A 72,089-nucleotide genomic window follows, 5' to 3' on the forward strand; every position below is an offset into this window, starting at 1 on the left:
ATTAGATCACATTATATTAGATTACATTAGATTACATTACATTACATTACGTTACATTAGATTACAGTAGTTTTCATTACATTAGATTACATTAGATTACATTTCATTACATTACATTAGATTAAATTAGATTTGATTACATTAGATTACATTACATTACATTAGATTACATTAGTTTACATTAGATTAGATTAGATTAACTTCGATTACATTATATTACATTACATTAGATCACATTACATTACATTTGATTCCATTATCTTACAATACATTAGATTGCATTAAATTAGATTAGATTAGATTACTTTACATTACATTAGATTACATTAGATGAGATCACATTAGATTACATTAAATTTCATTCGATTAGATTAGATTACATTACATTAGATTGGATTACATTAGATTAAATTACATTAGATTACATTTCGTTAGATTCATTACATTACATTGGATTACATTACATTACATTAGATCGGATTACATTAGATTAAATTACATTAGATTAGATAACATTACATACGATTACATTACATTAGATTACATTAGATTACATTTAATTAGTTTAGATTACATTAGATTAGATCACATTAGATTACATTAAATTAGATTAGATTAGATTACATTAGATGACCTCAGTTTACATTTCATTAGTTTACATTACATTACATTAGATTACATTAGATTACATTACATTAGATTACATAAGATTACGTTAGATTAGACTACATTACATTGGATTACATTGCATTACATGAGATTACATTAGATTACATTACATTAGATTACATTATCTTAGATTAGATTACATTAACATTACATTAGATTACATTCGATTACATTACATTAGATTACATTACATTAGATTAGATCACATTATATTAGATTACATTAGATTACATTACATTACATTACGTTACATTAGATTACAGTAGTTTTCATTACATTAGATTACATTAGATTACATTTCATTACATTACATTAGATTAAATTAGATTTGATTACATTAGATTACATTACATTACATTAGATTACATTAGTTTACATTAGATTAGATTAGATTAACTTCGATTACATTATATTACATTACATTAGATCACATTACATTACATTTGATTCCATTATCTTACAATACATTAGATTGCATTAAATTAGATTAGATTAGATTACTTTACATTACATTAGATTACATTAGATGAGATCACATTAGATTACATTAAATTTCATTCGATTAGATTAGATTACATTACATTAGATTGGATTACATTAGATTAAATTACATTAGATTACATTTCGTTAGATTCATTACATTACATTGGATTACATTACATTACATTAGATCAGATTACATTAGATTACATTAGATTAAATTACATTAGATTAGATAACATTACATACGATTACATTACATTAGATTACATTAGATTACATTAGATTACATTACATTAGTTTAGATTACATTAGATTAGATTACATTAGATGGCATTAGTTTACATTACATTAGATTAGTTTACATTCGATTACATTAGATTACATAACATTAGATTACATTACATTACATTAGATTGCATTAGTTTACATTACATTAGATTGGTTTACATTCGATTACATTCCATTAGATTAGATTACATTTCATTAGATTAGATTAGATTAGATTAGTTTGGATTACATTAGATTACATTAGATTGCATTACATTACATTACATTAGTTTAGATTACATTAGATTAGATAACATTTCATTAGATTACATTAGATTACATTACATTAGATTTGATTACATTACATTAGATTGGATTACATTAGATTACATTTCATTAGATTCATTACATTACATTAGATTATATTACATTACGTTAGATCACATTACATTAGATTACATTAGATTAATTTACATTAGATTAGATAACATTACATTCGATTATATTACATTAGATTACATTACATTACATTACATTAGATTACATTCGATTACATTACATAAGATTACATTAGATTACATTACATTGATTAGATTACATTACATTAGATTAGATTACATTAGATTACATTACTTTAGATTACATTACATTAGATTTCATTAGTTTACATTACGTTAGATTAGATTGCATTAGACTACATTACATTAGATTTCATTACATTAGATTTGATTAAATGAGCTTACATTACATAACATTGCTTTCGATTACATTAGATTACATCGCATTATATTACATTACATTACATTAGATTGCATTACTTTACATTACATTAGATTGGTTTACATTCGATTACATTACATTACATTAGATTAGATTACATTTCATTAGATTAGATTAGATTAGTTTGGATTACATTAGATTACATTAGATTGTATTACAATACATTACATTAGTTTAGATTACATTAGATTAGATAACATTTATATTAGATTACATTACATTAGATTGGATTACATTACATTTCATTTCATTAGATGACCTTAGATTACATTACATTAGATTACATTACTTTTGATTCCATTAGAATACATTACATTAGATTGCATTACATTAGATTAGATTAGATTACTTTTCATTACATTAGATTACATTAGATTAGATCACATTAGATTACATTAAATTAGATTAGATTAGATTACATTAGATGACCTCAGTTTACATTTCATTAGTTTACATTACATTACATTAGATTACATTAGATTACATTACATTAGATTGGATTACATTACATTAGATTAGATTTCATTAGATTAGATTACATTCCATTAGATTACATTACATTAGATTAGATAACATTAGATTAGATAACATTACATTAGATTACATTAGATTACATTACATAAGTTTAGATTAGATTACATTCGATTACATTACATTAGATTACATTAGTTTACATTTCATTAGTTTACATTACATTACATTAGAATACATTACATTAGATTACATTACATTTTATTCCATTAGATTACATTGCATTAGATTGCATTAGATTAGATTAGATTAGATTACTTTACATTACATTACATTACATTTGATTAGATCACATTTGATTACATTAAATTACATTAGAATTGATTACATTACTTTACATTAGATTGGATTACATTAGATTACATTACATTAGATTACATTTCATTAAATTAGATTACATTACATTAGAGTAGATTACATTTCATTGGATTAGATTAAATTAGATTAGTTTGGATTACATTAGATTACATTAGATTGCATTACATTACATTACATTAGTTTAGATTGCATTAGATTAGATAACGTTTGATTAGATTACATTACATTAGATTGCATTAGTTTACATTACATTAGATTACATTACATTACATTATATTACATTACGTTAGATTAGATAACATTACATTACATGACATTACATTAGATTAGATTAGATTACATTAACATTACATTACATTAGATTACATTAGTTTACATTACATTAGATTAGATTACATTAGATAACATTACATTACATTAGATTACATTACGTTAGATTACATTACCTTAGATTACATTCGATTACATTACATTAGATTACATTAGATTACATTACATTAGATTACATTACTTTAGATTACTTCAGATTACATTACGTTAGATTTCATTAGTTTACATTACGTTAGATTAGATTACATTAGACTACATTACATTCGATTACATTGCATTAGATTAAATTACATTAGATTAGATTACATTAGATTACATTACATTACATTACATTAGATTAGATTACATTAGTTTACATTACATTAGATTACGTTACGTTAGATTAGATTAAATTAGATTACATTACATTACATTAGATTACATTACGTTAGATTACATTACACCAAATTACATTTGATTACATTAGATTAGATTAGATTAGATTGCCTAACATTACGTTAGATTACATTAGATTAGATTACATTAGATCAGGTTAGATTACATTACATTAGATTGGATTACATTAGATTACATGAGATTACATTACATTAGATTGGATTACATTAGATTACATTAGATTACATTTCCTTTGATTAGTTTACATTACATTAGATTACATTACATAAGATTAGATAACATTACATTAGATTACATAACATTAGATTAGATTAGATTAGATTAGATTGGATTACGTTAGATTACATTAGATTGCATTAGATTGCATTACATTACATTACATTTCATTCCATTAGATTAGATTACATTTCATTAGATTAGATTAGATTAGATTAGTTTGGATTACGTTAGATTACATTAGATTGCATTACATTACATTAGTTTAGATTACATTAGATTAGATAACATTACATTAGATTACTTTAGATTACATCACATTAGATTGGATTACATTAGATTACATTACATTAGATTAGATTAAATTACATTAGATTGGATTACATTAGATTACATTACATTACATTCGATTACATTAGATTAGATGACATTCCATTACATTAGATTACATTACATTGCATTCGATTACATTACCTTAGATTAGATCACATTACAATAGATTACATTAGTTTACTTTACATTAGATTAGATTACATTGCATTAGATTACATTAAATTAGATTACATTACATTACATTACTTTAGATTACATTAGAATACATTACATTATATTACATTACATTACATTACATTCGATTACATTACATTACATTAGATTACATTAGATTACATTGCATTAGATTACATTAGATTAGATTACATTACATTAGTTTACATTACAATAGATTAGATTACATTTGATTCCATTATCTTACAATACATTAGATTGCATTAAATTAGATTAGATTAGATTACTTTACATTACATTAGATTACATTAGATGAGATCACATTAGATTACATTAAATTTCATTCGATTAGATTAGATTACATTACATTAGATTGGATTACATTAGATCAGATTACATTAGATTACATTAGATTAAATTACATTAGATTAGATAACATTACATTCGATTACATTACATTAGATTACATTATATTACATTAGATTACATTAGATTACATTAGATTAGTTTAGATTACATTAGATTAGATTACATTCGATTACATTACATTAAATAACATTAGATTACATTACATTACATTACATTGCATTAGTTTACATTACATTAGATTGGTTTACATTCGATTACATTACATTAGATTACATTACATTAGATTAGATTACATTTCATTAGATTAGATTAGATTAGATTAGTTTGGATTACATTAGATTACATTAGATTGCATTACATTACATTACATTAGTTTAGATTGCATTAGATTAGATAACATTTCATTAGATTACATTAGATTACATTACATTAGATTTGATTACATTACATTAGATTGGATTACATTAGATTACATTTCATTAGATTCATTACATTACATTAGATTATATTACATTACGTTACATTACATTGCATTAGATTACATTAGATTAGATTACATTAGTTTACATTACATTAGATTAGATTACATTAGATTACATTCGATTACATTACGTTAGATTACATTTCATTAGATTACAGTTGATTACTTTACTTTAGAATAGATTAGATTACATTACATTATGTTAGATTACATTAGATTAGATTACATTCGATTTGATTAGATTACATTACATTAGATTGGATTACATTAGAAAACATTAGATTACATTACATTAGATTACATTTCATTAGATTAGATTACATTACATTAGATTACATTACATTAAATTAGAATACATTGCATTAGATTACATTATTTTAGATTACATTACTTTAGATTACATTAGATTACATTACATTAGATTACATTACATTAGATTAGATTACATTACATTAGATTATTTTACATTAACATTACATTACATTACATTCGATTACATTACTTTACGTTACATTAGATTACATTAATCTACATTACATTAGATTTCATTACATTAGATTAGATTACATTAGATTAGATTAGATTACATTAGCTTACATTTTTTACATTACATTAGATTACATTACATTAGATTAGATTACATTACATTAGAATACATTAGATTAAATTACATTTGATAACATTACATTTGATTCCATTAGTTTACATTACAATAGATTGCATTACATTAGATTAGATTAGACTACTTTACATTACATTAGATTACATTCGATTAGATCACATTAGATTACATTAAATTACATTAGATTAGATTAGATTACATTACATCAGATTGGATTACATTCGAAAACATTACATTACATTACATTCGATTACATTAAATTAAATTACATTACATTTTATTCGATTTCATTACATTAGATGAAATTACATTAGATTGCATTAGATTAGATTAGATTAGATTACTTTACATTACATTAGATTACATTTGATTAGATCACATTAGATTACATTAAATTAAATTAGAATAGATTACATTACTTTAAATTAGATTGGAATACATTAGATTACATTACATTAGATTACATTTCATTAAATTTGATTACATTACATTAGATTACATTACATTAGATTAGATAACATTACATTAGAGTACATTAGATTACATTACATTAGATTACATTACATTACCTTAGATTAGATTAGATTACATTGCATTACATTATATTAGATTACATTAACATTACATTACATTACATTAGATTACATTACATTAGATTCGATTACATTAACATTACATTACATTACGTTACAATAGATTACATGTGTTTACATTACATTAGATTGCATTAAATTAGATTAGATTATATTACTTTACATTACATTAGATTACATTAGATGAGATCACATTAGATTGCATTAAATTTCATTAGATTAGATTAGATTACATTACATTAGATTGGATTACATTAGTTTAAATTACATTAGATTACATTTCATTACATTAGATCACATTACATTAGATTACATTAGATTAAATTACATTAGATTAGATAACATTACATTAGATTACATTAGATTACATTAAATTAGATTAGATTACATTCGATTACATTAGATTACATTACATTACATTAGATTACATTGCATTAGATTACATTAGATTGCATTAGTTTACATTACATTAGATTGGTTGACATTCGATTACATTACATTACATTAGATTAAATTACATTACAATAGATCACATTACATTAGATTACATTAGATTAAATTACATTAGATTAGATAACATTACATTAGATTACATAACATTAGATTACATTACATTAGTTTAGATTTCATTAGATTACATTACATTCGATTTCATTACATTAGATTACATTACATTAGATTACATTAGATTAAATTACATTAGATTAGATAACATTACATTAGATTACATAACATTAGATTACATTACATTAGTTTAGATTTCATTAGATTACATTACATTCGATTTCATTACATTAGATTAGATTACATTCGATTACATTAGATTAAATTACATTACATTAGATTACATTAGATTACATTACATTACATTAGATTGCATTAGTTTACATTACATTAGATTGGTTTACATTCGATTACATTACATTACATTAGATTACACTAGATTACATTACATTACATTGGATTACATTAGGTTTCATTAGATTACATTACAATAGATTACATTTCATTACATTAGATTACATTAGATTAGATTAGATTACATTTGATTACATTAGATTAGATTAGATTACATTAGATTAGATTACATTACATTTGATTAGATTATATTACATTACATTAGATTGGATTACATTAGATTACATTACATTTGATTAGATTAAATTACATTAGATTGGATTACATTAGATTACATTACATTACATTCGATTACATTAGATTAGATGACATTCCATTACATTAGATTACATTACATTGCATTCGATTACATTACCTTAGATTAGATCACATTACAATAGATTACATTAGTTTACTTTACATTAGATTAGATTACATTGCATTAGATTACATTAAATTAGATTACATTACATTACATTACTTTAGATTACATTAGAATTCATTACATTATATTACATTACATTACATTACATTAGATTACATTACATTACATTCGATTACATTACATTACATTAGATTACATTAGATTACATTGCATTAGATTACATTAGATTAGATTACATTACATTAGTTTACATTACATTACATTACATTAGTTTACATTACATTACATTAGATTACATTTCATTACATTAGATCACATTACATTAGATTACATTAGATTAAATTACATTAGATTAGATAACATTACATTAGATTACATTAAATTAGATTAGATTACATTCGATTACATTAGATTACATTACATTACATTAGATTACATTGCATTAGATTACATTAGATTGCATTAGTTTACATTACATTAGATTGGTTGACATTCGATTAGATTACATTACATTACAATAGATCACATTACATTAGATTACATTAGGTTAAATTACATTAGATTAGATAACATTACATTAGATTACATAACATTAGATTACATTACATTAGTTTAGATTTCATTAGATTACATTACATTCGATTTCATTACATTAGATTACATTACATTAGATTATACTACATTCGATTACATTAGATTACATTAGATTACATTACATTACAATAGATCACATTGCATTAGATTACATTAGATTACATTGCATTAGATTACATTACATTACATTAGATTGCATTAGTTTACATTACATTAGATTGGTTTACATACGATTACATTACATTACATTAGATTACACTAGATTACATTACATTACATTGGATTACATTAGGTTTCATTAGATTACATTACAATAGATTACATTTCATTACATTAGATTACATTAGATTAGATTAGATTACATTTGATTACATTAGATTGGATTAGATTACATTAGATTAGATTACATTACATTTGATTAGATTATATTACATTAGATTAGATTAGATTAGATTAGTTTGGATTACGTTAGATTACATTAGGTTGCGTTACATTACATTAGTTCAGATTACATTAGATTAGATAACATTACATTAGATTACATTAGATTACATTACATTAGATTGGATTACATTAGATTACATTACATTTGATTAGATTAAATTACATTAGATTGGATTACATTAGATTACATTACATTACATTCGATTACATTAGATTAGATGACATTCCATTACATTAGATTACATTACATTGCATTCGATTACATTACCTTAGATTAGATCACATTACAATAGATTACATTAGTTTACTTTACATTAGATTAGATTACATTGCATTAGATTACATTAAATTAGATTACATTACATTACATTACTTTAGATTACATTAGAATTCATTACATTATATTACATTACATTACATTACATTAGATTACATTACATTACATTCGATTACATTAGATTACATTAGATTACATTAGATTACATTGCATTAGATTACATTAGATTAGATTACATTACATTAGTTTACATTACATTACATTACATTAGTTTACATTACATTACATTAGATTACATTTCATTACATTAGATGACATTACATTAGATTACATTAGATTAAATTACATTAGATTAGATAACATTACATTAGATTACATTAAATTAGATTAGATTACATTCGATTACATTAGATTACATTACATTACATTAGATTACATTGCATTAGATTACATTAGATTGCATTAGTTTACATTACATTAGATTGGTTGACATTCGATTACATTACATTACATTAGATTACATTACATTACAATAGATCACATTACATTAGATTACATTAGATTAAATTACATTAGATTAGATAACATTACATTAGATTACATAACATTAGATTACATTACATTAGTTTAGATTTCATTAGATTACATTACATTCGATTTCATTACATTAGATTACATTACATTAGATTAGATTACATTCGATTACATTAGATTACATTAGATTACATTACATTACAATAGATCACATTGCATTAGATTACATTAGATTGCATTAGTTTACATTACATTAGATTGGTTGACATTCGATTACATTACATTACATTACAATAGATAACATTACATTAGATTACATAACATTAGATTACATTACATTAGTTTAGATTTCATTAGATTACATTACATTCGATTTCATTACATTAGATTACATTACATTAGATTAGATTACATTCGATTACATTAGATTAAATTACATTACATTAGATTACATTAGATTACATTGCATTAGATTACATTACATTACATTAGATTGCATTAGTTTACATTACATTAGATTGGTTTACATTCGAATACATTACATTACATTAGATTACACTAGATTACATTACATTACATTGGATTACATTAGGTTTCATTAGATTACATTACAATAGATTACATTTCATTACATTAGATTACATTAGATTAGATTAGATTACATTTGATTACATTAGATTAGATTAAATTACATTAGATTAGATAACATTACATTAGATTACATAACATTAGATTACATTACATTAGTTTAGATTTCATTAGATTACATTACATTCGATTTCATTACATTAGATTACATTACATTAGATTAGATTACATTCGATTACATTAGATTAAATTACATTACATTAGATTACATTAGATTACATTGCATTAGATTACATTACATTACATTAGATTGCATTAGTTTACATTACATTAGATTGGTTTACATTCGATTACATTACATTACATTACATTACACTAGATTACATTACATTACATTGGATTACATTAGGTTTCATTAGATTACATTACAATAGATTACATTTCATTACATTAGATTACATTAGATTAGATTAGATTACATTAGATTAGATTACATTACATTTGATTAGATTATATTAAATTAGATTAGATTAGATTAGATTAGTTTGGATTACGTTAGATTACATTAGGTTGCATTAAATTACATTAGTTCAGATTACATTAGATTAGATAACATTACATTAGATTACATTAGATTACATTACATTAGATTGGATTACATTAGATTACATTACATTAGATTAGATTAAATTACATTAGATTGGATTACATTAGATTACATTACATTACATTCAATTACATTAGATTAGATGACATTCCATTATATTAGATTACATTACATTGCATTCGATTACATTACCTTAGATTAGATCACATTAGTTTACTTTACATTAGATTAGATTACATTGCATTAGATTACATTAAATTAGATTACATTACATTACATTACTTTAGATTACATTAGAATACATTACGTTATATTACATTACATTACATTACATTACATTACATTACATTACATTCGATTACATTACATTACATTAGATTACATTAGATTACATTAGATTACATTGCATTAGATTACATTAGATTAGATTACATTACATTAGTTTACATTACATTACATTACATTAGTTTACATTACATTAGATTAGATTACATTTGATTCCATTATCTTAGAATACATTAGATTGCATTAAATTAGATTAGATTAGATTAGATTACTTTACATTACATTAGATTACATTAGATGAGATCACATTAGATTACATTAAATTTCATTCGATTAGATTAGATTACATTACATTAGATTGGATTACATTAGATTAAATTACATTAGATTACGTTTCGTTAGATTCATTACATTACATTGGATTACATTACATTACATTAGATCAGATTACATTAGATTACATTAGATTAAATTACATTAGATTAGATAACATTACATTCGATTACATTACATTAGATTACATTATATTACATTAGATTACATTAGATTACATTACATTAGTTTAGATTACATTAGATTAGATTACATTAGATTACATTACATTAGATGGCATTAGTTTACATTACATTAGATTAGTTTACATTTGATTACATTAGATTAAATAACATTAGATTACATTACATTACATTACATTGCATTAGTTTACATTACATTAGATTGGTTTACATTCGATTACATTACATTAGATTACATTACATTAGATTAGATTACATTTCATTAGATTAGATTAGATTAGATTAGTTTGGATTACATTAGATTACATTAGATTGCATTACATTACATTACATTAGTTTAGATTACATTAGATTCGATAACATTTCATTAGATTACATTAGATTACATTACATTAGATTTGATTACATTACATTAGATTACATTACATTAGTTTAGATTTCATTAGATTACATTACATTCGATTTCATTACATTAGATTACATTACATTAGATTAGATTACATTCGATTACATTAGATTAAATTACATTACATTAGATTACATTAGATTACATTGCATTAGATTACATTACATTACATTAGATTGCATTAGTTTACATTACATTAGATTGGTTTACAATCGATTACATTACATTACATTAGATTACACTAGATTACATTACATTACATTGGATTACATTAGGTTTCATTAGATTACATTACAATAGATTACATTTCATTACATTAGATTACATTAGATTAGATTAGATTACATTTGATTACATTAGATTAGATTAGATTACATTAGATTAGATTACATTACATTTGATTAGATTATATTACATTAGATTTAATTACATTAGATTGGTTTACATTACATTAGATTACATTAGATTAGATTAGAATTCATTAGATTAGATTACGCTACATTAGATTAGATTTCATTAGATTAGATTACGTTAGATTAGATTAGATTACATTACATTACATTTCATTAGATTACATTACGTTACATTACGTTAGATTACATTACATGTGATTAAATTACATTAGATTAGCTTACATTTGATTAGATTATATTACATTCGATTAGATTACATCACGTTAGATGACATTCGATTATATTAGTTTACTTTACATTACATTCGATTACATAAAACACTTTACAATAGATCAGAATAGATTGGATTAGATTAGATTACATTGCATTACATTAGATTTCATTAGAATACATTACATAAGATTACATTACATTTGATTAGAATACGTTAGATGAGATTAGATTACATTAGATTACATTATATTAGATTAGATTACACTCGAATGGATTAGATTAGATTAAATTACATTAGATTACATTAAATTACTTTAGATTAGATTACATTATATTACATTAGATTGGATTACATTATATTACATTCCATTAGCATACATTAGATTAGATTAGATTACATTACATAACATTAGATAAGATTACATTACATTAGATCAGATTAGATTACATTAGATTAGTTTAGATTACATTACATTGGAGTAGATTAGATTAGATTAGATTAGATTAGTTTACATTAGATGACATTACATTAGATTAGACAAAATCACATTAGATTACAGTAGATTAGAAAATATTACATTACATTACGTTCGATTAGATTACATTACATTACGTTAGATTACATTACGTTAGATGAGATAAGATTAGAGTAGATTAGATTAGATTACATTACATTAGATTACATTACATTATATTAGATAGCATTACATTAGAGTACATTAGATTACATTATATTAGATTACATTACATTAGATTAGATTACATTCCATTACATTAGATTACATTACATTACATTAGATTTTTTTAGATTACATTACGTTAGATTACATTAGTTTACATTACATTACATTAGATTACATTACATTACATTACTTTAGATTACATTACATTAGATTAAATTACATTACATTAGATTACATTACATTATATTAGATTAGATTAGATTTGATTGCATTACATTACATTAGATTAGATTACATTACATTGGATTACATTAGTTTAGATTACATTTCTTTAGATTACATTAAGATTACATTCCATTAAATTACATTCTTTCCATTACATTACATTAGATTAGATTACATTTCATTAGATTAGATTAGATTAGTTTGGATTACGTTAGATTACATTAGATTGCATTACATTACATTACATTAGTTTAGATTACATTAGATTAGATAACATTACATTAAATTACATTAGATTACATTACATTAGATTTGATTACATTAAATTAGATTACATTACATTAGATTACATAAAATTACGTTAGATTAGATTACATTACATTGGATTAGAAAGCATTACATTAGATTACATTACATTAGATTACATTATCTTAGATTAGATTACATTAACATAACATTAGATTACGTTACATTAGATTACATTACATTAGATTAGATCACATTATATTAGATTACATTAGATTACATTACATTACATTACGGTACATTAGATTACTGTAGTTTACATTACATTAGATTACATTACATTACATTAGATTACATTAGATTACATTTCATTACATTACATTAGATTAAATTAGATTTCATTACATTCGATTAGATTACATTACATTAGATTAGATTAGATTAAATTAGATTACATTATATTACATTACATTAGATCACATTACATTAGATTACATTATATTTGATTCAATTAGCTTACATTACATTAGATTGCATTAAATTAGATTAGATTAGATTACTTTACATTACATTAGATTACATTAGATGAGATCACATTAGATTACATTAGATTACATTCGATTAGATTAGATTACATTACATTAGATTGGATTACATTAGATTAAATTACATTAGATTATATTTCGTTAGATTCATTACATTACATTTGATTACATTACATTACATTAGATCACATTACATTAGATTACATTAGATTAAATTACATTAGATTAGATAACATTACATTCGATTACATTACATTAGATTACATTACATTACATTAGATTACATTAGATTAGATTACATTAGTTTAGATTACATTAGATTAGATTACATTAGATGGCATGAGTTTACATTACATTAGATTAGTTTACATTCGATTACATTAGATTACATTACATTAGATTAGATTACATTTCATTAGATTAGATTAGATTAGATTAGATTGGATTACATTAGATTACATTAGATTGCATTACATTACATTTAATTAGTTTAGATTACATTAGATTAGATAACATTACATTAGATTACATTAGATTACATTACATTAGATTTGATTACATTACATTACATTAGATGACCTTAGATTACATTACATTAGATTACATTACTTTTGATTCCATTAGAATACATTACATTAGATTGCATTACATTAGATTAGATTAGATTAGATTACTTTTCATTACATTAGATTACATTAGATTACATTACATTAGATTACATAAGATTACGTTAGATTAGACTACATTACATTGGATTACATTGCATTACATGAGATTACATTAGATTACATTACATTAGATTACATTATCTTAGATTAGATTACATTAACATTACATTAGATTACATTCGATTACATTACATTAGATTACATTACATTAGATTAGATCACATTATATTAGATTACATTAGATTACATTACATTACATTACGTTACATTAGATTACAGTAGTTTTCATTACATTAGATTACATTAGATTACATTTCATTACATTACATTAGATTAAATTAGATTTGATTACATTAGATTACATTACATTACATTAGATTATATTAGTTTACATTAGATTAGATTAGATTAACTTAGATTACATTATATTATATTACATTAGATCACATTACATTACATTACATTACATTTGATTCCATTATCTTACAATACATTAGATTGCATTAAATTAGATTAGATTAGATTACTTTACATTACATTAGATTACATTAGATGAGATCACATTAGATTACATTAAATTTCATTCGATTAGATTAGATTACATTACATTAGATTGGATTACATTAGATTAAATTACATTAGATTACATTTCGTTAGATTCATTACATTACATTGGATTACATTACATTACATTAGATCAGATTACATTAGATTACATTAGATTAAATTACATTAGATTAGATAACATTACATTCGATTACATTACATTAGATTACATTATATTACATTAGATTACATTAGATTACATTATATTAGTTTAGATTACATTAGATTAGATTACATTAGATTACATTACATTAGATGGCATTAGTTTACATTACATTAGATTAGTTTACATTCGATTACATTAGATTAAATAACATTAGATTACATTACATTACATTACATTGCATTAGTTTACATTACATTAGATTGGTTTACATTCGATTACATTACATTAGATTACATTACATTAGATTAGATTACATTTCATTAGATTAGATTAGATTAGATTAGTTTGGATTACATTAGATTACATTTGGTTGCATTACATTACATTACATTAGTTTAGATTACATTAGATTAGATAACATTTCATTAGATTACATTAGATTACATTACATTAGATTTGATTACATTACATTAGATTGGATTACATTAGATTACATTTCATTAGATTCTTTACATTACATTAGATTATATTACATTACGTTAGATTACATTGCATTAGATTACATTAGATTAGATTACATTAGTTTACATTACATTAGATTAGATTACATTAGATTACATTCGATTACATTACGTTAGATTACATTTCATTAGATTAGAGTTGATTACATTACTTTAGAATAGATTAGATTACATTACATTATGTTAGATTACATTAGATTAGATTACATTCGATTAGATTAGATTACATTACATTAGATTGGATTACATTAGAAAACATTAGATTACATTACATTAGATTACATTTCATTAGATTAGATTACATTACATTAGATTACATTACATTAAATTAGAATACATTGCATTAGATTACATTATTTTAGATTACATTACTTTAGATTACATTAGATTACATTACATTAGATTACATTACATTAGATTAGATTACATTACATTAGATTATTTTACATTAACATTACATTACATTACATTCGATTACATTACTTTACGTTACAATAGATTACATTAATTTACATTACATTAGATTTCATTACATTAGATTAGATTACATTAGATTAGATTAGATTACATTAGCTTACATTTTTTACAACACATTAGATTACATTACATTAGATTAGATTACATTAGATTACATTACATTACATTAGAATACATTAGATTAAATTACATTTGATTACATTACATTTGATTCCATTAGTTTACATTACAATAGATTGCATTACATTAGATTAGATTAGACTACTTTACTTTACATTAGATTACATTCGATTAGATCACATTAGATTACATTAAATTACATTAGATTAGATTAGATCACATTACATCAGATTGGATTATATTAGAAAACATTACATTACATTACATTCGATTACATTAAATTAAATTACATTACATTTTATTCGATTTCATTACATTAGATGAAATTACATTAGATTGCATTAGATTAGATTACTTTACATTACATTAGATTACATTTGATTAGATCACATTAGATTACATTAAATTAAATTAGAATAGATTACATTACTTTAAATTAGATTGGATTACATTAGATTACATTACATTAGATTACATTTCATTAAATTTGATTACATAACATTAGATTACATTACATTAGATTAGATAACATTACATTAGAGAACATTAGATTACATTACACTAGATTACATTACATTAGCTTAGATTAGATTAGGTTACATTGCATTACATTATATTAGATTACATTAACATTACATTACATTAGATTAGATTACATTAACATTACATTACATTACATTACAATAGATTACATGTGTTTACATTACATTAGATTGCATTAAATTAGATTAGATTATATTACTTTACATTACATTAGATTACATTAGATGAGATCACATTAGATTGCATTAAATTTCATTAGATTAGATTAGATTACATTACATTAGATTGGATTACATTAGTTTAAATTACATTAGATTACATTTCGTTAGATTCATTACATTACATTAGATTACATGTCATTACGTTAGATCACATTACATTAGATTACATTAGATTAAATTACATTAGATTAGATAACATTACATTAGATTACATTAGATTACATTAAATTAGATTAGATTACATTCGATTACATTAGATTACATTACATTACATTAGATTACATTGCATTAGATTACATTAGATTGCATTAGTTTACATTACATTAGATTGGTTGACATTCGATTACATTACATTACATTAGATTACATTACATTACAATAGATCACATTACATTAGATTACATTAGATTAAATTACATTAGATTAGATAACATTACATTAGATTACATAACATTAGATTACATTACATTAGTTTAGATTTCATTAGATTACATTACATTCGATTTCATTACATTAGATTACATTACATTAGATTAGATTACATTCGATTACATTAGATTAAATTACATTACATTAGATTACATTAGATTACATTGCATTAGATTACATTACATTACTTTAGATTGCATTAGTTTACATTACATTAGATTGGTTTACATTCGATTACATTACATTACATTACATTACAATAGATTACATTTCATTACATTAGATTACATTAGATTAGATTAGATTACATTTGATTACATTAGATTAGATTAGATTACATTAGATTAGATTACATTACATTTGATTAGATTATATTACATTAGATTAGATTAGATTAGTTTGGATTACGTTAGATTACATTAGATTGCATTACATTACATTTAATTACATTAGTTTAGATTACATTAGATTAGATAACATTACATTAGATTACATTAGATTACATTACATTAGATTGGATTACATTAGATTACATTAGATTAGATTAGATTAAATTACATTAGATTGGATTACATTAGATTACATTACATTGCATTCGATTACATTACCTTAGATTTGATCACATTACAATAGATTACATTAGTTTACTTTACATTAGATTAGATTACATTGCATTAGATTACATTAAATTAGATTACATTACATTACATTACTTTAGATTACATTAGAATACATTACATTATATTACATTACATTAGATTAGATTACATTACATTCGATTACATTACATTACATTAGATTACATTAGATTACATTGCATTGGATTACATTAGATTAGATTACATTACATTAGTTTACATTACATTACATTACATTAGTTTACATTACATTACATTAGATTACATTTCATTACATTAGATCACATTACATTAGATTACATTAGATTAAATTACATTAGATTAGATAACATTACATTAGATTACATTAGATTACATTAAATTAGATTAGATTACATTCGATTACATTAGATTACATTACATTACATTACATTACATTGCATTAGATTACATTAGATTGCATTAGTTTACATTACATTAGATTGGTTTACATTCGATTACATTACATTACATTAGATTACACTAGATTACATTACATTACATTGGATTACATTAGGTTTCATTAGATTACTTTACAATAGATTACATTTCATTACATTAGATTACATTAGATTAGATTACATTACATTTGATTAGATTATATTACATTAGATTAGATTAGATTAGATTAGTTTGGATTACGTTAGATTACATTAGATTGCATTACATTACATTAGTTTAGATTACATTAGATTAGATAACATTACATTAGATTACATTAGATTACATTACATTAGATTGGATTACATTAGATTACATTACATTAGATTAGATTAAATTACATTAGATTGGATTACATTAGATTACATTACATTACATTCGATTACATTAGATTAGATGACATTCCATTACATTAGATTACATTACATTGCATTCGTTTACATTACCTTAGATTAGATCACATGACAATAGATTACATTAGTTTACTTTACATTAGATTAGATTACATTGCATTAGATTACATTAAATTAGATTACATTACATTACATTACTTTAGATTACATTAGAATACATTACATTATATTACATTACATTACATTACATTACATTGCATTAGTTTACATTCGATTACATTACATTAGATTACATTAGATTACATTGCATTAGATTACATTAGATTAGATTACATTACATTAGTTTACATTACATTACATTACATTAGTTTACATTACATTAGATTAGATTACATTTGATTCCATTATCTTACAATAAATTAGATTGCATTAAATTAGATTAGATTAGATTACTTTACATTACATTAGATTACATTAGATGAGATCACATTAGATTACATTAAATTTCATTCGATTAGATTAGATTACATTACATTAGATTGGATTACATTAGATTAAATTACATTAGATTACATTTCGTTAGATTCATTACATTACATTGGATTACATTACATTACATTAGATCAGATTACATTAGATTACATTAGATTAAATTACATTAGATTAGATAACATTACATTCGATTACATTACATTAGATTACATTAGATTACATTACATTAGTTTAGATTACATTAGATTAGATTACATTAGATTACATTACATTAGATGGCATTAGTTTACATTACATTAGATTAGTTTACATTCGATTACATTAGATTAAATAACATTAGATTACATTACATTACATTACATTGCATTAGTTTACATTACATTAGATTGGTTTACATTCGATTACATTACATTAGATTACATTACATTAGATTAGATTACATTTCATTAGATTAGATTAGATTAGATTAGTTTGGATTACATTAGATTACATTAGATTAGATTATGCTACATTAGATTAGATTAGATTAGATTAGATTACATTAGATTACATTACATTACGTTAGATTACATTACATGTGATTAAATTACATTAGATTAGATTAGATTACATTACATTACATTATATTACATTAGATTAGATTAGATTAGATTACATTACATTAGATTCGATTACATTACATTGCATTACATTCGATTACATTTGATTACATTACATTAGATTACATTACATTACATTAGATTACATTAGTTAACATTACATTAGATTCCATTCCATTACATTCCATTAGATTTCATTTCATTAGATTAGATTACATTACATTACATTAGATTACATTAGACTACATGACGTTAGATTACATTACATTAAATTACATTACATTCGATTACATTACATTTGATTAAATTAGATTTGATTACATTACATTACATTGGATTGCATTAGTTTAGATTACATTAGGTTAGATTACATTACATTAGATTAGATTACATTACATTATATTAGATTAGATTACATTAGATTACATTACATTTGATTAGATTACATTAGATTACATTAGATTAGATTAGATTAGATTAGATTAGATTACATTATGTTACATTAAATCAGATTACATTACATTAGATTACATTACATCTGATTAGATTGGATTACATTAGAATTAATTACATTAGATTAGATTAAATTAGATTAGATTAGATCACATTAGATTAGATAAAATTAGATTACATTAGATTAGATTAGATTACATTACATTACGTTAGATTACATTACATTAGATGAGATAAGATTAGATTAGATTAGATTATATTATATTACATTAGATAAGATTAGATTAGTTTACATTAGCTTAGATTAGATTAGATTAGTTTACATTAGATTAGATTAGATTAGGTTACATTCGATTAGATTAGATTAGATCAGATTAGATTAGATTACATTTGATTACATTAGATTAGATTACATTACATTGATTAGATTAGATTAGATTACATTACATTACATTAGATGGCATTACATTAGATTAGATTACATTACATTTGATTAGATTATATTACATTGGATTTAATTACATTAGATTGGTTTACATTACATTAGATTAGATTAGAATACATTAGATGTACATTAGAATACATCAAATGTAATCTAATCTAATCTGATCTAATCTAATCTAATCGAATGTAATCTAATCTAATCTAATCTAATCTAATGTAACCTAATCTAAGCTAATCTAATGTAAACTAATCTAATCTAATCTAATGTAATGTCATCTAATATAATCTAATCTAATCTAATCTAAGCTAATGTACTCTAATGTAATGTAATCTAAACTAATCTAATGTAATCTACTCTGATATAATGTAATGTAATCTTATCTAATGTAATGTAATGTAATCTAATCTAATCTAATCTAATGTAAGGTAATGGAATGTAATCTAATGTAATCCAATCTAATGTAATATAATGTAATCTAATCTAAAGTAATTTAATGTAATCTAATGTAATTTAATCTAATCTAATCCATTCGAATGTAATCTAATCTAATATAATGTAATCTAATGTAATCAAATGTAATGTAATGTAATCTAATCTCATCTAACGTATTCTAATCTAATGTAATGTAATCTTACATAATGTCATGTAATCTAATCTAATGTAATCAAATCTAATGGAATGTATTCTAATGAAATCTAATGTAATGTAATGTAATCTAATCTAATCTAATCTATGTAATCTAATCCAATCTATTCTGATCTATTGTAAAGTAATCTAATGTAATCGAATGTAATGTAATGTAAACTAATCTAATCGAACGTCATCTAACGTGATGTAATATAATCGAATTTAATCTAATCTAATCAAATATAAGCTAATCTAATGTAATGTAATCTAATGTAATGTAATGTAATCTAAACTAATCTAATCTAATGTAATCTAAATTAATCTAATCTAATCTATGTAATCTACTCTAATGTAATGTAATCTAATCTAATGTAATGTTTTCTCATCTACTGTAATCTAATGTAATCTAATGTAATTTTATCTAATGTAATGTAATGTAATGTAATGTAATATAATCTAATCTAATCTAATATAATGTCATCTATTGTAATCTAATCTAATCTAATCTAATCTAATGTAATCTAAACTAATGTAATAAAATGTAATGTAATGTAATCTAATCTAATGTAATGTAATCTAATGTAATCAAATGTAATGTAATCTAATGTAATGTAATCTAACGTAATGTAGTCTAATGTAATCTAATGTAATGTAATGTAATATAATGTAATCTAATGTAATGTAATCTAATCTAACGTAATGTAATCAAATGTAATCGAATGTAATGTAATGTAATTTAATTGAATCTAATGTAATCTAATCTAATCTAATCTAATCTATTGTAATGTAATGTAATCTAATCTAATCTAATCTTATCTAATCTAATCTAATGTTATGTAATCTAATCTAATGTACTCTATTCTAATATAATGTAATCTAATGTAATGTAATCTAATCTAATGTAATCTAATCTAATCTAATGTAATCTAATGAAATCAAATGTAATCTAATGTAATGTAATCTAATCTAATCTAATATAATCTAATGTAATGTAATTTAATCTAATCTAATGTAATCAAATGTAATCAAATGTAATCTAATCGAATCTAATCTAATATAATGTAATCTAATGTAATGTAATCTAATGTCATGAAATGTAATCTAATGTAATGTAATTTAATCTAATCTGTTGTAATCAAATGTAATCTAATCTAACCTAATGTAATCTAATCTAATGTAATCTAATGTAATGTAATCTAATGTAATCTAATCTAATGTAATGTAATCTAATCTAATGAAATCTAATCTAATCTAATCTAATGTAATCAAATCTAATCTAATATAATCTAATCTATTGTAATGTAATGTAATCTAATGTAATCTAATTTGATCTAATCTAATGTAATGTAATCTAACGTAATGTAATCTAATCTAATCTAATGTAATCTAATCGAATGTTATCTAATCTAATCTAATGCAATGTAATGTAATGTAATGTAATGCAATCTAATGTAATATAATCTAATTTAATGTAATCTGATGTAATGGAATGTAATCTAATCTAATCTAATCTAAACTAATTTAAACTAATCTAATCTAATCTAATGTAATCTAATCTAATGTAATCTAATGTAATGTAATCTAATGTAATCAAATGTAACGTAATCTAATGTAATGTAATCTAACGTAATGTAGTCTAATGTAATCTAATGTAATCTAATGTAATTTAATCACATGTAATGTAATCTAATGTAATGTAATGTAATCTAATCTAATCTAATCTAATGTAATCTAATCTAATGTAATGCAATCTAATCTAATCTAATCTAATCTAATCTAATCAATGTAATATAATCTAATCTAATGAAATCTAATCTAATGTAGTGTAATCTAATCTAATGTATTCTAATCTAATCTAATAGACAATAGACAATAGACAATAGACAATAGATGCAGGAGTAGGCCATTCTGCCCTTCGAGCCTGCACCGCCATTCAATATGATCATGGCTGATCATTCCTAATCAGTATCCTGTTCCAGCCTTATCTCCATACCCCTTGACTCCACTATCTTTAAGAGCTCTATCCAATTCTTTCTTAAAAGAATCCAGAGACTGGGCCTCCACTGCCCTCTGGGGCAGAGCATTCCACACAGCCACCACTCTCTGGGTGAAGTAGTTTCTCCTCATCTCTGTCCTAAATGGTCTACCCCGTATTTTTAAGTTGTGTCCTCTGGTTCGGCACTCCCCCATCAACGGAAATATGTTCCCTCCTGCCAGAGTGTCCAGTCCTTTCATAAGCCTATACGTTTCAATCAGATCCCCTCTCAGTCTTCTAAACTCAAGGGTATACAAGCCCAGTCGCTTCAGTCTTTCCGTGTAAGGCAATCCTGCCATTCCAGGAATTGACCTCGTGAACCTACGCTGCACTCCCTCAATAGCCAGAATGTCTTTCCTCAAATTTGGAGACCAGAACTGTACACAGTACTCCAGGTGTGGTCTCACCAGGGCCCTGTACAGCTGCAGAAGCACCTCTTTGCTTCTATACTCAATCCCTCTTGTTATGAAGGCCAGCATGCTATTTGCCTTCTTCACGACCTGCTGTACCTGCATGCTTGCCTTCATTGACTGGTGGACAAGAACACCCAGATCTCTCTGAACAGCCCCTTTACCTAATTTGATACCATTGAGGTAGTAATCTGCCTTCCTGTTCTTGCCACCAAAGTGGATAACCAGACATTTATCCACATTAAACTGCATCTGCCATGCATCTGCCCACTCACCTAACTTGTCCAGGTCACCCTGTAATCCCCTAACATCCTCATCACATTTCACCCTCCCACCTAGCTTTGTGTCATCAGCAAATTTGCTAATGTTATTGCTGATACCATCTTCTATATCATTTACATATATTGTAAAAAGCTGCGGTCCCAGCACGGATCCCTGCGGTACCCCACTGGTCACTGCCTGCCATTTCGAAATGGAGCCGTTAATCACTACCCTTTGTTTCCTATTAGCCAACCAATTCTCTATCCAATCTAGTACTTTGCCCCCAATCCCGTGCGCCCTAATTTTACTCACTAACCTCTTGTGTGGGACTTTATCAAAAGCTTTCTGAAAGTCCAGGTACACTACATCCACTGGATCTCCCTCGTCCATCTTCCGAGTTACATCCTCAAAAAATTCAAGAAGATTAGTCAAGCATGATTTCCCCTTCATAAATCCATGCTGACTCTGTCCTATCCTGTTACTATTATCCAGATGTGCCGTAATTTCATCCTTTATAATAGACTCCAGCATCTTTCCCACCACTGAGGTCAGACTAACTGGTCTATAATTTCCTGCTTTCTCCCGCCCACCCTTCTTAAAAAGTGGCACAACATTAGCCGCCCTCCAATCCTCAGGAACCAACCCCGATTCTATTGAACTCTGGAAAATAATCACCAGCGCATCCACGATTTCCCGAGCCACCTCCTTCAGTACCCTGGGATGCAGGCCATCAGGTCCCGGAGACTTATCAACCTTCAGACCTAACAGTCTCTCCAACACCAAATCCTGGCAAATAGAAATTCCCTTAAGTTCAGGTCCTTCAGCCACTGTTACCTCGGGGAGATTGCTTGTGTCTTCCCCAGTGAACACAGATCTGAAGTACCCATTTAATTCCTCTGCCATTTCTTCGTTCCCAGTAATATATTCCCCTGCTTCTGTCTTCAAGGGCCCAATTTTTGTCCTAACCATTTTTTTGCCTTGGACATACCTACAAAAGCTTTTACTGTCCTCCTTTATATTCTTGGCCAGTTTACCTTCGTACCTCATTTTTTCTCTGCGTATTTCCTTCTTACTAATCCTCTGTTGTTCTTTAAAAGCTTCCCAGTCCTCCGTTTTCCCACTTATCTTTGCTAAGTTATACTTTTTCTCTTTTAACCTTATATGTTTCTTTACTTCCCTTGTCAACCACGGACGCCCATGTCTCCTCCTGGGATCTTTCTTCCTTTTAGGAATGAAATGATCCTGCATCTTCTGCATTATACACAGAAATATCCGCCATTGTTCCTCCACGGTCTTCCCTGTTAAGGTATTAAACCATTGAACTTTGGCCAGTTGCTCCCTCATAGCTCCATATTTCCCTTTATTCAACTGAAATATTGTCACTTCAGATTGTACCCACTCCCTCTCAAATTGCAGATTGAAGCTTATTGTATTATGGTCACTACTTCCCAATGGCTCCTTCACTTCGAGGTCACTGACCAATTCTGGTTCTAATGTAATGTAATCTAATGTAATGTAAACCAATCTAATGTAATTAAATCTAATGTAATATAATCTAATCAAATGTAATGTAATCTAATCTAATGTAATGCCATCTAATGTAATGTAATCTAATCTAATCTAATCTAATCAATGTAATGTAATCTAATCTAATGAAATCTAATCTAATGTAGTGTAATCTAATATAATGTATTCTAATCTAATCTAATGTAATCTAATGTAATGTAAACCAATCTAATGTAATTAAATCTAATGTAATGTAATCTAATCTAATGTAATCAAATGTAATCTAATCTAATCTGATCTAATCTAATCTAATCGAATGTAATCTAATCTAATCTAATCTAATCTAATGTAACCTAATCTAATCTAATCTAATGTAAACTAATCTAATCTAATCTAAGCTAATGTACTCTAATGTAATGTAATCTAAACTAATCTAATGTAATCTAATCTGATATAATGTAATGTAATCTTATCTAATGTAATGTAATCTAATCTAATCTAATCTAATCTAATCTAATGTAAGGTAATGGAATGTAATCTAATGTAATCCAATCTAATGTAATATAATGTAATCTAATCTAAAGTAATTTAATGTAATCTAATGTAATTTAATCTAATCTAATCCATTCGAATGTAATCTAATCTAATATAATGTAATCTAATGTAATCAAATGTAATGTAATGTAATCTAATCTCATCTAACGTATTCTAATCTAATGTCATGTTTCTTATATAATGTCATGTAATCTAATCTAATGTAATCAAATCTAATGGAATGTATTCTAATGAAATCTAATGTAATGTAATGTAATCTAATCTAATCCAATCTATTCTGATCTATTGTAAAGTAATCTAATGTAATCGAATGTAATGTAATGTAAACTAATCTAATCGAACGTCATCTAACGTGATGTAATATAATCGAATTTAATCTAATCTAATCAAATGTAAGCTAATCTAATGAAATGTAATCTAATGTAATGTAATGTAATCTAATGTAATGTAATGTAATCTAAACTAATCTAATCTAATGTAATCTAAATTAATCTAATCTAATCTATGTAATCTACTCTAATGTAATCTAATCTAATCTAATGTAATGTTTTCTCATCTACTGTAATCTAATGTAATCTAATGTAATTTTATCTAGTGTAATGTAATATAATCTAATCTAATCTAATATAATGTCATCTATTGTAATCTAATCTAATCTAATCTAATCTAATCTAATGTAATCTAAACTAATGTAATAAAATGTAATGTAATGTAATCTAATGTAATCAAATGTAATGTAATCTAATGTAATGTAATCTAACGTAATGTAGTCTAATGTAATCTAATGTAATGTAATGTAATATAATGTAATCTAATGTAATGTAATCTAATCTAACGTAATGTAATCAAATGTAATCGAATGTAATGTAATGTAATTTAATGCAATCAAATGTAATGTAATCTAATGTAATCAAATGTAATGTAAACTAATGTAAACTAATGTAATCTAATCTAATCTAATGTTATGTAATCTAATCTAATGTACTCTATTCTAATATAATGTAATCTAATGTAATGTAATCTAATCTAATGTAATCTAATCTAATGTAATCTAATCTAATCTAATGTAATCTAATGAAATCAAATGTAATCTAATGTAATGTAATCTAATCTAATCTAATATAATCTAATGTAATGTAATTTAATATAATCTAATGTAATCAAATGTAATCAAATGTAATCTAATCTAATCTAATCTAATCTAATGTAATCTAATGTCATGAAATGTAATCTAATGTCATGAAATGTAATCTAAAGTGATGCAATTTAATCTAATCTGTTCTAATCAAATGTAATCTAATCTAATCTAATCTAACCTAATGTAATCTAATCTAATGTAATCTAATGTAATGTAATCTAATGTAATCTAATCTAATGTAATGTAATCTAATCTAATCTAATGTAATCTAATGTAATCTAATCGAATGTTATCTAATCTAATCTAATGTAATGTAATGTAATGCAATCTAATGTGATATAATCTAATTTAATGTAATCTGATGTAATGGAATGTAATCTAATCTAATCTAATGTAATCAAATCTAATCTAATATAATCTAATCTATTGTAATGTAATGTAATCTAATTTGATCTAATCTAATCTAATGTAATCTAACGTAATGTAATGTAATCTAATGTAATCTAATCGAATGTTATCTAATCTAATGTAATGTAATGTAATGTAATGCAATCTAATGTAATATAATCTAATTTAATGTAATCTGATGTAATGGAATGTAATCTAATGTAATTTAATCTCATGTAATGTAATCTAATCTAATCTGATGTAATCTAATGTAATCAAATGTAATGTAATCTAATCTAATCTAATCTAAACTAATTTAAACTAATCTAATCTAATCTAATGTAATCTAATCTAATGTAATGTAATCTAATGTAATGTAATCTAATCCTAACTAATCTAATCTAATGTAATCTAATCTAATCTAATGTAATCTCATGTAATGTAATCTAATCTAATGTAATCTATTCTAATGTAATCTAATCTACATTGAATCCATCATTAGAATTTGATTCAATGATTCAACGAAAGCTGTTTGTTTCATTGAATGAAAGCGTTAAGCTCATCATTGACTGATGAGAGAAGCTCTGCTCATTGAATTAACACATGCAGTTTGGTTCATGGAGTGAATGTGTGCAGTTTGATTGAGACAATGTGTGAAGCTTGTGACATTGAATGAATGAGTAGCTGTACTCATTGAATTGACAAATGCAGTTTGCTTCATGAACTAAATGTGTGCAATTTGTTTGGTTGAATCAATGCGTTAAGAGTACCTTCATTGAATTATCATGTACGGTCTGTTTCATTGAATGAATGAGTGTAGTAGGATTCACTAAATAAGTGAGTTAGGTTTGTTCGAATGAAACAAGGAATAAGGTTTGATTCATTGAATCAATGATTTTAGTTTGATTCAATGATTCAATCAATGCAGTTTGTTTCATTAAATGAAAGCGGTGAGCTTGACACATTGAATGAATGAGAGAAGCTCTATTCATTGAATTAAGACGGGCAATTTGGTTCATCTAGTAAACGTGTGCAGTTTGACAGAGACAATGCGTGAAACTTGTGCCATTGAATGAATGAGAGTAGCTCTACTCATTGAATTGACAAATGCAGCCTCTTTCATTGAATATGCAATGAATATGCAGTTTGGTTCACAAAATAAGGGAGATAGGTTTGTTCCATTGAAACAAGGTTTGATTCATTGAATCAATGATTGTTGTTTGATTCAATGATTCAATGAATGCAGTTTGTTTCTTTGAATGAAAGCGTTAAGCTTGACCCATTGAATGAATGAGAGAAGCTCTACTCATTGATTTAAGACGTGCAGTCTGTATCATGAGTGCAGTATGCTCCATTGAATGAATGCGTTTTGCTCGTGGCATTGAATGAATGGCTGGAGCTCGACTCTTTTAATTAAGACATACAAAGCGTTTCATTGAATGAATGGGTGCAGTTTGATTCACGAAGTAAATGAGTTAAGTTTGTTCGATGGAATCCATTAATACTGTTTGATTCATTGAGTCAATGATGGCCGTTTGACTCAATGGTTCAATGAAGCATTTGGTTTCATTGAATGAAAGTGAATAAAAAAGAAAAGCTGTACTCATTGAATTAACACGTGCACTCTGTTTCGTTTAATGAATGCATGCAGTTTTTATCATTGCATGAACGCGTGCAGTTTCTTTCTTTGAATGAATGGCAAAAGCTAGATTCATTGGAATAGGACTTACACTGTTCATCATCGAATGAATGTTTGCAGTTAGATTCATTAATTGCGTTTAGTTTGTGGCTTTGAAGGAATGAAAGAACCTCTACTCTAATCTAATCTAATCTAATGTAATCTCATCTAATGTAATGTAATGAAATGTCATGTAATCTAATGTAATCTAATCTAATCTAATCTAATCTAATGTAATGTAATGGAATCTAATCAAATGTAATCTAATCTAATCTAATCTAATCCAATCTTCTCTAATGTAATGTAATGTAATCTAATCTAATCTAATGTAAGCTACTGGAATGTAATCTAATGTAACCCAATCTAATGTAATATACTGTAATCTAATCTAATGTAATTTAATGCAATCAAATGTAATGTAATCTAATGTAATCAAATGTAATGTAAACTAATGTAAACTAATGTAATCTAATCTAATCTAATGTTATGTAATCTAATCTAATGTACTCTATTCTAATATAATGTAATCTAATGTAATGTAATCTAATCTAATGTAATCTAATCTAATGTAATCTAATCTAATCTAATGTAATCTAATGAAATCAAATGTAATCTAATGTAATGTAATCTAATCTAATCTAATATAATCTAATGTAATGTAATTTAATATAATCTAATGTAATCAAATGTAATCAAATGTAATCTAATCTAATCTAATCTAATCTAATGTAATCTAATGTCATGAAATGTAATCTAATGTCATGAAATGTAATCTAAAGTGATGCAATTTAATCTAATCTGTTCTAATCAAATGTAATCTAATCTAATCTAATCTAACCTAATGTAATCTAATCTAATGTAATCTAATGTAATGTAATCTAATGTAATCTAATCTAATGTAATGTAATCTAATCTAATCTAATCTAATCTAATCTAATGTAATGTAATGCAATCAAATGTAATGTAATCTAATGTAATCAAATGTAATGTAAACTAATGTAAACTAATGTAATCTAATCTAATCTAATGCAATCAAATGTAATGTAATCTAATGTAATCTAATCGAATGTAATCTGATCTAATGTAAGCTAATGTAATGTAGTCTAATGTTATTAAATGTAATGTAATCTAATCTAATGTATTCTAATCTAATGTAATGTAATCTTATGTAATGTAATGTAATATAATCTAATGGAATGTAAACTAATGTAATGTATTCTAATGTAATCTAATGTAATGTAATCTAATCTAATCTATTCCAATCTATTCTAATCTACTGTAATGTAATCTAATGTAATCGAATGTAATATAAAGTAAACTAATCTAATCGAATGTAATCTAACGTAATGTAATCTAATCAACTGTAATCTAATCTAATCAAACCTAATGTAAAATAATCTAATGTAATGTAATCTAATCTAATGTAATCAAATCTAATCTAATGAAATCTAATCTAATCTTGTCGAATCTAGTGTAATGTAATCTAACGTAATGTAATGTAATCTAATGTAATGTAATGTAATGTAAAGTAATCTAATCTAATGTAATCTAATCTAATCTAATGTAATCTAATCTAATGTAATGTTTTCTAATCTAATGTAATGTCATCTAATCTAATGTAATCTAATGAAATGTAATCTAATCTGATCTAATCCAGTATAATGTAATCTATTGTAATCTAATCTAATTTAATGTAATGTAATCTAATCTAATGTAATCTAATCTACTCTAATGTAATCTAATCTAATGTCATGTAATCTAATGTAATCTAATCTAATCTAATATAATGTAATCTAATGTCATGTAATGTAATCTAATCTAATGTAATGTAATCTAATCTAATATAATGTAATCTAATGTAATCTAATCTAAACTAATGTAATGTAATCTAATCTAATGTAATCTAATCTAATCTAATGTAATCTAATGTAATGTAATCTTATCTAATGTAATGTAATATAATCTAATCTAATGTAATGTACTCTAATCTAATCTAATGTAATCTAATCTAATGTCATGTAATCTAATTTAATGTAATCTAATCTAATGTAATGTAATCTAATGTAATCTAATCTAATCTAATCTAATATAATGTACTCTAATGTCATGTAATGTAATCTAATCTAATGTAATGTAATCTAATGTAATGTAATCTAATGTAATCTAATCTAATATAATGTAATCTAATGTCATGTAATGTAATCTAATCTAATGTAATCTAATCAAATCTAATCTAATGTAATCTAATCTAATGTAATCAATGTAATCTAATCAAATCTAATGTAATCTAATATAATCTAATCTAATGTAATCTAATCCAATGTGATCTAATCTAATCTAATTTAATCTAATCTAATGTAATTGAATCTAATGTAATCCAATCTAATCTGATGTAATGTAAACTAATCTAATGTAATGTCATCTAATTTAATGTAATCGGATCTAATGTAATCTAATCTAATGTAATGTAATCTAATGTAATGTAATCTAATCTAATGCAATCTAATGTAATGTAATCTAAACTAATCTAATGTAATCTAATCTGATCTAATGTAATGTAATCTTATCTACTGTAATCTAATGTAATGTAATCTAATGTAATCTAATCTAATCTAATCTAATCTAATGTAATCTAAACTAATCAAATGTAATGTAATAGAATCTAATGGAATGTAATCTAATCTAATGTAATTAAATCTAATGTAATATAACCTAATCTAATGTAATGTAATCTAATCTAATCTAATGTAATCTAATGTAATGTAATCTAATGTAATCTAATCTAATCTAAACTAATGTAATAAAATGTAATGTAATCTAATCTAATCTAATGTAATGTAATCTAATGTAATCAAAAGTAATGTAATCTAATGTAATGTAATCTAACGTAATGTAGTCTAATGTAATCTAATGTAATGTAATGTAATTTAATGTAATGTAATCTAATCTAATGTAATGTAATCAAATGTAATCGAATGTAATGTAATGTAATTTAATTGAATCTAATGTAATGTAATGTAATCTAATCTAATCTATTGTAACGTAATGTAATCTAATCTAATCTAATCTTATCTAATCTAATCTAATGTCATGTAATCTAATCTAATGTTATCTAATCTAATGTAATGTAATCTAATCTAATCTAATGTAATCAAATCTAATGTAATCTAATGAAATCAAATGTAATCTAATGTAATGTAATCTAATCTAATCTAATATAATCTAATGTAATATAATTTAATCTAACCTAATGTAATCAAATGTAATGTAATGTAATCTAATCTAATCTAATGTAATCTAATGTAATGTAATCTAATCTAATGAAATGTAATCTAATCTAATCTAATCTAATCTAATGTAATCAAATCTAATCTAATATAATCTAATCTATTGTAATGTAATCTAATCTAATGTAATTTAATTTAATCTAATCTAATGTAATGTAATCTAACGTAATGTAATGTAATCTAATCTAATCTAATCGAATGTAATCTAATCTAATCTAATCTAATGCAATCTAATGTAATATAATCTAATTTAATTTAATCTGATGTAATGGAATGTAATCTAATGTAAATTAATCTCATGTAATGTAATCTAATCTAATCTTATCTAATCTGATGTAATCTAATTTAATGCAATCTAATGTAATCAAATGTAATGTAATCTAATGTAATCTAATCTAATCTAATCTAAACTAATTTAAACTAATCTAATCTAATCTAATCTAATCTAATCTAATCTAATGTAATCTAATTAATGTAATCTAATGTAATGTAATCTAATCCTAACTAATCTAATCTAATCTAATCTAATGTAATCCAATCTAATCTAATTTAATCTCATGTAATGTCATCTAATATAATCTACTCTAATCTAATGTAATCTAATGTAATGTAATCTAATCTAATGTAATCTATTCTAATGTAATCTAATCTACATTGAATCCATCATTAGAATTTAATTCAATGATTCAACGAAAGCTGTTTGTTTCATTGAATGAAAGCGTTAAGCTCATCATTGACTGATGAATGAAGCTCTGCTCATTGAATTAACACGTGCAGTTTGGTTCATGGAGTGAATGTGTGCAGTTTGATTGAGACAATGTGTGAAGCTTGTGACATTGAATGAATGAGTAGCTGTATTCATTGAATTGACAAATGCAGTTTGCTTCATGAACTAAATTTGTGCAATTTGTTTGGTTGAATCAATGCGTTAAGAGTACCTTCATTGAATTATCATGTACGGTCTGTTTCATTGAATGAATGAGTGTAGTAGGATTCACTAAATAAGTGAGTTAGGTTTGTTCGAATGAAGCAAGGAATAAGGTTTGATTCATTGAATCAATGATTCTAGTTTGATTCAATGATTCAATCAATGCAGCTTGTTTCATTAAATGAAAGCGGTGAGCTTGACACATTGAATGAATGAGAGAAGCTCTATTCATTGAATTAAGACGGGCAATTTGGTTCATCTAGTAAACGTGTGCAGTTTGACAGAGACAATGCGTGAAACTTGTGCCATTGAATGAATGAGAGTAGCTCTACTCATTGAATTGACAAATGCAGCCTCTTTCATTGAATATGCAATGAATATGCAGTTTGGTTCACTAAATGAGGGAGATAGGTTTGTTCCATTGAATCAAGGTTTGATTCATTGAATCAATGATTGTTGTTTGATTCAATGATTCAATGAATGCAGTTTGTTTCTTTGAATGAAAGCGTTAAGCTTGACCCATTGAATGAATGAGAGAAGCTCTACTCATTGATTTAAGACGTGCAGTCTGTATCATGAATGCAGTATGCTCCATTGAATGAATGTGTTTTGCTCGTGGCATTGAATGAATGGCTGGAGCTCGACTCTTTTAATTAAGACATACAAAGCATTTCATTCAATGAATGGGTGCAGTTTGATTCACGAAGTAAATGAGTTAAGTTTGTTCGATGGAATCCATTAATACTGTTTGATTCATTGAGTCAATGATGGCCGTTTGACTCAATGGTTCAATGAAGCATTTGGTTTCATTGAATGAAAGTGAATAAAAAAGAAAAGCTGTACTCATTGAATTAACACGTGCACTCTGTTTCGTTTAATGAATGCATGCAGTTTTTATCATTGCATGAACGCGTGCAGTTTCTTTCTTTGAATGAATGGCAAAAGCTAGATTCATTGCAATAGGACTTACACTGTTCATCATCGAATGAATGTTTGCAGTTAGATTCATTAATTGCGTTTAGTTTGTGGCTTTGAAGGAATGAAAGAACCTCTACTCTAATCTAATCTAATCTAATGTAATCTCATCTAATGTAATGTAATGAAATGTCATGTAATCTAATGTAATCTAATCTAATCTAATCTAATGTAATGGAATCTAATCAAATGTAATCTAATCTAATCTAATCTAATCCAATCTTCTCTAATGTAATGTAATGTAATCTAATCTAATCTAATGTAAGCTACTGGAATGTAATCTAATGTAACCCAATCTAATGTAATATACTGTAATCTAATCTAATGTAATTTAATGCAATCAAATGTAATGTAATCAAATGTAATCAAATGTAATGTAAACTAATGTAAACTAATGTAATCTAATCTAATCTAATGCAATCAAATGTAATGTAATCTAATGTAATCTAATCGAATGTAATCTGATCTAATGTAAGCTAATGTAATGTAGTCTAATGTTATTAAATGTAATGTAATCTAATCTAATGTATTCTAATCTAATGTAATGTAATCTTATGTAATGTAATGTAATATAATCTAATGGAATGTAAACTAATGTAATGTATTCTAATGTAATCTAATGTAATGTAATCTAATCTAATCTATTCCAATCTATTCTAATCTACTGTAATGTAATCTAATGTAATCGAATGTAATATAAAGTAAACTAATCTAATCGAATGTAATCTAACGTAATGTAATCTAATCAACTGTAATCTAATCTAATCAAACCTAATGTAAAATAATCTAATGTAATGTAATCTAATCTAATGTAATCAAATCTAATCTAATGAAATCTAATCTAATCTTGTCGAATCTAATGTAATGTAATCTAACGTAATGTAATGTAATCTAATGTAATGTAATGTAATGTAAAGTAATCTAATCTAATGTAATCTAATCTAATCTAATGTAATCTAATCTAATGTAATGTTTTCTAATCTAATGTAATGTCATCTAATCTAATGTAATCTAATGAAATGTAATCTAATCTGATCTAATCCAGTATAATGTCATCTATTGTAATCTAATCTAATTTAATGTAATGTAATCTAATCTAATGTAATCTAATCTACTCTAAAGTAATCTAATCTAATGTCATGTAATCTAATGTAATCTAATCTAATATAATATAATGTAATCTAATGTCATGTAATGTAATCTAATCTAATGTAATGTAATCTAATCTAATATAATGTAATCTAATGTAATCTAATCTAATCTAATCTAATGTAATGTAATCTAATCTAATGTAATCTAATCTAATCTAATGTAATCTAATGTAATGTACTCTAATCTAATCTAATGTAATCTAATCTAATGTCATGTAATCTAATTTAATGTAATCTAATCTAATGTAATGTAATCTAATGTAATCTAATCTAATCTAATCTAATATAATGTAGTCTAATGTCATGTAATGTAATCTAATCTAATGTAATGTAATCTAATGTAATGTAATCTAATGTAATCTAATCTAATATAATGTAATCTAATGTCATGTAATTTAATCTAATCTAATGTAATCTAATAAAATCTAATCTAAAGTAATCTAATCTAATGTAATCAATGTAATCTAATCAAATCTAATGTAATCTAATATATCTAATCTAATGTAATCTAATCCAAGGTGATCTAATCTAATGTAATTTAATCTAATCTAATGTAATTGAATCTAATGTAATCCAATCTAATCTGATGTAATGTAAACTAATCTAATGTAATGTCATCTAATTTAATGTAATCGGATCTAATGTAATCTAATCTAATGTAATGTAATCTAATGTAATGTAATCTAATCTAATGTAATCTAATGTAATGTAATCTAAACTAATCTAATGTAATCTAATCTGATCTAATGTAATGTAATCTTATCTACTGTAATGTAATGTAATCTAATCTAATCTAATCTAATCTAATATATTCTAATCTAATCTAATGTAATCTAATGTAATGTAATCTAATGTAATCTAATCTAATCTAATCTAATCTAATGTAATCTAAACTAATCAAATGTTATGTAATAGAATCTAATGGAATGTAATCTAATCTAATGTAATCAAATCTAATGTAATGTTTTCTACTCTACTGTAAACTAATGTAATCTAATGTAATGTTTTCTAATCTAATCTAATCTAATCTAATGTAACCTAATGTAATCGAATCTAATCTAATGTAATCTAATCTACTCTAATGTAATCTAATGTAATGTAATCTAATCTAATGTAATGTAATCTAATGTAATGTAATCTAATCTAATATAATGTAATCTAATCAAATCAAATCTAATCTAATCTAATATAATCTAATGTAATGTGTTGCAATCTAATCTAATCTAATGTAATGTAATCTATTCTAATCTAATCTAATCTTATCTAATATAATGTAATCGAATATTATGTAATCTAGTCTAATCTAATGTAATCTAATGTAATGTAATCTAATCTAATATAATGTAATCTAATGTAATCTAATGTAATGTGTTGCAATCTAATCTAATCTAATGTAATGCAATCTAATCTAATCTAATCTAACCTAATCTAATCTAATCTAATCTAATCTAATCTAATCTTACATAATGTAATGTAATCTAATATAATCTAATCCAATGTAATCTAATCTAATGTAATCTAATCTAATGGAATGTAATCTAATGTAATGTATTCTAATGAAATCTAATGTAATGTAATAAAATCTAATCTAATCCAATCTATTCTGATCTATTGTAAAGTAATCTAATGTAATCGAATGTAATGTAAAGTAAACTAATTAATTGAATGTCATCTAACGTGATGTAATCTAATCGAATGTAATCTAATTTAATCAAATGTTAGCTAATCTAATGTAATGTAATCTAATCTAATGTAATGTAATCTAATGTAATGTAATGTAATCTAAACTAATCTAATCGAATGTAATCTAATCTAACCTAATCTAATCTATGTAAACTAATCTAATGCAATCTAATCTAATGTAATGTTTTCTAATCTACTGTAATCTAATGTAATGTTATCTCATGTAATGTAATGTAATGTAATCTAATCTAATCTAATATAATGTCATCTATTGTAATCTAATCTAATCTGATGTAATGGAATCTAATCTAATGTAATCTAATCTACTCTAACGTAATCTAATGTAATGTAATGTACTCCAATGTAATGTTATCTAATCTAATCTAATGTAATCTACTCTAATCTAATCTAATGTAATCAAATCTAATGTAATGTAATGTAATCTAATGTAATCTAATCTAATGTAATGTAATCTAATCTAATATAATGTAATCTAATGTAATGTAATCTAATCGATTCTAATGTAATCTAATCTAATGTAATCTAATATAATATAATCTAATGTGTTCTAATCTAATCTAATCTAACCTAATGTAATTAAATCTAATGTAATCCAATCTAATCTGATGTAATGTAAACTAATCTAATGTAATGTGATCTCATGTAATGTAATCTGATCTAATGTAATCTAATCTAATGTAATGTAATCTGATCTAATGTAATCTAATCTAATGTAATGTAATCTGATCTAATGTAATCTAATGTTATGAAATGTAATGTAATGTAATGTAATCTAATCTAATGTAATCAAATGTAATGTAATCTAATGTAATGTAATCTAACGTAATGTAGTCTAATGTAATCTAATGTAATGTAATGTAATATAATGTAATGTAATGTAATGTAATGAAATGAAATCTAATGTAATCTAATGTAATGTAATGTAATGTAATCTAATGTAATGTCCTCTAATGTAATGTAATGTAATCAAATGTAATGTAATCTAATCTAATCTAATGTAATGTATTCTATTCTAATCTAATCTAAGTTTATCTAATCTATTGTAATCTAACTTTATGTAATCTAATCTAATCTATTGTAATCTAATTTTATGTAATCTAATCTAATCTAATGTAATCTAATGTAATGTAATCTCATGTAATCGAATGTAATATAATGTAATGTAATCTAATCTAATGTAATGTAATCAAATGTAATGTAATCTAATGTAATGTAATGTAATCTAATCTAATGTAATGTAATCGAATGTAATGTAAGGTAATCTAATGTAATGTAATCTAATCTAATCTAATGTAATCTAATGTAATGTAATCTCATGTAATCGAATGTAATATAATGTAATGTAATCTAATCTAATGTAATGTAATCAAATGTAATGTAATCTAATGTAATGTAATGTAATCTAATCTAATCTAATCCAATCTATTCTAATCTAATGTAATGTAATCGAATGTAATCTAATGAAATGTAATGTAATCTAATCTAATCTAATGTAATGCAATCTAATCTAATCTAATCTAATCTAATGTAATCTAACGTAATGGAATGCCCTGCCAGTAGCAGTAGTGGACTCTCCCTCTTTATGGGTATTTAAACGGGCATTGGATAGGTATATGGAGGATAGTGGGTTAGTGTAGGTTAGGTGGGCTTTGATCGGCGCAACATCGAGGGCTAAAGGGCCTGTACTGCGCTGTATTCTTCTATGTTCTATGTTCTATGTAATGTAATGTAATCTAATCTAATCTAATGCAATGTAATCTAATCTAATCTTATCTAATCTAATGTAATATAATCTAATGTAATCTAATCTAATGTAGTCTAACTAATGTAATCTAATCTAATGTAATATATTCTAATCTAATCTAATGTAGTCTAATGTAATGTAATCTAATGTAATGTAATGTAATCTAATCTAATCTAATGTAATCTAAACTAATCTTATGTAATGTAATATAATCTAATGCAATGTAATCTAATCTAATGTAATTAAATCTAATGTAATATAACCTAATCTAATGTAATGTAATCTAATCCAATGTAATCTAATCTAATCTAATGTAATCTAATGTAATGTAATCTAATGTAATCTAATCTAATCTGATCAAATGTAATCTAATCTAATGTAATGTAATCTAATGTAATGTAATGTAATCTAATCTAATCCAATCTATTCTCATCTATTGTAATGTAATGTAATGTAATGTAATCTAATCGAAACGAATGTAATGTAACGTTTTGAAATCTAATCTAATGTAATCTAATCTAATGTAATCTAATCTAATCTTATCTAATGTAATCTAATCTAATCTAATGTAATCTAATCTAATTTTATCTAATCTAATGTAATGTAATCTAGCATACTGTAATGTAATCTAATCTAATCTAATGTAATCTAATCTTATCTAATCTAATGTGATCTAATCTAATGTAATGTAATCTAATCAAATGTAATGTTTTCAAATCTACTGTAATGTAATGTAATCTAATGTAATGTAATGTAATCTAATCTAATCTAATGAAATGTCATCTAATGTAATGTAATGTAATCTAATCTAATCTAATGTAATGGAATCTAATCTAATGTAATCTAATCTAATCTAATCTAATGAAATCTAATCTAATCTAATCTAATGTATTCTACTCTAATCTAATCTACTGAAATGTAATCTAATGTAATGTAACCTAATCTAATGTAACGTAATCTAATCTAATATAATGTAATCTAATGTAATGTAATCTAATCTAATCTAATCTACTCTAATGTAATCTAATCAAATCTAATGTAATCTAATCTAATGAAATGTAATCTAATCTAATCTAATGTGTTCTAATGTGATCTAATCTAATCTAATTTAATCTAATCTAATGTAATTAAATCTAATGTAATCCAATCTAATCCGATGTAATGTAATCTAAGGTAATGTAATCTGATCTAATGTAATGTAATGTAATCTAATCTAATGTAATGTAATGTAATCTAATGTAATCTAATCAAATGTATTTTAATCTAATGTAATCTGATCTAATATAATGTAATCTAATCTAATCTAATCTAATGTAAACTAATCTAATCTTATCTAATGTAATATAATCTAATCTAATGTAATCTAATCTAATCTTATCTCATCTAATGTAAGGTAATCTAACGTAATGTAATGTAATCTAATCTAATCTAATGTAATCTAATCTTATCTAATCTAATGTGATCTAATCTAATCTAATTTAATCTAATCTAATGTAATTAAATCTAATGTAATCCAATCTAATCAGATGTAATGTAATCTAATGTAATGTAATCTGATTTAATGTAACATAATGTAATGTAATGTAATCTAACCTAATCTAATCTAATCTAATCTAATCTAATCAAATGTAATGCAATCTAATATAATCTAATCTAATATAATGTAATCTAATCTAATCTAATCTAATGTAATGTAATCTAATCTAATGTAATCTAAACTAATGCAATCCAATGTAATGTAATCTAATCTAATCTAATTTAATCAAATGTAATGTAATCGAATGTAATGTAATTTAATGTAATGTAATCTAACGTCATGTAGTCTAATGTAATCTAATGTAATGTAATGTAATCTAATCTAATGAAATGAAATCTAATGGAATGTAATGGAATGGAATCTAATGTAATGTTAACTAATGTAATCTAATGTAATGTAATGTAATCTAATGTAATGTAATCAAATGTAATCGAATGTAATGCAATGTAATGTAATCGAATCTAATGTAATGTAATGTTATCTAATCTAATCTAATGTAATATAATGTAATGTAATGTAATCTAATCTAATCTAATGTAATTTAATCACATGTAATGTAATGTAATCTAATGTAATGTAATCTAATCTAATCTAATCTAATCTAACGTAATCTAATCTAATGAAATCTAATCTAATGTAGCGTAATCTAATCTAATGTATTCTAATCTAATGTAATGTAAACCAATCTAATGTAATTAAATCTAATGTAATATAATCTAATCAAATGTAATGTAATCTAATCTAATGTAATCTAATCTAATCTAATGTAATCAAATGTAATCTAATCTAATCTAATGTAATCTAATCTAATCTAATCTAATGTAATCTATTGTAATGTAATCTAATCTAATGTAATATAATCTAATCTAATCTAATCTAATCTAATCTAATCTTATCTCATCTAACGTAATGTAATCTAACGTAATGTAATGTAATCTAATCGAACGTAATGTAATGTAATATTTTCTAATCTACTATAATCTAATGTAACCTAATGTGATTTTATCTAATCTAATGTAATGTAATCTAATGCAATGTAACCTAATCTAATCTAATCTAATCTAATGTCATCTAATGTCATCTAATCTAATTTAATCTAATCTAATGTACTCTAATGTAATGTAATCTAAACTAATCTAATGTAATCTAATCTGATCTAATGTAATGTAATCTTATCTAATGTGATGTAATGTAATCTAATTTAATGTAAGATAATGGAATGTAATTTAATGTAATCCAATCTAATGTAATATAATGTAATCTAATCTAAAGTAATTTAATGTAATCTAATGTAATTTAATATAATCTAATCCATTCGAATGTAATCTAATATAATATAATGTAATCTAATGTAATCAAATGTAATGTAATGTAATCTAATCTCATCTAACGTATTCTAATCTAATGTAATGTAATCTTATGTAATGTAATGTAATCTAATCTAATGTAATCAAATCTAATGGAAAGTAAACTAATGTAATGTATTCTAATGAAATCTAATGTAATGTAATGTAATCTAATCTAATCCAATCTATTCTGATCTATTGTAAAGTAATCTAATGTAATCGAATGTAATGTAAAGTAAACTAATCTAATCGAATGTCATCTAACGTGATGTAATCTAATCGAATCTAATCTAATCTAATCAAATGTAAGCTAATCTAATCTAATGTAATCTAATCTAATCTAAGTAATCTACTCTAATGTAATGTAATCTAATCTAATGTAATGTTTTCTAATCTACTATAAGCTAATGTAATCTAATGTAATGTTATCTAATGTAATGTAATGTAATGTAATGTAATCTAATCTAATCTAATCTAATCTATTCTAATCTAATCTAATATAATGTCATCTATTGCAATCTAATCTAATCTAATCTAATGTAATCTAATCTAATTTAATCTAATCTAATGTAACCTAAACTAATGTAATAAAATGTAATGTAATGTAATCTAATGTAATCAAATGTAATGTAATCTAATGTAATGTAATCTAACGTAATGTAGTCTAATGTAATCTAATGTAATGCAATGTAATCAAATGTAATCGAATGTAATGTAATGTAATTTAATTGAATGTAATGTAATGTAATCTAATCTAATCTTATCTAATCTGATCTAATGTTATGTAATCTAATCAAATGTACTCTATTCTAATGTAATGTAATCTAATGTAATGTAATCTAATCTGATCTAATGTAATCTAATCTAATGTAATCTAATCTAATCTAATCTAATCTAATGTAATCTAATGAAATCAAATGTAATCTAATGTAATGTAATCTAATCTAATCTAATATAATCTAATGTAATGTAATTTAATCTAATCTAATATAATGTAATCTAATGTAATGAAATCTAATGTCATGAAATGTAATCTAATGTAATGTAATTTACTCTAATCTGTTGTAATCAAATGTAATCTAATATAATCTAATGTAATCTAATCTAATGTAATCTAATGTTATCTAATGTAATGTAATCTAATCTAATGAAATGTAATCTAATGTAATCTAATCTAATCTAATCCAATCAAATCTAATTTAATCTATTGTAATGTAATCTAATCTAATCTAATCTAATTTAATCTAATCTAATGTAATGTAATCTAATGTAATCTAATCTAATCTAATCTAATGTAATATAATCTAATGTAATCTAATCGAATGTAATCTAATCTAATCTAATCTAATCTAATGCAATCTAATGTAATATAATCTAATTTAATGTAATCTGATGTAATGGAATGTAATCTAATGTAATTTAATCTCATGTAATGTAATCTAATCTAATCTGATGTAATCTAATGTAATGCAATCTAATGTAATCAAATGTAATGTAATCTAATGTAATCTAATCTAAACTAATTTAAACTAATCTAATCTAATCTAATGTAATCTAATTTAATGTAATGTAATCTAATCTAATGTGATGTTTTCTAATCTACTGTAATCTAATGTAATCTAATGTAATGTTATCTAATCTTATGTAATGTAATGTAATGTAATCTAATCTAATGTAATCTAAACTAATGTAATAAAATGTAATGTAATCTAATCTAATCTAATGTAATGTAATCTAATGTAATCAAATGTAATGTAATCTAATGTAATGTAATCTAACGTAATGTAATCAAATGTAATCGAATGTAATGTAATGTTATTTAATTGAATGTAATGTAATGTAATGTCATCTAATCTAATCTATTGTAATGTAATGTAATCTAATCTAATCTAATCTTATCTAATCTAATCTAATGTTATGTAATCTAATCTAATGTACTCTATTCTAATGTAATGTAATCTAATGTAATGTAATCTAATCTAATCTAATGTAATCTAATCTAATGTAATCTAATGAAATCAAATGTAATCTAATGTAATGTAATCTAATCTAATCTAATATAATCTAATGTAATATAATTTAAGTTAACCTAATGTAATCAAATGTAATCAAATGTAATGTAATGTAATCTAATCTAATATAATGTAATCTAATGTAATGTAATCTAATGTAATCTAATCTAATGTAATCTAATGTAATGTAATCTAATCTAATGAAATGTAATCTAATGTAATCTAATCTAATCTAATGTAATCAAATCTAATCTAATATAATCTAATCTATTGTAATGTAATCTAATCTAATGTAATTTAATTTAATCTAATCTAATCTAATGTAATCTAACGTAATGTAATGTAATCTAATCTAATCTAATCTAATGTAATATAATCTAATGTAATCTAATCGAATGTAATCTAATCTAATCTAATCTAATGCAATCTAATGTAATATAATCTAATTTAATTTAATCTGATGTAATGGAATGTAATCCAATGTAAATTAATCTCATGTAATGTAATCTAATCTAATCTTATCTAATCTGATGTAATCTAATGTAATGCAATCTAATGTAATCAAATGTAATGTAATCTAATGTAATCTAATCTAATCTAATCTAAACTAATTTAAACTAATCTAATCTAATCTAATCTAATCTAATCTAATCTAATCTAATGTAATGTAATCTAATTAATGTAATCTAATGTAATGTAATCTAATCCTAACTAATCTAATCTAATCTAATCTAATGTAATCCAATCTAATCTAATTTAATCTCATGTAATGTAATCTAATATAATCTACTCTAATCTAATGTAATCTAATGTAATCTAATCTAATGGAATGTAATCTAATGTAATGTATTCTAATGAAATCTAATGTAATGTAATGTAATCTAATCTAATCCAATCTATTCTGATCTATTGTAAAGTAATCTAATGTAATCGAATGTAATGTAAAGTAAACTAATTAATCGAATGTCATCTAACGTGATGTAATCTAATCGAATGTAATGTAATCTAATAAAATGTAAGCTAATCTAATGTAATGTAATCTAATCTAATCTAATGTAATCTAATGTAATGTAATGTAATGTAAACTAATCTAATCGAATGTAATCTAATCTAACCTAATCTAATCTATGTAATCTAATCTAATGTAATGTAATCTAATCTAATGTAATGTTTTCTAATCTACTGTAATCTAATGTAATCTAATGTAATGTTATCTAATGTAATGTAATGTAATGCAATGTAATGTAATGTAATCTAATCTAATGTAATGTCATCTATTGTAATCTAATCTAATCTAATCTAATCTGATGTAATGGAATCTAATCTAATAAAATCTAATCTACTCTAACGTAATCTAATCTAATGTAATGTACTCCAATGTAATGTTATCTAATCTAATCTAGTGTAATCTACTCTAATCTAATCTAATGTAATCAAATCTAATGTAATGTAATGTAATCTAATGTAATCTAATCTAATGTAATGTAAACTAATGTAATGTAATCTAATCGATTCTAATGTAATCTAATCTAATGTAATCTAATCAAATCTAATGTAATCTAATCTAATGTAATCTAATCAAATCTAATGTAATCCAATCTAATCTGATGTAATGTAAACTATTCTAATGTAATGTGATCTCATGTAATGTAATCTGATCTAATGTAATCTAATCTAATGTAATGTAATCTGATCTAATGTAATCTAATGTTATGAAATGTAATGTAATGTAATGTAATCTAATGTAATCTAATCTAATGTAATGAAATGTAACCTAATCTAATGTAATGTAATCTAATCTAATGTAATCTAAACTAATGTAATCTAATGTAATGAAATGTAATCTAATCTAATGTAATGTAATCTAATGTAATCAAATGAAATGTAATCTAATGTAATGTAATCTAACGTAATGTAGTCTAATGTAATGTAATGTAATGTAATGAAATGAAATGAAATCTAATGTAATGTAATGTAATGTAATGTAATGTAATGTTCACTAATGTAATGTAATGTAATCAAATGTAATCGAATGTAATGTAATATAATTTAATCGAAACTAATGTAATGTAATGTAATCTAATGTAATGTAATCTAATCTAATGTAATCTAATCTAATGCAATGTAATCTAATCTAATCTAATGTAATCTAATGTAATGTATTCTATTCTAATCTAATCTAAGTTTATCTAATCTATTGTAATCTAATTTTATGTAATCTAATCTAATCTAATGTAATCTAATGTAATCTCATGTAATCGAATGTAATATAATGTAATGTAATCTAATCTAATGTAATCTAATCTAATGTAATGTAATCAAATGTAATGTAATCTAATGTAATGTAATGTAATCTAATCTAATCTAATCCAATCTATTCTAATCTAATGTAATGTAATCGAATGTAATCTAATGTAATGTAATGTAATCTAATCTAATCTAATGTAATGCAATCTAATCTAATCTAATCTAATCTAATGTAATCTAACGTATTGGAATGCCCTGCCAGTAGCAGTAGCGGACTCTCCCTCTTTATGGGTATTTAAACGGGCATTGGATAGGTATATGGAGGATAGTGGATTAGTGTAGGTTAGGTGGGCTTTGATCGGCGCAACATCGAGGGCCAAAGGGCCTGTACTGCGCTGTATTCTTCTATGTTCTATGTTCTATGTAATGTAATCTAATCTAATCTAATCTAATGCAATGTAATCTAATCTAATCTTAACTAATCTAATGTAATATAATCTAATGTAATCTAATCTAATGTAGTCTAATCTAATGTAATCTAATCTAATGTAATATATTCTAATCTAATCTAATGTAGTCTAATGTAATGTAATCTAATGTAATGTAATGTAATCTAATCTAATCTAATGTAATCTAAACTAATCTTATGTAATGTAATATATTCTAATGGAATGTAATCTAATCTAATGTAATTAAATCTAATGTAATATAACCTAATCTAATGTAATGTAATCTAATCTAATGTAATCTAATCTAATCTAATGTAATCTAATGTAATGTAATCTAATGTAATCTAATCTAATTTGATCAAATGTAATCTAATCTAATGTAATGTAATCTAATGTAATGTAATGTAATCTAATGTAATGTAATGTAATCTAATCTAATCCAATCTATTCTCATCTATTGTAATGTAATGTAATCTAATCGAATCGAATGTAATGTTACGTTATGAAATCTAATCTAATGTAATCTAATCTAATGTAATCTAATCTAATCTTATCTAATGTAATATAATCTAATCTAATGTAATCTAATCTAATGTAATGTAATCTATCATACTGTAATGTAATCTAATCTAATCTAATGTAATCTAATTTTATCTAATCTAATGTGATCTAATCTAATGTAATGTAATCTAATCAAATGTAATGTTTTCAAATCTACTGTAATGTAATGTAATCTAATGTAATGTAATGTAATCTAATCTAATCTAATGAAATGTCATCTAATGTAATGTAATCTAATCTAATCTAATCTAATGTAATGGAATCTAATCTAATGTAATCTAATCTAATCTAATGTAATGAAATCTAATCTAATCTAATCTAATGTATTCTACTCTAATCTAATCTACTGAAATGTAATCTAATGTAATGTAATCTAATCTAATGTAACGTAATCTAATCTAATATAATGTAATCTAATGTAATGTAATCTAATCTAATCTAATCTACTCTAATGTAATCTAATCAATCTAATGTAATCTAATCTAATGAAATGTAATCTAATCTAATCTAATGTGTTCTAATGTGATCTAATCTAATCTAATTTAATCTAATCTAATGTAATTAAATCTAATGTAATCCAATCTAATCTGATGTAATGTAATCTGATCTAATGTAACATAATGTAATGTAATGTAATCTAATGTAATGTAATGTAATGTAATCTAATGTAATCTAATCAAATGTATTTTAATCTAATGTAATCTGATCTAATATAATGTAATCTAATCTAATCTAATCTAATGTAAACTAATCTAATCTTATCTAATGTAATATAATCTAATCTAATGTAATCTAATCTAATCTAATCTAATCTAATCTTATCTCATCTAATGTAATGTAATCTAACGTAATGTAATGTAATCTAATCTAATCTAATGTGATCTAATCTAATCTAATTTAATCTAATCTAATGTAATTAAATCTAATGTAATCCAATCTAATCAGATGTAATGTAATCTAATGTACTGTAATCTGATTTAATGTAACATAATGTAATGTAATGTAATCTAATCTAATCTAATCTAATCAAATGTAATGTAATCTAATGTAATCTAATCTAATATAATGTAATCTAATCTAATCTAATGTAATGTAATCTAATCTAATGTAATCTAAAGTAATGCAATCCAATATAATGTAATGTAATCTAATCTAATTTAATCAAATGTAATGTAATCGAATGTAATGTAATTTAATGTAATGTAATCTAACGTCATGTAGTCTAATGTAATCTAATGTAATGTAATGTAATCTAATGTAATGAAATAAAATCTAATGGAATGTAATGGAATGGAATCTAATGTAATGTTAACTAATGTAATGTAATGTAATCTAATGTAATGTAATCAAATGTAATCGAATGTAATGCAATGTAATGTAATCGAATCTAATGTAATGTAATGTGATGTAATGTAATGTAATGTAATCTAATGTACTGTAATGTAATCTAATCTAATCAAATGTAATTTAATCACATGTAATGTAATCTAATGTAATGTAATGTAATGTAATCTAATGTAATGTAATCTAATCTAATCTAATCTAATCTAATCTAACGTAATCTAATCGAATGAAATCTAATCTAATGTAGCGTAATCTAATCTAATGTATTCTAATCTAATCTAATGTAATGTAAACCAATCCAATGTAATTAAATCTAATGTCATATAATCTAATCAAATGTAATGTTTTCTAATCTAATGTAATCTAATCTAATCTAATGTAATCAAATGTAATCTAATCTAATCTAATGTAATCTAATCTAATCTAATCTAATCTAATGTAATCTATTGTAATGTAATCTAATCTAATGTAATAAAATCTAATCTAATCTAATCTAATCTTATCTCATCTAACGTAATGTAATCTAACGTAATGTAATGTAATCTAATCGAACGTAATGTAATGTAATATTTTCTAATCTACTGTAATCTAATGTGATTTTGTCTAATCTAATGTAATGTCATCTAATGTAAACTAATCTAATCTAATCTAATCTAATCTAATCTACTCTAATGTAATGTAATCTAAACTAATCTAATGTAATCTAATCTGATCTAATGTAATGTAATCTTATCTAATGGAATCTACTTTTCCAATCCACACATCCTAAGTCATGCCTCAACGCATCATAATTTCCCTGCCCCCAGCTATAACTCTTGCTGGGGGCAGGGGGGGTGTGGCTTTGCTTGTCAAAGATAGTATTACAGCGGTGGAAAGGAAGATGGATGAAGATTTGCCATCTGAGGTAGTTTGGGTTGAGGTTAGGAATAGGAGAGGTGAGGTCACCCTGTTAGGAGTCTTTTACAGGCCTCCTAATAGCCCTCCTCCTCTAACCTAATAATAAGATCCGTTGTGGTAAGGAGGTAAGTGCCGAATTTTGCTTGTTGTATTCTTTAGACCCAGTTTTTTTAAATAAAGGTTAGCTTTAGAGGGATGGCAGTGAAGGCAGTGCAATGTTCCTCCTGCAACATGTATGAGGTGAGGGATGCCATGGACATCCCTGCTGATTACACTTGCAGGAAGTGCACCCATCTCCAGCTCCTCCAAGACCGTGTTAGGGAACTGGAGCTGGAGTTGGATGAACTTCGGATCATTCGGGAGGCAGAGGGGGTCATAGATCGGAGCTATAGGGAAGTAGTAACTCCAAAGATGGCAGATAGATGGGTGACAGTGAGGGGGACTGGGAGGAAGCAGCCAGTGCAGGGACCCCCTGTGGTCGTTCCCCTCAAGAACAAGTATACCGTTTTGGATACTTGTGGGGGGGACGACTTACCAGGGGTAAGTAACGGGGCTCAGGCCTCTGGCACGGAGCCTGTCCCCGCTACTCAGAAGGGAAGGGTGGAGAAGAGCAGAGCAATAATAATTGGGGACTCGATAGTTCGGGGCACAGATAGGCGGTTTTGTGGGAACGAGAGAGACTCACGTTTGGTATGTTGCCTCCCAGGTGCAAGGGTACGTGATGTCTCTGATCGTGTTTTCCGGGTCCTTAAGGGGGAGGGGGAGCAGCCTGAAGTCGTGGTCCATATTGGCACCAATGACATAGGTAGGAGTGCTGAGGATGTTAGACAGGCCTTTAGGGAGCTAGGTTGGAAGCTCAGAGTTAGAACGAACAGAGTTGTTGTCTCTGGTTTGTTACCCGTGCCACGTGATAGAGAGTCGAGGAATAGGGAGAGAGAAGAGTTAAATGCGTGGCTACAGGGATGGTGCAGGAGGGAGGGATTTCGGTATTTGGATAACTGGGGTTCTTTCTGGGGAAGGTGGGACCTCTATAGACAGGATGGTCTGCACCTGAACCTGAGGGGCACCAGTATCCTTGGGGGGAGGTTTGCTAGTGCTCTTGGGGGGGGTTTAAACTAACTCTCCAGGGGCATGGGAACCCAGACTGTAACTTTAGGGTGCAGGACCTGGAGTGTAGGGAGGGTAGGAATATGGTATCAATCTTAAAGGATCGTGCCTGTAAACAGAAGAGTGGCTTGAAGTGTGTATACTTTAATGCCAGAAGTATACGAAATAAGGTAGGTGAACTCGCAGCGTGGGTTGGTACCTGGGACTTCGATGTTGTGGCTATTACGGAGACATGGCTAGATCAGGGACAGGATTGGCTGTTGCAGGTTCCAGGGTTTAAATGTTTTAGTAGGGTCAGAGGTGGGGGTAAAAGAGGGGGGGGTGTGGCTTTGCTTGTCAAAGATAGTATTACAGCGGTGGAAAGGAAGATGGATGAAGATTTGCCATCTGAGGTAGTTTGGGTTGAGGTTAGGAATAGGAGAGGTGAGGTCACCCTGTTAGGAGTCTTTTACAGGCCTCCTAATAGTCCTAGAATCGTTGAAGAAAGGATTGCGAAGATGATTCAGGAGAAGAGTGACAGTAATAGGGTGATTGTTATGGGAGACTTTAACTTTCCTGATATTGATTGGGAAAGCTATAGCTCAAGTTCGTTAGATGGGTCAGTGTTTGTGCAATGTGTGCAGGAGAGTTTCCTGACACAATATGTAGATAAGCCAACAAGAGGCGAGGCCATACTGGATTTGGTTCTGGGTAACGAACCAGGCCAGGTATTAGAACTAGAGGTAGGTGAGCACTTTGGGGACAGTGACCACAATTCGGTGATTTTTAGTCTCGTGATGGGGAGGGATAAGTGTGTACTACAGGGCAAGAGTTATAGCTGGGGGCAGGGAAATTATGATGCGTTGAGGCATGACTTAGGATGTGTGGATTGGAAAAGTAGATTCCAAGGCAAGAGCGTAATTGATATGTGGAACTTGTTCAAGGAGCAACTATTGAGTGTCCTTGATAAGTACGTACTTATCAGGCAGGGAGGAAAGGGTCGTGTGAGGGAGCCGTGGTTTAATAAGGAATTGGAATCCCTTGTTAAATGGAAGAGGGCGGCCTTTGTAAAGATGAGGCGTGAAGGTTCAATAGGGGCAATTGAGAGTTATAAGGTAGCCCGGAAGGACCTGAAGAGAGAGCTAAGAGCAGCAAGGAGGGGACATGAAAGGTCCTTAGTTGGTAGGATTAGGGAAAACCCTAAGGCTTTCTATAGGTATGTTAGGAATAAAAGAATGACTAGGGAAGGAATAGGTCCAATCAAGGATAGTAATGGGAAGTTGCGTGTGGAGGCTGAAGAGATTGGGGAGGCGCTGAATGAATACTTTTCGTCAGTATTCACTCAGGAACAGGACATTGTTGTCGATATGAATACTGAGGCACGAATAAGTAGAATGGATGGCTTTGAGATATGTAGAGAAGAGGTGTTGGAAATTCTGGCAAGGGTGAAAATAGATAAGTCCCCTGGGCCTGATGGCATTTATCCTAGGATTCTCTGGGAAGCAAGGGAGGAGATTGCAGAGCCATTGGCCTTGATTTTTGTGTCCTCTTTGTCGACAGGAGTAGTGCCAGAGGACTGGAGGCTAGCAAACGTGGTTCCCTTGTTCAAGAAGGGGAGTAGGGATAATCCTAGTAACTATAGGCCAGTGAGTCTCACTTCTGTTGTGGGCAAAGTCTTAGAGAGAATTATAAGGGATAGGATTTATGCACATCTGGATAAGAATGATGTGATCAAGGATAGTCAGCATGGTTTTGTGAAGGGCAGGTCGTGCCTCACAAACCTTATTGAATTCTTTGAGAAGGTGACGAAGGAGGTAGATGAGGGGAAAGCGGTAGATGTAGTATATATGGATTTTAGTAAGGCGTTTGATAAGGTCCCCCATGGTAGGCTACTGCAGAAAATACAGAGATATGGCATTGAGGGTGAGTTGGAGGTTTGGATTAGGAATTGGCTCTCTGGAAGAAGACAGAGGGTAGTAGTTGATGGCAAAGATTCATCTTGGAGTGCCGTCACTAGTGGTGTTCCGCAAGGATCTGTTTTGGGACCATTGCTGTTTGTCATTTTTATAAATGACCTGGAGGAAGGGTTAGAAGGTTGGGTGAGCAAGTTTGCGGATGATACGAAAGTCGGAGGAGTTGTAGACAGTGAGGAAGGATATGGCAGGTTACAGCGGGATATAGAGAAGCTGCAGAGCTGGGCAGAAAGGTGGCAAATGGAGTTCAATGTAGCTAAGTGTGAAGTGATTCACTTTGGTAAGAGTAATAAAAAGATGGATTACTGGGCTAATGGTAGACTACTTGGTAGTGTGGAAGAGCAGAGGGATCTTGGTGTCCATGTACACAGATCTCTGAAAGTTGCCACCCAGGTAAATAGTGCAGTGAAGAAGGCATATGGCGTACTGGCTTTTATTGGTAGAGGAATTGAGTTCCGGAGTCCTGAGGTCATGCTGCAGTTGTATAAGACTCTGGTGCGGCCGCTTCTGGAATATTGTGTGCAGTTTTGGTCGCCATACTATAGGAAGGATGTGGAGGCAGTGGAACGGGTGCAGAGGAAGTTTACCAGGATGTTGCCTGGTATGGTAGGAAGATCCTATGAGGAAAGGCTGAGGCACTTGGGGTTGTTTTCTTTGGAGAAAAGAAGGTTTAGGGGTGATTTGATAGAGGTGTACAAGATGATTAGGGGGTTAGATAGGGTTGACAGTGAGAACCTTTTTCCGCGTATGGAGTCAGCTATTACAAGGGGGCATAGCTTTAAATTAAGGGGGGGTAGATATAGGACTGATGTTAGGGGTAGGTTCTTCACTCAGCGAGTCGTAAGATCATGGAATGCCCTGCCAGTAGCAGTAGTGGACTCTCCCTCTTTATGGGTATTTAAGCGGGCATTGGATAGGTATATGGAGGATAGTGGGTTAGTGTAGGTTAGGTGGGCTTTGATCGGCGCAACATCGAGGGCCGAAGGGCCTGTACTGCGCTGTATTGTTCTATGTTCTATGTTCTATGTTCTATGTTCTATGTTCTATGTTCTAATGTTATGTAATGTAATCTAATCTAATGTAATCTAAACTAATGTAATCTAATGTAATGAAATGTAATCTAATGTAATGAAATGTAATCTAATCTAATGTAATGTAATCTAATGTAATCAAATGAAATGTAATCTAATGTAATGTAATCTAACGTAATGTAGTCTAATGTAATGTAATGTAACGTAATGTAATGAAATGAAATCTAATGTAATGTAATGTAATGTAATCTAATGTAATGTTCACTAATGTAATGTAATGTAATCAAATGTAATCGAATGTAATGTAATATAATTTAATCGAAACTAATGTAATGTAATGTAATCTAATGTAATGTAATCTAATCTAATGTAATCTAATCTAATGCAATGTAATCTAATCTAATCTAATGTAATCTAATGTAATGTATTCTATTCTAATCTAATCTAAGTTTATCTAATCTATTGTAATCTAATTTTATGTAATCTAATCTAATGTAATCTAATGTAATGTAATCTCATGTAATCGAATGTAATATAATGTAATGTAATCTAATCTAATGTAATCTAATCTAATGTAATGTAATCAAATGTAATGTAATCTAATGTAATGTAATGTAATCTAATCTAATCTAATCCAATCTATTCTAATCTAATGTAATGTAATCGAATGTAATCTAATGTAATGTAATGTAATCTAATCTAATCTAATGTAATGCAATCTAATCTAATCTAATCTAATCTAATCTAACGTATTGGAATGCCCTGCCAGTAGCAGTAGTGGACTCTCCCTCTTTATGGGTATTTAAACGGGCATTGGATAGGTATATGGAGGATAGTGGATTAGTGTAGGTTAGGTGGGCTTTGATCGGCGCAACATCGAGGGCCAAAGGGCCTGTACTGCGCTGTATTCTTCTATGTTCTATGTTCTATGTAATGTAATCTAATCTAATTTAATCTAATGCAATGTAATCTAATCTAATCTTAACTAATCTAATGTAATATAATCTAATGTAATCTAATCTAATGTAGTCTAATCTAATGTAATCTAATCTAATGTAATATATTCTAATCTAATCTAATGTAGTCTAATGTAATGTAATCTAATGTAATGTAATGTAATCTAATGTAATCTAAACTAATCTTATGTAATGTAATATATTCTAATGGAATGTAATCTAATTTAATGTAATTAAATCTAATGTAATATAACCTAATCTAATGTAATGTAATCTAATCTAATGTAATCTAATCTAATCTAATGTAATCTAATGTAATGTAATCTAATGTAATCTAATCTAATCTGATCAAATGTAATCTAATCTAATGTAATGTAATCTAATGTAATGTAATGTAATCTAATCTAATCCAATCTATTCTCATCTATTGTAATGTAATGTAATCTAATCGAATCGAATGTAATGTAACGTTATGAAATCTAATCTAATGTAATCTAATCTAATGTAATCTAATCTAATCTTATCTAATGTAATATAATCTAATCTAATGTAATCTAATCTAATTTTATCTAATCTAATGTAATGTAATCTATCATACTGTAATGTAATCTAATCTAATCTAATGTAATCTAATTTTATCTAATCTAATGTGATCTAATCTAATGTAATGTAATCTAATCAAATGTAATGTTTTCAAATCTACTGTAATGTAATGTAATCTAATGTAATGTAATCTAATCTAATCTAATCAAATGAAATGTCATCTAATGTAATGTAATATAATCTAATCTAATCTAATGTAATGGAATCTAATCTAATGTAATCTAATCTAATCTAATGTAATGAAATCTAATCTAATCTAATCTAATGTATTCTACTCTAATCTAATCTACTGAAATGTAATCTAATGTAACGTAATCTAATCTAATATAATGTAATCTAATGTAATGTAATCTAATCTAATCTAATCTACTCTAATGTAATCTAATCAATCTAATGTAATCTAATCTAATGAAATGTAATCTAATCTAATCTAATGTGTTCTAATGTGATCTAATCTAATCTAATTTAATCTAATCTAATGTAATTAAATCTAATGTAATCCAATCTAATCTGATGTAATGTAATCTGATCTAATGTAACATAATGTAATGTAATGTAATCTAATCTAATGTAATGTCATGGAATCTAATGTAATCTAATCAAATGTATTTTAATCTAATGTAATCTGATCTAATATAATGTAATCTAATCTAATCTAATCTAATGTAAACTAATCTAATCTTATCTAATGTAATATAATCTAATCTAATGTAATCTAATCTAATCTAATCTAATCTAATCTTATCTCATCTAATGTAATGTAATCTAACGTAATGTAATGTAATCTAATCTAATCTAATGTAATCTAATCTTATCTAATCTAATGTGATCTAATCTAATCTAATTTAATCTAATCTAATGTAATTAAATCTAATGTAATCCAATCTAATCAGATGTAATGTAATCTAATGTACTGTAATCTGATTTAATGTAACATAATGTAATGTAATGTAATCTAATCTAATCTAATCTAATCAAATGTAATGTAATCTAATGTAATCTAATCTAATCTAATGTAATCTAATCTAATCTAATGTAATCTAAAGTAATGCAATCCAATGTAATGTAATGTAATCTAATCTAACTTAATCAAATGTAATGTAATCGAATGTAATGTAATTTAATGTAATGTAATCTAACGTCATGTAGTCTAATGTAATCTAATGTAATGTAATGTAATCTAATCTAATGAAATAAAATCTAATGGAATGTAATGGAATGGAATCTAATGTAATGTTAACTAATGTAATGTAAAGTAATCTAATGTAATGTAATCAAATGTAATCGAATGTAATGCAATGTAATGTAATCGAATCTAATGTAATGTAATGTGATGCAATGTAATGTAATGTAATCTAATGTACTGTAATGTAATCTAATCTAATCAAATGTAATTTAATCACATGTAATGTAATGTAATGTAATCTAATGTAATGTAATCTAATCTAATCTAGTCTAATCTAATCTAACGTAATCTAATCTAATGAAATCTAATCTAATGTAGCGTAATCTAATCTAATGTATTCTAATCTAATCTAATGTAATGTAAACCAATCTAATGTAATTAAATCTAATGTCATATAATCTAATCAAATGTAATGTAATCTAATCTAATGTAATCTAATCTAATCTAATGTAATCAAATGTAATCTAATCTAATCTAATGTAATCTAATCTAATCTAATCTAATGTAATCTATTGTAATGTAATCTAATCTAATGTAATCTAATCTAATCTAATCTAATCTAATCTTATCTCATCTAACGTAATGTAATCTAACGTAATGTAATGTAATCTAATCGAACGTAATGTAATGTAATATTTTCTAATCTACTGTAATCTAATGTGATTTTGTCTAATCTAATGTAATGTCATCTAATGTAATCTAATCTAATCTAATCTAATCTACTCTAATGTAATGTAATCTAAACTAATCTAATGTAATCTAATCTGATCTAATGTAATGTAATCTTATCTAATGTTATGTAATGTAATCTAATCTAATCTAAAATAATCTAATCTAATCTAATCTAATGTATGCTAATGGAATGTAATATAATGTAATCCAATCTAATGTAATATAATGTAATCTAATCTAAAGTAATTTAATGTAATCTAATGTAATTTAATCTAATCTAATCCATTCGAATGTAATCTAATCTAATATAATGTAATCTAATGTAATCTAATCTCATCTAACGTATTCTAATCAAATGTAATGTAATCTTATGTAATGTATTCTAATGAAATCTAATGTAATGCAATGTAATCTAATCTAATCCAATCTATTCTGATCTATTGTAAAGTAATCTAATGTAATCGAATGTAATGTAAAGTAAACTAATATAATCGAATGTCATCTAACGTGATGTAATCTAATCGAATGTAATATAATCTAATCAAATGTAAGCTAATCTAATGTAATTTAATCACATGTAATGTAATCTAATGTAATGTAATGTAATCTAATGTAATCTAATCTAATCTAATCTAATCTAACGTAATCTAATCTAATGAAATCTAATCTAATGTAGCGTAATCTAATCTAATGTATTCTAATCTAATCTAATGTAATCTAATGTAATGTAAACAAATCTAATGTAATTAAATCTAATCTAATATAATCTAATCAAATGTAATGTAATCTAATCTAATGTAATCTAATCTAATCTAATGTAATCAAATGTAATCTAATCTAATCTAATGTAATCTAATCTAATCTAATGTAATGTAATCTATTGTAATGTAATCTAATCTAATGTAATATTATCTAATCTAATGTAATCTAATCTAATCTAATCTAATCTTATCTCATCTAACGTAATGTAATCTAACGTAATGTAATGTAATCTAATCGAACGTAATGTAATGTAATATTTTCTAATCTACTGTAATCTAATGTGATTTTGTCTAATCTAATGTAATGTCATCTAATGTAAACTAATCTAATCTAATCTACTCTAATGTAATGTAATCTAAACTAATCTAATGTAATCTAATCTGATCTAATGTAATGTAATCTTATCTAATGTTATGTAATGTAATCTAATCTAATCTAATCTAATCTAATGTATGCTAATGGAATGTAATCTAATGTAATCCAATCTAATGTAATATAATGTAATCTAATCTAAAGTAATTTAATGTAATCTAATGTAATTTAATCTAATCTAATCCATTCGAATGTAATCTAATCTAATATAATGTAATCTAATGTAATCTAATCTCATCTAACGTATTCTAATCAAATGTAATGTAATCTTATGTAATGTATTCTAATGAATCAAATGTAATGCAATGTAATCTAATCTAATCCAATCTATTCTGATCTATTGTAAAGTAATCTAATGTAATCGAATGTAATGTAAAGTAAACTAATATAATCGAATGTCATCTAACGTGATGTAATCTAATCGAATGTAATATAATCTAATCAAGTGTAAGCTAATCTAATGTAATGTAATCTAATCTAATGTAATGTAATCTAATGCAATGTAATATAATCTAAACTAATCTTATCTAATGTAATCTAATCTAATCTAATCTAATCTATGTAATCTAATCTAATGTAATGTAATCTAATCTAATGTAATGTTTTCTAATCTACTGTAATCTAATGTAATGTTATCTAATGTAATGTAATGTAATGTAATCTAATCTAATCTAATATAATGTCATCTATTGTAATCTAATGTAATCTAATGTAATGGAATCTAATCTAATGTAATCTAATCTACTCTAATGTAATCTAATCTAATGTAATGTACTCCAATGTAATGTAATAGAACATAGAACATAGAACATAGAACAATACAGCACAGAACAGGCCCTTCGGCCCACGATGTTGTGCCGAACTTCTATCCTAGATTAAGCACCCATCCATGTACCTATCCAAATGCCGCTTAAAGGTCGCCAATGAATCTGACTCTACCACTCCCACGGGCAGCGCATTCCATGCCCCCACCACTCTCTGGGTGAAGAACCCACCCCTGACATCTCCCCTATACCTTCCACCCTTCACCTTAAATTTATGTCCCCTTGTAACACTCTGTTGTACCCGGGGAAAAAGTTTCTGACTGTCTACTCTATCTATTCCTCTGATCATCTTATAATCTAATCTAATCTAATGTAATCTACTCGAATCTAATCTAATGTAATCAAATCTAATGTAATGTAATCTAATCTAATGTAATCTAATATAATCTAATCTAATGTGTTCTAATCTAATCGAATCTAATCTAATTTAATCTAATCTAATGTAATTGAATCTAATGTAATCCAATCTAATCTGATGTAATGTAAACTATTCTAATGTAATGAAATCTAATGTAATGTAATCTGATCTAATGTAATCTAATCTAATGTAATGTAATCTAATCTAATGTAATCTAAACTAATGTAATCTAATGTAATGAAATGTAATCTAATCTAATCTAATGTAATCAAATGTAATGTAATCTAATGTAATGTAAACTAACGTAATGTAGTCTAATGTAATCTAATGTAATCTAATCTAATCTAATGTAATCTAATCTAATCTAATGTAATTTAATCACATGTAATGTAATCTAATCTAATGTAATGTAATCTAATCTAATCTAATCTAATCTAATCTAATCTAATCTAATGAAATCTAATCTAATGTAGTGTAATCTAATCTAATGTATTCTAATCTAATCTAATGTAATGTAAACCAATCTAATGTAATTAAATCTAATGTAATATAATCTAATCAAATGTAATGTAATCTAATCTAATGTAATCAAATGTAATCAAATGTAATCTAATCTAATCTAATCTAATCTAATGTAATCTAATGTAATCAAATCTAATGTAATCTAATCTAATCTAACCTAATGTAAACTAATCTAATCTAATATAATCTAACCTAATTTAATCTAATCTAATCTAATCTAATCTTATCTCATCTAATGTAATGTAATCTAACGTAATGTAATGTAATCTAATCGAACGTAATGTAATGTAATATTTTCTAATCTACTGTAATCTAATGTAATCTAATGTGATTTTATCTAATCTAATGTAATGTAATCTAATGTAATGTAATCTAATCTAATCTAATCCAATCTATTCTCATCTATTGTAATGTAATGTAATGTAATCTAATGTAATGTAATCTAATGTAATGAAATGTAATCTAATGGAATCTAATCTAATGTAAAGTAATCAAATGTAATGTAATGGAATGTAATCCAATCTAATCTAATGTAATCTAATGTAATCTGATGTAATCAAATGTAATGTACTCTAATGTAGTGTAATCTAACGTAATGTAATCAAAAGTAATCTAAAGTAATGTAATGTAATCTAATCTAATCTACTCTAATGTAATCATTGAATTGACAAATGCAGTTTGCTTCATGAACTAAATGTGTGCAATTTGTTTGGTTGAATCAATGCGTTAAGAGTACCTTCATTGAATTATCATGTGCGGTCTGTTTCATTGAATGAATGAGTGTAGTAGGATTCACTAAATAAGTGAGTTAGGTTTGTTCGAATGAAACAAGGAATAGGGTTTGATTCATTGAATCAATGATTCTAGTTTGATGCAATGATTCATTCAATTCAGTTTGTTTCATTAAATGAAAGCGGTGAGCTTGACACATTGAATGAATGAGAGAAGCTCTATTCATTGAATTAAGACGGGCAGTTTGGTTCATCTAGTAAACGTGTGCAGTTTGACAGAGACAATGCGTGAAACTTGTGCCATTGAATGAATGAGAGTAGCTCTACTCATTGAATTGACAAATGCAGCCTCTTTCATTGAATATGCAATGAATATGCAGTTTGGTTCACTAAATGAGGGAGATAGGTTTGTTCCATTGAAACAAGGTTTCATTCATTGAATCAATGATTGTTGTTTGATTCAATGATTCAATGAATGCAGTTTGTTTCTTTGAATGAAAGCGTTAAGCTTGACCCATTGAATGAATTAGAGTAGCTCTACTCATTGAATTGACAAATGCAGCCTCTTTCATTGAATATGCAATGAATATGCAGTTTGGTTCACTAAATGAGGGAGATAGGTTTGTTCCATTGAAACAAGGTTTGATACATTGAATCAATGATTGTTGTTTGATTCAATGAGTCAATGAATGCAGTTTGTTTCTTTGAATGAAAGCGTTAAGCTTGACCCATTGAATGAATGAGAGAAGCTCTACTCATTGATTTAAGACGTGCAGTCTGTATCATGAATGCAGTATGCTCCATTGAATGAATGCGTTTTGCTCGTGGCATTGAATGAATGGCTGGTGCTCGACTCTTTTGATTAAGACATACAAAGCATTCCATTCAATGAATGGGTGCAGTTTGATTCACGAAGTAAATGAGTATAGTTTCTTCGATGGAATCCATTAATACTGTTTGATTCATTGAGTCAATGATGGCAGTTTGACTCAATGGTTCAATGAAGCATTTGGTTTCATTGAATGAAAGTGAATAAAAAAGAAAAGCTGTACTCATTGAATTAACACGTGCACTCTGTTTCATTTGATGAATGCATGCAGTTTTTATCATTGCATGAACGCGTGCAGTTTCTTTCATTGAATGAATGGCAAAAGCTAGATTCATTGGAATAGGACTTACACTGTTCCTCATCGAATGAATGTTTGCAGTTAGATTCATTAATTGCGTTTAGTTTGTGGCTTTGAAGGAATGAAAGATCCTCTACTCTAATCTAATCTAATCGAATGTAATCGAAACTAATGTATTCTAATCTAATGTAATCTGATGTAATCAAATGTAATGTACTCTAACGTAGTGTAATCTAACGTCATGTAATCTAATGTAATCTAAAGTAATGTAATGTAATCTAATCTAATCTACTCTAATGTAATGATATCAAGTGTAATGTAAACTAATGTAATCCAATCTAATGTAATCTAATGTAATGTAAAATAATGTATACTGATGTAATGTAATGTAATGTAACGTAATCTCATGTAATCTAATCTAATGTAATGTAATCGAATGTAATCTAATGTAATGTAATCTAATGTAATGAAATGTAATCTAATGGAATCTAATCTAATGTAAAGTAATCAAATGTAATGTAATGGAATGTAATCCAATCTAATCTAATGTAATCTAATGTAATCTGATGTAATCAAATGTAATGTACTCTAATGTAGTGTAATCTAACGTAATGTAATCTAAAGTAATCTAAAGTAATGTAATGTAATCTAATCTAATCTACTCTAATGTAATGTTATAAAATTTAATGTAAACTGATGTAATCCAATGTAATGTAATCTAATGTAATGTAAAATAATGTAAACTGATGTAATGTAATGTAATGTAATCTAATCTCATGTAATCTAATCTAATGTAATGTAATCGAATGTAATCTAATGTAATGTAATCTAATGTAATGAAATGTAATCTAATCTAATCTAATCTAATGTAATCTAATCTAAAGTAATCTAACCTAATCTAATCTAATGTAATGTAATCGAATGTAATCGAATGTAATCTTATGTAATGTAATCTAACCAAATTTAATCTAATGTAATGAAATGTTATCTAATCTATTCTAACCTAATGTAATCTAATCTAAAGTAATCCAACCTAATCTAATCTAATGTAATGTAATCGAATGTAATCTAATGTAATGTAATGTAATGTAATCCAATCTAATCTAATGTAATCTAATCTAATGCAATCTAATCTAATCTGATGTAATCAAATGTAATGTACTCTAATGTAGTGTAATCTAACGTAATGTAATCTAATGTAATCTAAAGTAATGTAATGTAATCTAATCTAATCTATTCAAATGTAATGTAATCTAATGTAATGTAATCCAATGTAATGTAATCTAATCTAATGTAAAATAATGTATACTGATGGAATGTAATGTAATCTAATCTAATCTCATGTAATCTAATCTAATGTAATGTAATCGAATGTAATCTAATGTAATGTAATCTAATGTAATGAAATGTAATCTAATCTAATCTAATCTAATGTAATCTAATCTAAAGTAATCTAACCTAATCTAATCTAATGTAATGTAATCGAATGTAATCTAATGTAATTTAATCTAATCTAATGTAATCAAATGTAATCTAATATAGAGTAATCTAATCTAATCTAATCTAATCTAATCTAATCTAACCTAATGTAATTTACTGTTATGAAATGTAATCTAATGTAATGTAATTTAATCTAATCTAATGTAATCAAATGTAATCTAATGTAGTGTAATCTAATGTAATGAAATGTAATTTAATATAATCAAATGTAATCAAATTTAATCTAAGGTAATCTAATCTAATCTTATCTAATCTAATCTAATGTAATCTAATCTAATCCAATGTAATCTAATCTAAAGTAATCTAATGTAGTGTAATGTAATGTAATGTAATTTAATCTAATCTAATGTAATGAAATGTAATCTAATGTAGTGTAATGTAATGTATTGTAATGCAATGTAATGTACTGTCATCTACTCTACATTGAATCCATCATTAGAATTTGTTTCAATGATTCAAGGAACGCTGTTTGTTTCATTGAATGAAAGCGTTAAGCTCATCATTGACTGATGAGAGAAGCTCTGCTCATTGCATTAACACGTGCAGTTTGGTTGATGGAGTGAATGTGTGAAGTTTGATTGAGACAATGTGTGAAGCTTGTGACATTGAATGAATGAGTAGCTGTATTCATTGAATTGACAAATGCAGTTTGCTTCATGAACTAAATGTGTGCAATTTGTTTGGTTGAATCAATGCGTTAAGAGTACCTTCATTGAATTATCATGTGCGGTCTGTTTCATTGAATGAATGAGTGTAGTAGGATTCACTAAATAAGTGAGTTAGGTTTGTTCGAATGAAACAAGGAATAGGGTTTGATTCATTGAATCAATGATTCTAGTTTGATGCAATGATTCATTCAATGCAGTTTGTTTCATTAAATGAAAGCGGTGAGCTTGACACATTGAATGAATGAGAGAAGCTCTATTCATTGAATTAAGACGGGCAGTTTGGTTCATCTAGTAAACGTGTGCAGTTTGACAGAAACAATGCGTGAAACTTGAGCCATTGAATGAATGAGAGTAGCTCTACTCATTGAATTGACAAATGCAGCCTCTTTCATTGAATATGCAATGAATATGCAGTTTGGTTCACTAAATGAGGGAGATAGGTTTGTTCCATTGAAACAAGGTTTGATTCATTGAATCAATGATTGTTGATTGATTCAATGATTCAATGAATGCAGTTTGTTTCTTTGAATGAAAGCGTTAAGCTTGACCCATTGAATGAATGAGAGTAGCTCTACTCATTGATTTAAGACGTGCAGTCTGTATCATGAATGCAGTCTGCTCGATTGAATGAATGCGTTTTGCTCGTGGCATTGAATGAATGGCTGGTGCTCGACTCTTTTGATTAAGACATACAAAGCATTTCATTCAATGAATGGGTGCAGTTTGATTCACGAAGTAAATGAGTATAGTTTGTTCGATGGAATCCATTAATACTGTTTGATTCATTGAGTCAATGATGGCAGTTTGACTCAATGGTTCAATGAAGCATTTGGTTTCATTGAATGAAAGTGAATAAAAAAGAAAAGCTGTACTCATTGAATTAACACGTGCACTCTGTTTCATTTGATGAATGCATGCAGTTTTTATCATTGCATGAACGCGTGCAGTTTCTTTCATTGAATGAATGGCAAAAGCTAGATTCATTGGAATAGGACTTACACTCTTCCTCATCGAATGAATGTTTGCAGTTAGATTCATTAATTGCGTTTAGTTTGTGGCTTTGAAGGAATGAAAGATCCTCTACTCTAATCTAATCTAATCGAATGTAATCGAATCTAATGTAATCTAATCTAATGTAATGTAATCTAATCTAATCTAATGTAATCTGATGAAATCAAATGTAATGTACTCTAATGTAGTGTAATCTAACGTATTGTAATCTAATGTAATCTAAAGTAATGTAATGTAATCTAATCTAATCTACTCTAATGTAATGATATCAAATGTAATGTAAACTAATGTAATCCAATGTAATGTAATCTAATGTAATGTAAAATAATGTATACTGATGTAATGTAATGTAATGTAACGTAATCTCATGTAATCTAATCTAATGTAATGTAATCTAATGTAATGTAATCTAATGTAACGAAATGTAATTTATCTAATCTAACCTAATTAATCTAATCTAAAGTAATCTAACCAAATCTAATCTAATGTAATGTAATCTAATGTAATGTAATCGAATGTAATGTAATGTAATGTAATGTAATCCAATCTAATCTAATGTACTGTAATCTAATCTAATCGAATGTAATCTTATGTAATGTAATCTAACCTAATTTTAATCTAATGTAATCTAATCTATTCTAACCTAATGTAATCTAATCTAAAGTAATCCAACCTAATCTAATCTAATGTAATGTAATCGAATGTAATCTAATGTAATGTAATGAAATGTAATCCAATCTAATCTAATGTAATCTAATCTAATCTAATGTAATCTGATGTAATCAAATGTAATGTACTCTAATGTAGTGTAATCTAACGTAATGTAATCTAATGTAATCTAAAGTAATGTAATGTAATCTAATCTGATCTACTCTAATGTAATGTTATCAAATGTAATGTAAACTGATGTAATCCAATGTATTGTAATCTAATGTAAGGTAAAATAATGTATACTGATGTAATGTAATGTAATCTAATCTAATCTCATGTAATCTAATCTAATGTAATGTAATCGAATGTAATCTAATGTAATGTAATCTAATGTAATGAAATGTAATCTAATCTTATCTAATCTAATCTAATGTAATCTAATCTAAAGTAATCTAACCTAATCTAATCTAATGTAAAGTCATCTAATCTAATGTAATGTAATCTAACGTAATGTTATCTAATGTAATCTAAAGTAAAGTAATGTAATGTAATCCATTCTACTCTAATGTAATGTTATTAAATGTAATGCAAACTCATGTAATCTAATCTAATCTAATCTAATCTAATGTAATGAAATGTAATCTAATGTAATGTAATTTAATCTAATCAAATGTAATCAAATGAAATCTAAGGTAATCTAATCTAATCTAATCTAATCTAATCTAATCTATTCTAATCTAATCCAATCTAATGTAATCCAATGTAATGTATTCTAATCTAATGTAATCTGATCTAATGTAATGTAATGTAATCTAATGGAATCTAATCTAATGTAAAGTAATCAAATGTAATGTAATGAAATGTAATGTAATGTAATGTAATGTTTTCTTATCTGATGTAATGTAATCTGTTGTAATGTAATCTTATCTAATCTATCTAATCTAATTACATTAGATTATCTAATGTAATATAATCTATTGCAATCTATTGTAATCTAATCTAATGTAATCTAATGTAATCTAAAGTAATGTAATCTTCGTAATGTAATCTAACGTAATCAAATGAAATGTAATGTAATGTAATGTAATCTTCGTAATGTAATCTAACGTAATGTAATGTAAACTAACCTACTCTGATATAATGTTATCAAACGTAATGTAAACTAATGTAATCTAATGTAATGTAAAATAATCTAATCTAATGTAATGTAAGGTAATCTAATCTAATGTAATCTAATCTAACCTAAAGTAATCTAATGTAATGAAATGTAATCTAATGTAATGTTATTTAATCTAATCTAATGTAATCAAATGTAATCTAATATAGTGTAATCTAATCTAATCTAATGTAATCTAATCTAACCTAATGTAATTTAATGTAATGAAATGTAATGTAATTTAATCTAATCTAATGGAACAAATGTAATCTATGTAGTGTAATCTAATGTAATGAAATGTAATCTAATGTAATGTAATTTAATATAATCAAATGTAATCAAATTTAATCTAAGGGAATCTAATCAAATCTGATCAAATCTAATCTAATCTCATGTAATCTAATCTAATGCAATGTAATCTAATGTAATCTAATCTAATCTAATGTAATCTAATCCAATCTAATCTAATCTAATGTAATCTGATGTAATCAAATGTAATGTACTCTAATGTAGTGTAATCTAACGTAATGTAATATAAAGTAATGTAATGTAATCTAATCTAATCTACTCTAATGTAATGTTATCAAATGTAATGTAAACTGATGTAATCCAATGTAATGTAATCTAATGTAATGTAAAATAATGTAAACTGATGTTATGTAATGTAATCTAATCTCATGTAATCTAATCTAATGTAATGTAATTGAATGTAATCTAATGTAATGTAATCTAATGTAATGAAACGTAATCTAATCTAATCTAACCTAATGTAATCTAATCTAAAGTAATCTAACCAAATCTAATCTAATGTAATGTAATCGAATGTAATCTAATGTAATGTAATCTAATGAAATGTAATGTAATCCAATCTAATCTAATGTAATGTAATCTAATCTAATCTAATCTAATCGAATGTAATCTTATGTAATGTAAGCTAACCAAATTTAATCTAATGTATTGATATGTAATCTAATCTATTCTAACCTAATGTAATCTAATCTAAAGTAATCCAACCTAATCTAATCTAATGTAATGTAATCGAATGTAATCTAATGTAATGTAATCCAATCTAATCTAATGTAATCTAATCAAATGCAATCTAATCTAATCTGATGTAATCAAATGTAATGTACTCTAAAGTAGTGTAATCTAACGTAATGTAATCTAATGTAATCTAAAGTAATGTAATGTAATCTAATCTAATCTACTCTAATGTAATGTTATCAAATGTAATGTAAACTAATGTAATCCAATGTAATGTAATCTAATGTAATGTAAAATAATGTATACTGATGTAATGTAATGTAATCTAATCTCATGTAATCTAATCTAATGTAATGTAATCGAATGTAATCTAATGTAATGTAATCTAATGTAATGAAATGTAATCTAATCTAATCTAATCTAATGTAATCTAATCTAAAGTAATCTAAACTAATCTAATCTAATGTAATGTAATCGAATGGTATCTAATGTAATGTAATCTAATGTAATGTAATGTAATCCAATCTAATCTAATGTAATGTAAAATAATGTAAACTGATGTTATGTAATGTAATCTAATCTCATGTAAACTAATCTAATGTAATGTAATCGAATGTAATCTAATGTAATGTAATCTAATGTAATGAAATGTAATCTAATCTATTCTAATCTAATGTAATCTAATCTAAAGTAATCTAACCTAATCTAATCTATTGTAATGTCATCTAATCTAATGTAATCTAATGTAATGTAATCTAACGTAATGTAATCTAATGTAATATAAAGTAAAGTAATGTAATATAATCCATTGTACTCTAATGTAATGTTATCAAATGTAATGCAAACTCATGTAATGTAATCTAATCTAATCTAATGTAATGAAATGTAATCTAACGTAATGTAATTCAATCTAATCAAATGTAATCAAATGAAATCTAAGGTAATCTAATCTAATCTAATCTAATCCAATCTAATGTAATCCAATGTAATGTATTCTCATCTAATGTAATCTGATCTAATGTAATGTAATGTAATCTAATGGAATCTAATCTAATGTAAAGTAATCAAATGTAATGTAATGGAATGTAATCCAATCTAATCTAATGTAATCTAATGTAATCTGATGTAATCAAATGTAATGTACTCTAATGTAGTGTAATCTAACGTAATGTAATCTAATGTAATCTAAAGTAATGTAATGTAATCTAATCTAATCTACTCTAATGTAATGTTATCAAATGTAATGTAAACTAATGTAATCCAATGTAATGTAATCTAATGTAATGTAAAATAATGTATACTGATGTAATGTAATGTAATGTAATCTAATCTCATGTAATCTAATCTAATGTAATGTAATCGAATGTAATCTAATGTAATGTAATCTAATGTAATGAAATGTAATCTAATCTAATGTAATCTAATCTAAAGTAATCTAAACTAATCTAATCTAATGTAATGTAATCGAATGGTATCTAATGTAATGTAATCTAATGTAATGTAATGTAATCCAATCTAATCTAATGTAATGTAAAATAATGTAAACTGATGTTATGTAATGTAATCTAATCTCATGTAAACTAATCTAATGTAATGTAATCGAATGTAATCTAATGTAATGTAATCTAATGTAATGAAATGTAATCTAATCTATTCTAATCTAATGTAATCTAATCTAAAGTAATCTAACCTAATCTAATCTAATGTAATGTCATCTAATCTAATGTAATCTAATGTAATGTAATCTAAAGTAATGTAATCTAATGTAATATAAAGTAAAGTAATGTAATATAATCCATTGTACTCTAATGTAATGTTATCAAATGTAATGCAAACTCATGTAATGTAATCTAATCTAATGTAATGAAATGTAATCTAACGTAAAGTAATTTAATCTAATCAAATGTAATCAAATGAAAGCTAAGGTAATCTAATCTAATCCAATCTAATGTAATCCAATGTAATGTATTCTCATCTAATGTAATCTGATCGAATGTAATGTAATGTAATCTAATGGAATCTAATCTAATGTAAAGTAATCAAATGTAATGTAATGGAATGTAATCCAATCTAATCTAATGTAATCTAATGTAATCTAAAGTAATGTAATGTAATCTAATCTAATCTACTCTAATGTAATGTTATCAAATGTAATGTAAACTGATGTAATCCAATGTAATGTAATCTAATGTAATGTAAAATAATGTAAACTGATGTTATGTAATGTAATCTAATCTCATGTAATCTAATCTAATGTAATGTAATCGAATGTAATGAAATGTAATCTAATCTAATGTAATGAAATGTAATCTAATCTAATCTAATCTAACCTAATGTAATCTAATCTAAAGTAATCTAACCAAATCTAATCTAATGTAATGTAATCGAATGTAATCTATTGTAAAGTAATCTAATGTAATGTAATGTAATCCAATCTAATCTAATCTAATCTAATCTAATCGAATGTAATCTTATGTAATGTAATCTAACCTAATTTAATCTAATGTAATGAAATGTAATCTAATCTAATCTAACCTAATGTAATCTAATCTAAAGTAATCTAACCTAATGTAATCTAATGTAATGTAATCGAATGTAATCTAATGTAATGTAATGAAATGTAATCCAATCTAATCTAATGTAATCTAATCAAATGCAATCTAATCTAATCTGATGTAATCAAATGTAATGTACTCTAATGTAGTGTAATCTAACGTAATGTAATCTAATGTAATCTAAAGTAATGTAATGTAATCTAATCTGATCTACTCTAATGTAATGTTATCAAATGTAATGTAAACTATTTTAATCCAATGTATTGTAATCTAATGTAAGGTAAAATAATGGATACTGATGTAATGTAATGTAATCTAATCTAATCTCATGTAATCTAATCTAATGTAATGTAATCGAATGTAATCTATTGTAAAGTAATCTAATGTAATGTAATGTAATCCAATCTAATCTAATCTAATCTAATCTAATCTAATCGAATGTAATCTTATGTAATGTAATCTAACCTAATTTAATCTAATGTAATGAAATGTAATCTAATCTAATCTAACCTAATGTAATCTAATCTAAAGTAATCTAACCTAATCTAATCTAATGTAATGTAATCGAATGTAATCTAATGTAATGTAATGAAATGTAATCCGATCTAATCTAATGTAATCTAATCTAATCTAATGTAAGCTGATGTAATCAAATGTAATGTACTCTAATGTAGTGTAATCTAACGTAATGTAATCTAATGTAATCTAAAGTAATGTAATGTAATCTAATCTGATCTACTCTAATGTAATGTTATCAAATGTAATGTAAACTATTTTAATCAAATGTAATGTAATCTAATGTAAGGTAAAATAATGTATACTGATGTAATGTAATGTAATCTAATCTAATCTCATGTAATCTAATCTAATGTAATGTAATCGAATGTAATCTAATGTAATGTAATCTAATGTAATGAAATGTAATCTAATCTAATCTAATCTAATCTAATCTAATGTAATCTAATCTAAAGTAATCTAACCTAATCTAATCAAATGTAAAGTCATCTAATCTAATGTAATGTAATCTAACGTA

Source organism: Chiloscyllium punctatum, chromosome 34, assembly GCF_047496795.1.
Source record: "Chiloscyllium punctatum isolate Juve2018m chromosome 34, sChiPun1.3, whole genome shotgun sequence".
NCBI lineage: Eukaryota > Metazoa > Chordata > Chondrichthyes > Orectolobiformes > Hemiscylliidae > Chiloscyllium > Chiloscyllium punctatum.